General features: G+C 51.6%; 2 protein-coding genes across 12 annotated transcripts; both read left to right on the forward strand.

The window, feature by feature from the left end:
- Positions 1-3,937: 3,937 nt before the first annotated feature.
- SHF (Src homology 2 domain containing F) lies at positions 3,938-24,091 on the forward strand. 4 transcript variants are annotated; one of them, XM_080397173.1, is made up of 7 exons: positions 3,938-5,384; positions 12,809-12,938; positions 14,005-14,223; positions 15,874-16,011; positions 19,076-19,247; positions 19,608-19,749; positions 23,261-23,401. In XM_080397173.1, the coding sequence occupies exons 1-6, from the start codon at positions 4,527-4,529 to the stop codon at positions 19,714-19,716; spliced, it is 1,626 nt and encodes a 541-aa protein (XP_080253299.1). In that variant the 5' UTR covers positions 3,938-4,526; the 3' UTR covers positions 19,717-19,749; positions 23,261-23,401. The 4 variants fall into 4 exon arrangements, with proteins under 4 accessions (XP_080253299.1, XP_080253297.1, XP_080253296.1 ...); XM_080397170.1 differs by having other exon boundaries at positions 4,669-5,384; positions 19,630-19,749; positions 23,261-24,091; XM_080397171.1 differs by lacking the exon at positions 19,608-19,749 and having other exon boundaries at positions 3,940-5,384; positions 23,261-24,091.
- A 146-nt stretch (positions 24,092-24,237) lies between these two features.
- On the forward strand, positions 24,238-44,849 carry LOC308067782 (mitotic-spindle organizing protein 2B-like). Of its 8 annotated transcripts, XM_080397180.1 has the most exons (7): positions 24,238-32,245; positions 32,325-32,470; positions 32,546-33,123; positions 33,776-34,497; positions 34,639-34,673; positions 35,073-36,666; positions 44,578-44,790. In XM_080397180.1, exons 1-3 carry the CDS (start codon positions 31,860-31,862, stop codon positions 32,782-32,784), a joined length of 771 nt encoding a protein of 256 aa, XP_080253306.1. In that variant the 5' UTR covers positions 24,238-31,859; the 3' UTR covers positions 32,785-33,123; positions 33,776-34,497; positions 34,639-34,673; positions 35,073-36,666; positions 44,578-44,790. The 8 variants fall into 8 exon arrangements, with proteins under 8 accessions (XP_080253306.1, XP_080253308.1, XP_080253310.1 ...); XM_080397182.1 differs by lacking the exon at positions 35,073-36,666; XM_080397184.1 differs by lacking the exon at positions 35,073-36,666 and having other exon boundaries at positions 44,582-44,790.
- The last annotated feature ends 24,367 nt before the right edge of the window (positions 44,850-69,216 follow it).

Raw genomic sequence — 69,216 nt, forward strand, 5'->3', positions numbered from 1 at the left:
CCAGCCACACAGCTCTCTGCCCGGGAAGCCTAGTTGTCTCTTTTCCATGACAAAGAGCCCTGGTCCACCACACTCACCATGTGCAGAAACCTTTGATCATCCTGTTACCGTTCTCTGTGCATTTTCCAGTTCCACTGTATACTTGGGATGGGGAGATCAGGATCACGCACAGGCCAGGACTGACCAAGGAATAGTGGCACCTCTGATGTCACCTCTACTTTTCCCTAACCCTTCCTATCAGTTTGGACAAGAGGTTTTGCAGTTCTGACCTCTGCTGAGTGCTGAGGGGATGTTTTCATGAACTGTCAGAGCTCCCGGTGTCAGACCCCATCACTTTAGACATGAAGCTGGGCTTGGTTTCCCCATGTGTGTCACTTGCCTGACACTGGCTTTTGCCTCATTTTATTGCCAAATTGCTCAATCTCTGAAAGTCCTCCTGTAATTCTTAGCATTCATCTTCAGTATTCAGAATAATTTATTATTAGCAGATTTTGTCACTTCTCCACTGACCTCATCTCATCAAAGGATCTGCTTGTGGAAATGCAGGTGACCTCTCTCAGCTGGGATCACCCTCTGGTGCCTGCTGTCTCTTTCCAAGAAAGCCACTAACTTTGGAAAAAAATTTACTGTAAGAGAGCTGTGTTGACTCTTTTCCAACATATCATATTTATCCATCTGTCCCCTAACGATGCCAGGTTCCTACTCCTTATGCCAATTCTTGTTCATTTGCAGAGAACACGTGTCATTTATCAGTCTGGGGCTCCGTGGCTGCCTCCCGGGAAGCATTTTCGGTGTCACAGTTGCCACATCCCAGTCCTCACATCCCCTGCTGTACCTGGACCACAGGGGAGGTTGGGATGGCCCAGCAGATGTGACATCCTCCCAGTCCCCACTGTGCTGCACAGCAAGGCTCATACAGGGTGCTCCCAAGGAGGGAAGGGGCTGGAGTCACCACAGACATTTCTAAGCTCTTGGGGATGGCTTTTATTTTGAGCTGCAGAAGGAGTACCTGGAGATTCAAGGGGCTGCGGGCTTCCCGGCTGCAGGAGTAACAGCCAACCTAGCACCTGACTTAGGTGGCAAGTGTCAAATGCTAAACTCAGCCCCCACATCACCTACAGGTGAATCATCTTCCTCAAGAGCACCTTCTCAAGTGCATGCAGGAACAAAGACCTTCTCTGAGTCACCAAAAGCTGCTGCCTGGGGGATGCTGGGCTGCATCCACACCATCCAGGGTTAAACTGGAGGGGAAGGTTTACTGGGATTATGTGGCCTGAGCCCTTCTAGACCCATGGAAGGTCCTGTTTCCTCTTCTTGGCCCAGCTGCCAAACAGAGCTCCTGTTCGCAGCACCAGGAGCACTCAGGGTAGCTGAAGCAGCTCCTGACACCCAGGCAGACGGATGAGGGCTGAGGATGCACGCAGCTCCATGCAGGGCTGGCAGGAGCCCAGAAGACGCTGCCGGGCTTTCTCTTCCCGGAGCATGCTCCAACCTGCCTCAAAAGTGTTTATCCAGGTGAGCAGCTACTGCTGCCTTTGGTGACAGGAAGGGCTGTGCTGTGAGCTCCAGCCCCGAGATTACAGAGAAGAGCTCCTGGACTCTCCATGGAGACTGGGAAGAGGGTGGGAGCAGAGCTCCCGGTACAGAGGTCCAGCCCCAGGCCCTTGCAGGCCACTGCAGAAGGCTTCCTGTCTCCCCTAGTCCCACAGGCCATAAAAGTGAGCCAAAAATAGCTTCTGTGCAGCCATGGGTTGTTCTGCTTCTGACTGAGGACTGTGTGTGCAGCAGCTCTGCCGCCTTCCTGCCCTCCCTCCTGGGGGCTCCATGGGCTGAGGGCAGCACAAGCAGCAAGTAGCCCCTAGGGCTGTGCATCCTGCTGCGGGGCTTCCCACTGCCACTGTGTGAGAGAGCAGCCAAAATGTGGAGTCTGGCACGCCAGTGGCGCAGCGTGTGCTCCCTGATCCTCTCCTGTCTGCCAGTCCCACCCTGCGCCCCCCGCCAGTCCGTGCAGGAGTGATGCTACATGACAGCCATCTGTTACAGAGATTGGCTGGGACGCAGCAACTTGCAAGCAGAATGGCATCGTGGCTACAGTTGTGGTATTGGGACCAGTCTCTAGGTGCACGCATCAAACCCGGGTCCCAATGTGCATCAGATAAGAGGGATATGAACAGTTGGGGACTGGAGCAACACCAGCTGTGGTGTGAGACACAGATGGGGCTTGGCTTTGGCAGTGTGAATGCAGAAATCTGTCACTGCTTCTTCAAACCTGAAACGAACTGTTGTGAATGGAGGGATGTCGCTAGTGTCTCATCACAACTGCAGAAAAAAATGTAAGCAGCCTGTGCCTGTGCCGAGCAACACAGGGTGTAAGGAGCTCATTTGGTCTCCTCCTGGACTCCCCTTCAAAGATCCCTAAGCACATGGAAGTCTCCTGATGGGGGCTCCAACCCCAGCTATGTTCTCCTCACCCTGCTGTCCCATGCTGCTGTCTAGGTGGTTTGGCCCAGGGAAACCAATATCCAGGGGTAGCTCAAATCTGAGGGCTTAGGTGGGTTCAGGGATCTTCTTCCTGATGTCCCTCCAGGCTCTGCTGAGGCCTCAGGTGAGAAGGGGATGCCCCACAGGACACAGATCAGAGAACAGGGCTACACTGGGTACTACTACCTGCCTTCCAAAAGGCCACAAAGGAATTTGGAAGAGAAACAGGCCCAGCAAATGGGGAGGAGCTGCTGGGGTCCTAGGTGGGCTCAGACCACAGTCCCTCTTTGATCCCCAGCATGGCCCTGGTGCAGCTGCCTCTTCCAGGAGGGAGCAATGGGAAGCATGTGACAGGATGGGATGGGATGGGATGGGAAGGATGAATCTCTGCAGTTCCTCTGGTATGGTAGTATTTTTTTCAGAAAAAATATCACCACAAGCTAGATCCCTCCTCGGTCAGCTCTCAGAAGACGCCAAGTGTGTGTTCTCCAGGCTCGAGGATTTAATAAAAGCCATCTCCAACAGATGCTGCTGAACATCCTCCTTGGTTACTATCAGAGGGTAGAAGTACTCTCAGTCTCACATGCCATCAGCCCTGCATTCTGCTTCCTTCCAAATGCTGGACAGACAAATTTATTGAGAACGTCTGCCTTTTCTGCATTTTAATAACAATCTCATCATCCCCATCTGCCCAGATTGAGATCTGCTGCTAGACCTCACTGTTTTGTATTTACTCTGTTCCTGACAGGCACTTTTCCTCCTCCTGATGCCTTTTGTGTCTTGCATTCCCCACACTCTGAAATTTCCAGTCTTGGTTTCTGGGTGCCTTAGCTGTCTTCTCCCTAGGGAGGAAGCTTCCTTGATGTTCAGATGGACATGGTGGATTTGGCTGGGTTTCTTGGGCAAGGGCATGCAGAGTGCACATACTCAATAAAGCAAATCTGGGACTTGGTGGGCTCACTGGGCATGCATTCAGCACGTGCCATGCCAGGCTAGCACAGGAGGCTCACCTCCTCAGCATCCTCACCCCAGTGTTCCTCCAGTGCAGGGGTTGGAAGGAAGAGGGGTCACCACAAGAAGCTTCTCTCTCCAAGCACCCTCTCTTCCCTGCAGCAAGCAGGCCAATGCCCATGTGCCAACATCTGTTCCCACAGTGGGGCAGGAGTCTGGCTTACAGTGCAAGCTCGGGCAGGACCACTCCACAGCATCTTTCCCTGCTCACTGCATGCCTCTGCTCAGCTTCACTTCAGTGGTCCTGCTTTCAGAGCACCCTGCCTCCATCCCCCTTCCCTTTCAGGCATGGCTGACCGAGGCCAACAGGGGATTCAGCCTGCGAGCAGGGCTGGGTGAATGGTGTGTGCTGAGGACTCAGGGGTGCAGGTCTGGAGAGAAGTTAGGGTTAGGGTTAGGGTTAGGGTTAGGGTGGCTGCTGGGGGTTAGGAGGGCACAGAGAAACAGTCAGTCCTAGGTCGTGGGTGAGCGGGCGTGGGTGGAGATCGGTGTGTGCAGGGGTAACAGTCACAACACGAGTAAGTGTCTGCTGGCTGCTGAGGCAGCTCCAGCCTCTGCAGCCATGCTCCAGTGCACCGCTCCCGGTGACACTTCCCTGCTCTGCAGGCTTGTCACCACTGGCCTCTCACGGGCAAATCCAGCCCTACCTGGGCTGCACCCAGGGGGATGCCCTGTGCCTCTGCTCCCCATGCCCGGGGGCTCACGCTTACCCCGATGCCCTGGCACACCCTGCCTCAGCTCAGCCTTCTTCCCAGGCACCTTCCCCTGCCTCACCCCTGCTCACCCCTGTCATGTCTTGTGGGGCTCCTGGTGCCAGCCTGGCCTTGCGGTGACGGTCCCTGCAGTGTGCTGTTGCACTGTCCCGCACTGGGCTGGCTTCGGGGACACCCTCCAGGCAGCGGCTTTGACATCGAGGGGGCCCTTATTGCCCCTGTCCCTCTAGCAGCCCCCCGGGGCCCTTCTGCTGGCACCGCTGGCGCTGCTTCTCAGGTGCCGGAGCCGGCAGCGCTGCGGGCTGGGCCGGGCCGGATCGCATGAGGCCCGCGGCCCCCAGCTCCGCCGCAGAGGAACGGGGCGGCGGGTGCTCTGGTGGGCCGGTTCGGGCCGCGGGGCGGGAGCCGAGGGCCTGCCCGGAGCGCCGGCAGAGGCGGGCCGGGCGGTGGCCAAGCGGGGCGGGCCCCGGGGAAGGCGGGCCGAGCCGAGCCGGGCTGGGCGGCGGGGGAGGCCGCGGCGTGTCGTGCCGTGCGGGGGGCAGCGGGTCCGGGGCAGCGGGGCGGCCGGAGCGGGGGGGGGGAAGCCCCGCTCGGAGCAGCCGGCGCGGCGGCTCCGGCAGGTGGCACTGGCCGCCTCGCCCGCCTGCCTCCCCCGCTCCCCCCCCCGGCCCGGGCTCCACCGCCGCGCTCAGTCCGCCGGCGCCGATGCTGCTGAGCGGAGCGGCGGCCGGCTCGGAGCGCGGCGGGGCGGGCGGCGGGGCGGGGGCCGGGGCCGGCGGGGCTCCGCAGTGCGTGGGCACTATGGCCCGTTGGCTCCGCGAGCACCTGGGCTTCCGCAGCGCCAAGCCCGCGCCCCCCGCGCCGCCCAAGCCCGACTACCGCGCCGGGCCGCCGCCGCAGCCGCCCCCGCCGCCCGGGGGCGCGGCCGAGCCGCTGGCCGCCGCCCAGCCCGACATCGTGGCGGCCTACCGGCTGCAGAAGGAGCGCGACTTTGAGGACCCTTACAGCGCAGCACCGCCGCCCGCCACCCCTGACGGGCCCCGCTACATCTCGCCCAAGCACCGGCTCATCAAGGTGGAGGCGACTGAGAAGGTGCCCGCCAGCCCCCCGCCGCTGCCGCCCGCCGCCTCCAGCTCGTCCCCGGCCGGCCCAGAGCTGCCCGAGGAGCCGCCGCAGGAGGTGAGTGTCCCGGCGCGGCCCCCCCGCCGCCCTCTCCGCTCCCCGCTCGTGCCTCGGCTCCCGTGCCGGGACGGGTGCTGCAGGCCACCTCGCCAGACGCCCCGGCTGCCCGAGCACGGGGCAGGGCCGGCGCCCCGGGGCAGGTGGAGCCTGGGCGCGGGGGGGTTGGGGCGGCCAGGCTTCGCGCGGGGTCCCGCCTCACGCCCCCCGCCCCGGCAGCACCTACATGCCGGTTACGCGTCAGCAGCGGCGGGGGCGGCCCCGGCTTCGCCCCGGCTCCCGCGGGAGGCAGGTCCGCGCCCCGGCGGGAAGTGTCGCTCGCGGCGGTGCGAGATCGCGGGGCCTGTCGGCCGCCGTCCCCCCTCCCTTCTTGGCGTTTCTTTGCAGGAAAGTGCTTGCTGCTCGACAGAGGCGAAGACCTTCCAGGCTGGAAAGGCCCTGTGCAACGCAGGACTGTCTCCAGCGGCCTCCGACGCTGGGGCCGGTGGCCCTGGGCCTCCTCCCACTCGGTGACCGGCAGCGCAGGCCCCCCTTCCGCCCGCTCGCTCGCCCGCCCGCTCGCCTGCTCGCTCGCCAGGGGCTGCCCGCTGGCGGACGCCCCCCCCCCGGCTGCCGTGCAGCTTTGTCAGGGAGCCTCAGCGTCCCTTTGTCTGCCGCCTCCCAGCTGCCTTCTCGGGGGGGTTCGAGCAGAGCCTGGCGCGGCCGGTGCCGGAAAGGAGGCGAGGAACGTCCCTGGCGAGTGGCAGGAGCTGGGGGGAAGCTCCCCATGGGGGGAGATGGGCTCCAAGCAGCGCAGGGACCCGGGAGAGGAATAAACCCACTGGGGCTGCAGCTGTTGGTGCTGGGCCTCTTGGCAGCGAGGTTGATGCAGGGACTGCGCAAATAAAGGCAGGAGGGGTAACCAGTATATGCCCGCCAGCACTGCTGCCTGCAAGATGGGGCTTGCTGAGCAAACTCGACGGGATTGCAGATCTGGCTGGTGGAGGGAATGGTGGATACGATGACCCCATCTGTGGTCCTGGCATTGCTGGGTGGCACGATGAAACAAGCACCAGGCAAAATCTGCTCGGGAGTATTTTAAGCAGATAAGAAAAACTTGTCACTGGTGGATTTGGGAAAGTTGCTCATACTGACTAATCGCTTTCAGGAGGTTTCCAGAGGGGCCCAGCAGAAACACCCTTTTGAGCTGGGATCCTGTAAACTGGCAACTGCGGGCAGCAGCACAGGAGGAGAAGTGCCCTCCTGGGCACTGGCAGCAGGGACTGGAGGTGCCGATGTAGTGATGTGGTTTGCTGAGGCAGGCTGGATGTTTTTTCCTCTGGAACATGTGGTGTGGGCTCAGAGGGACCGGGAGCGGGTGGTGGTCTTAGGAAGGACCCAGGCTGTGACGCGCAGAGGGCTGAACAACAGCTGTGGGAAACAGGAACCACCAACAGGCACAGCCAGGGCTGTGTGGGCATCTGAGGGCTGGAGAGAAGCTGTGAAGTTCAGAGCTAAAGCTAAAAGCTGATACTTGTTTGGGGAAGCCCAGTTAACAGCACTAGGCCAAAGAAGACCCTTCACTTTATCCAAGATAGAGGGTGATTAGATCATCTGATCTCCTGCATGTGTCTGTGGGAGGGAGGTTTCTAATTCTTCAGAGCACTGGTATGTGGTGGACACTGGCAGAGTTCAGAGGCTGGCTTGAAGGCAGAGATAGTGTGAGAATATTTGATAGTGCATGTGGCTGTCCATTAAAACAGTTTCCCTGGAGAAGCCAGGGAGCCTTCACCATGTGGAGCATCTCTGTTGGGCTTGAGCACTGTTTGCAGCTCCCGTCTGCTGACCTTGACATCAGGCTGAGTGGTGGGAGGGTTCCTTGGTTGCTACAAGGTCATGGTGGTTCTTTCTGGACGCAGTCCAGGAGGATGGAGGCACTTGGTGGGGGGGCTGCTGGTCTTTGCAGTCCTTGCTCTTGGCAACAACATCGAGGTGTCCTGGAGCAGGGAAGGCACACACTGGGGCTGGGTTGGAGTCTCTGCTGAGCTCTTCATGCTGAGATGATGGTTGTGGCAGGGTGCTCGGTGCTCTTGTGCTTAGGAAGAGGTGGTGGGCTCTGTTCCCTACCTGCTGTGGGGACTGGGAGTCCAGAAAGCTCACAGATGTGTGCCTTGAGTTGTGCTGATGCTGAAGATGAAGGCAGAAGTACAATTCTAGGTACAGGCAAGGCTGTTGGAGCAGAGAGTTTTTTTACTAATGATTGGCAGTGAAAAACTTAATAAAATGTGCAGTCTTTATGAGTGGGGAGGACAAAGATGGACAGAGGTGGCAGGAGCAGCCACCAGTTCCTGGATGTGTGGTTTGGCTGAGGCTATGTGGGTTGTGGTACAGGCACTGCACTGAGGTTAGGGGACTGACTATGTTCCTTGGGAGCCCTGTGCTTGCCATAATTATCTTGCCCATCCTGGAGAACTGAAGATGGGGCAGGAACATCTTGGCAATGATGGCATCCTTCCTGCCTGGGCCATACACTGCTTTGCTGTTGTAGTGTGAATCGTCACATCTTTCTGCCTTGTATGGGTTCTGCCACATCTTGTGGATACATGCTTAGAGTGAGCTCTGCAGTGGCTCCTACCCCATTACAAACACTTGCTGGACATGATGGGTACCAGCACAGGTCCTTCCCCATATGCTTGGTGTGGGCAGTCCTTTCCCTACAGTGGTGGACAACAGACTGGCCCTGTACAGCTCGCCTGAGCAAGGCAAATACTCTGGAGATGTCTTCCCTGCCATGTTTGGATTAGGCGTGAGGAACAGTGCCACCAGGATGCAGTGGGGAGAGATGTGGTGAGGGACCTTGCTGTATGGAGATGCCTACACCCAAGGCACAGTGTGCTGGGGTTGGGGATTTGCCTGGGGACATCTTTATCTCACACGTGTTTTGACCAGGTGCTGAGGTTTTTGCTGGGAGCTCAGGGTCAGTGCTGCGGGGTGTGGGAATGGCTGGCCAGGAAGCTCTTGGGTGTGTGTCTTTCCTGCAAGAGCCTCCCTGAACTGAGTCATCCTGCATGATGCCGTGCTGGCTGTCCACCCCATGCTCCCTCCTCTCGTGCCATGGGTGCAGCCGTGGGCTCCCTGCCTGGCCCTGCTGGCCCTGTGGGTTGCAGACCAGACCCCTGCTGGAAGGTCAGTGCTCTCTTCTGTGCTTTTGGCTTCGGTGTCCACTGAAAGCCAAGCTGCAAGATGTGTAAAACTGGGGAAATCTTGTACCTGACAGAGAGAATGAACTGAGTTTGGTTATAACTCAGAGCGGCTCCTGGGGGAACTCAAAACACACTTTTATCTCCAGAGCAAGAGATTTGTTTGTAAAGTGAAGGATCTCCCCAGGTGTCCTCTGGGGACCTCTGTAGAGTGGAACATTTTGTTGTGGCAAAGGGTGGTGGCAGGTAGGATGTTTGTAAGCAAGATGGCTTGAAGAGCCCCAGCTCTGCCCAGGGATCTCAGTGCCTGAACTGTGAACAATCTTGGAGAGCCAACATCTGTCACCTGACCTGGTAGGCAGTGTAAAACCTGTTTTACGGTGAGAACCAAGTGACTGTCTGGTCCTTAACCTTCGTTTTATTTTGGTTTTCTTTTTTTCTTACAGTGGGCATAAATATCAGTGTGAGACCAGCCTCAGTACTGCAGCAGTGATCTGGGTGTGCGTTGTCACGGCAGATAAATGCATGAAAAACATTCACGTGCACAAAGAGGACATATGTCCAAGTGCCAGTGATGCCTTGGCTGCTCTCTGAAGGACTGGTCTGCACCAAGAGCTGTGCTGGTATGGTGGCTTTGCACGTCAGGTTGCGTTACACCCAAATACTTTCAAATCTAGCAAAGCTTGTGCTATGTATGAGCAGGTGATGCCTCAGTACCTGGGCATCTGAGCGGCGTGCTGGGATCAGCCAGGCAGTGAGCAGCTCCCTCTGCAACCACGGCAGGTGAACTAAGCATGGAAATGCCTGCCCTTTGGCTGAACTGTGGGGGGTCTGGGGCACCCCTGGGAGCTGCCCTGCCAGTGGCTGTGACCCCTCCTGCACCAAGGGAGCAGCTGCATGTACCACAGCTGCTGCAGAGAGCCCTGCATGGCTCGTAAAGTCCGGCAAGTGGATTAGGAAATGTCAGAGATGCGGTTTCCCAGGCAACCTTAATTCGGCCCCACATGCAAGGGCATTAGGATGCAATTGGTAATTGCATGATCCCTGCCTTTGCCCTCTGAGAGCCCTGCCCCCTTCCTGGCACCAGCTGGAGCCTCCAGTCCCTCCAGCCTCAGGGCTTGGGGTATCATTCTCACTTGCTTGCTTGTGTGTCCTGAGGTTGTAGTGCTCCTGGAGACAGTTAGGAATTGCCTTCCCACCTTCTCCGTGGGTCTCCACTGTAATATCTGACCGTGTAAAAAATGAATAGGTTTACATTCTCAACACCCTGTGGTGGGGAGACTTTGCTCTTATGAAGAGGCATCCTTGAGACAGTGGAGGAGTAAAGCCAGTGTCGCAACCCCCCCCCCCCCCCCCCATCCCCCAGACCTAGGGAGCTTGGAGGCTCGGGACCCTGATCTGAGCCGTTTTGTCATTTTGCCTCTGTACAGCCCATCTAATAACTGATGAGTGCCTTTGCACCGCCCTGCAAGAGAAATATCCAGTTTTAGGGGTCTCAGCAGAGGCATGTTAGGATTCTCCACCATTCTCTGCTTTCTGGAGCTGGAGGCACCTGAGTGGAGGATGCTCTGTGAGCTTGCTGGAGCTTGTGTGTCCCTTCCTGGGAAGCCAGACCCAAGTGCTGTGGAAATATGGATGGGACTTTCTTCCGGCTGGGAAGTGTGACTGCCATGTGCCAGTGAGTCTCTTGGCTGCTGAGCTGGTACCCTGTGTCATCTGAAGCTGTTTACGGGGTGAGAGGGGGTGGGTCCAGGACTGGCACCAGCTGCAAGCCAGGTCTATGTCTGTCTGGCAAAATGCATCTGGGAAATGGGGTTTGTAGTAGGTTTGAATGCAGGTGAGTTGGGCTTGGGGCAGGTAGAACAAGGAGGCCACCCCTTTCTGAGCCCATGAGGGTCAACAAACCATGTTTCACAGCCCCTCAGCATGCTTGGAGCCAGGAGAGCTCTTTGCAGAGAGCATTGGGCATGGTGCTGCCTGTCTGCCCACCTCACAGGTGCTTGCGTGTCAAGCCCATGCATTTGTGTGTGTTGGGAGGCCTGCAAGAGTGCTCATGCCTCCCTTGGCCCTAGTGCTTGTGTGAATGAGCTGTCGCCGGCATGGGGCTGTGCTCTGCAGATGTCATTGCGGCAGAGTGAAAGCGTTTTTGTAGCTTTCTGAGATGTGGGTGCAGCCCATGGGATCTCCTGGTTGTTTAGAGTGGTGGGCACTGATGTGCCCATGGGATCTCACAGACAGTGGGTGGGAAGTGCCCCTCTTTGTCTTGGAGAGGAAAAGCATGTTTAGAAAGCAGAGGGGCTTCCCACAGTGAATTTGCAGTCGCTGTCATCTTTCAGCCCGTGGGCATTACGTTGGGTCCCAGCAGCCAAGCAGCTGCAAAAGTCACTGGTGACTTAGATTTCCCTGGGGGTGTTCACCCCAGTGGTGGCAAGCAAAAGGCTGCAACCCCCAGACTCAGTGTTGCCCCTTGGTGTCTCTGGTGGCCAGTGGGGCCTGAGTGATGCCCCATCTCCCTTGGATGATGAAGGTGAGAACAGATTCCCTGTCTCCTGTTGCAAAGCCAGGGGCTGGCTGCTCCTGCAGCCCCATCCTGGTTCACTGGCACTGGGCCCTGCCTGCAGAGCCAGCAGGAGGTTTTGCTCTTTCCCTCTCATCTGGTGGAGGACAGTATCTTGAGCAGCCACACATCTCGCTGCTGCCTTGCTGAGGGGTGAGAGCATTTGCTTGCTCCCATGTTTGAACCCTCCTTGTGCTTATGGGTGCTCCTGGGGTGGCTGCAAGCCCTGTGGCTTGTGGGGTTTGTTCCAGGGATGATACTCTGCTGGTCGCTTGTACCCTGGTATGGAGGGGCTGGGCTTGGAGGGCTGCCCCAGCTCCCCACTGCGTCAGCCACCCGAGGAGCCCAGAGCTGGAGTGTTTAAAGAGGAGGTGGTGAGCTGAGGCTTGGGAAGCTGTGTTCCTCCCGCAGCTCAGCGGGATGCAAAGGCTTGGGGCTGCTGTGGAGGTGTTTACAGCTCCAGTTCCTGTTCCCTTTTCATGCTGGGTTTTGCTGCTTCAAGGCTATTGTCGGGCCGTTTTGCACAGGAAGGAGGAAGAAGTGTTTTGTTTTAAGCAGATTATGGGAGCTGGAGAGGAATGCTTGAGCAGCCCTGATCTCCATGGCTGGCCAGGAGCAGGGACAGCATGGTGGTGAGGACAGAGCCTGGCGCTGGGTGGGATGAGGCAGCCACCACACTGTGCTCAGGCCATTTGGTCCTTGCTGTGGGAGCTCTGCATGGCTGGCATTGTGGTGGCAAACCCCATCTCGCTGGATGGTCCAGACTGGGGTTTGCAGACTGGTGGGTGAGCAGACCCCAGCAAAGGTGCTTGGGTGCACTCAGACCCTACTGGAAATACTGCCTGGCCCCATTCAGGGGAAGCTGCTGAGGGTCCGGAGCAGGGTTGTAGCTCCAGCACTGGGAGCGATCGAGTTCTGCAACATGCCCTGTATCCTACTGCAGGAGTGTCTCCTTTTCGCTAGTAAGGGCAAACCTCGGGCTTTTTGTGCTGTCTGTATGACATGGCACTTCAGAGGCTACTGGTCCTGCTTCCCGGTGACTCCTGATCACATGAAGGAGCCCTGTCTTATGTTACTCGGGACATGTGTGGGGATGCTGTGGGGGCCTGGGAGGGAGCGGGGAGGAAACCATAGGCTGTTCTTGTCCCTCTTGTTAAGAAATGTCTTCAAATGACCCTGCAGGAGCCCTGGAAAATAACCAGTGAGTTCCCAGTCATGCCAGTGCTAGCTGACATCCCTGTACTGGGATCTACACCCCTTCTCCACTTCAGGCGAGGAAATCTGGATGCATGCAGGGAGAGCATCTGTGTGCCATGGCAGGGGGATGGCACTGCTGGCTGCCCTGTGCCGTGGTGGGGGCCTTGCTGGGGTGTCTGCACAGGCACTGGTAGTGCTGGACTGATGGTAAGGAACGAGGCTGGGCTGCCTTCTGCTCTGCTTGGCTCCAACCCAGTTTTGGGGACAAAAGCTGGAGTGTTTCCACAACCAAGCGTTGGTGTCTGGAAAGCTGCTGGCTGCCAGCACCTCTCTGCAGGGCTGCCGTGATGCGGATTCAGGGTCCCGGCTGCTGCTCTGGCTGCTGCTAGCAGAGCTCGTGATGAGGTTTCAAGGGGCTTCAGCTGGTCCCTGACCCCCTGCCAAAAGGCAGGGAGTACCCTAACCCTTCTCCTGCCCTTCCCCTCTTCCAGCTGGCTGTCCTGGAGGACTACGCAGATCCCTTCGATGCAGCACAGGTGGCTGGTAGCCAGGCAGGGCTGGAGAAGGTGGCAGAGAACGATGGATACATGGAGCCATATGAAGCCCAGAAAATGATGGCTGGTAAGGTGGAAGGCTCTGTGCAAGGGCCACTCTTTGCACCTCTGTTCCCTACTGTGTGAATTTAGTAGCCACTGTGCTCTGTTCCTTGCAGTCTGTGACAGCCTCGAGTCCTCCAGACAAGGCAAACCTGGGCGATCACTGTGGTGTGCACAGCCACTTTGCAGACACATTTTCACAGCGTTAGCCCTGTGCGATGGGCTTACCATAGCCAGAGCACTCACAAAGGCTATCCAAGCAATAAAGGCACCTCGATATTCCTCCCTGCTGTTCTGTCCCTGGGATCACGGTGCCTGCTTGCCAGGCTGAGCCAGGAGAGAGCTGACATTTAATGTGTCTGGTGTAAAACTTAAGATGGATGTGAGAGCTACTTGATATGGTTAGAACTGAGCCAGAGTGTGCCGTTTTCTGTTGCAGCAGTGGGGTCCCCAGTGGCCTTGTTTATGGCTGGAGGGCAGGCAAGGTGAGAGCGTGCGCTCCTGAAGGCGTCACTCTTACTGCTGTAGTGCCTGCAGGGTCACTGTGCTGGCTTGCACGCTGCAGACTCTGGCTCTGGCTCTGCTTTGCAGTTCCATGGTTGCCCTGGAGCAAGTGGTTTCTGGAAAGCTTGTGCAGCTTTTTGGACTAGACCACTGCATTTCTTAGAAAAATCGGCAAGTGGCAAAGAGATTTCTTGTGTCTGTGTGAGAGAGTTTTGTTTTGCTTGAGGGAAGGGCATTTTATTAAACTAGCCATGCTGCGTGTCCAGGGAAGAAACCCAGCCTTGCTGCAAGCAGGGAATCAGTCTCTGGGATGCTTTATCCCTGTGGACCCTGCTTTGCAGGGCTGCCCAAGAGGGGGGGTGTGGAGAGAGAAGGCCTCCTGGTGTTGTGGACTGCTCAGGGCCCGACTGACCTGCTTCTGGCAGGTGCTTGCTTGATGTCTGGGGGGATCTCCTCCATTGCTGATGGTACCTACGCCATGTCACCCTCAGGTGAAATTGAGCCTTTTCATCTAACAGGGCTTTGGGGACCATGGCTGGGCTGTGTTGGGCAAAAAGCTCATGGTCTTTTCCCTCTTCTCCTGCTAGAGATCCGCCAGAAGGGCTTGCGGGATGCTCCTGCCCGGCCGCTGCACCTCTATGACACTCCCTACGAGCCTGTGCTTGGAGGGCTGGACATGGATGGCGACCGCCTCACTTGCTCCAGGCCCAGGGAGTCCCGACTGCCTGAGGACGATGAGCGGCCACCGGAGGAGTACGACCAGCCCTGGGAGTGGAAGAAGGAGCGGATCTCCAAAGCCTTTGCAGGTGAGTGGTGGGAGCAGCCATAAAGGACAGATAGCAGCCATAAAGCAACCAACACTGCATTTTGTTTTGCAGGGCAGAAACTGGCTGCTTGGGGTTCCTTCATCTTTTTGGGGGTCAGTAGTGTTGGCCTCTGCATTTCTGTGGCTCAGGGAGCACTCGTACACTTGCAGAGGCTGTTTCTCTTCAGCAGGGAGGCAGGCCGGGTGGAGTGGTGGATGGAGCTGCCTTGGCAGCCTGTCTGGTGCCCATCTCTCATTACCTCTTCCCCACTCTGTTGCAGCCTTCAGTGCACGTTAAACCCCCCCCAGCCTTGAATTGCAGGGGAGAGGCTCGACCCTGGGCTCAAGCAGATCCCTCCTTCCTCAGGGCAGGAGGAAAACTGGGCGCTCCTCCAGGAGCTTTTGGCTGGGCAATCATCCGGCCCCCTGACCTATTTATCTGTGCTGTGGGATCGATTGTGTTTGTGTTTGTTAATGAGGAAATCCATGCTGTGCATTAGCGCTGGCTCCTCTGCTGGTGCTGGCTAATTGCCACACTCTTATCTAGGATGCATTTTAATTGCAGCATTGTGCGTCTGGGCTGCAGCTGTCTTGCACAAGTTGCTCAGCCAGTGGTTGCTGACGCTGCGCAGAGATGCTGGTGGAGAGAGGCATGGAGATTTGGGTTTGGGAGTGGTTCAACTTTTGGGTTCGGTCTCTGTGAGCTGGAGATGTGCATGCTGGGCTTGACACCACAGTTCTGCTCAAGCCTAGGGTTGTACTCATGCTGCTGGGACTCGGCTGGGTGTGGGACCGTTGCCTGCTGTGCTGAGGATTCAGCTTGTTGGGCTTCATCATGAAACATGATGCGCTGCCGGGCTGGGTTTGTGCTGAGATGTCTGTGCTCTGGCTTTGGGCGGTTGAGCCACCTCGCTTGATGCGGAAGTGGTGTGTTAACAGGTCTGGCTCCTGCGTGGATGTGCATGGGCACTCTCCAGGGTGCTTCAGGCTTGCTCCGAATCCTGAGGGAGTCAGTTTGCCATACCCTGGCCCATGTTAGGACCTGCTGCCTGTTTCTTTCCAGAGCCAGAGTGGGTCCTGCTGTGGCTTTCAGGGCCTTTCTCCTCTCCTGTGATGCCAGAGTCTCTCTGCTGGCTCATTCCCCACTTTGGGAGGGCCTGTGAGACCCCTGCTGATGGTCTGCAGGTACTGGTGTGAGGCAGCGACCTGCTTGTGCCTGGCAGGGGAACATGGACCCTGTGACGTGGCTGGGAAGTGCACGGGGCAAGATGGATGCACAGGCAGGACAGATGGCAATGGGGCGCTCGTCCAGGGTCCCCTGGATGGACACGCATATGGGACAGGGGTAATTGCAGTCTCCTCTCCACAACCCCAGAGAAGGTCAGCTGGGAAAGTTGATTGGAGGAGAAGGCACGTTGGGAATGTGCCCCACATCAAGCCTGTTGCTGCTCGCTGCTGGGGAGGGGATGAGATGGCCAGGCTGGTGTAGGGCTCCCAGGAATTTAGTCCTTGGGTCTTTCCCCCCACAACTGCTCTCCTTGTACATAGACTTGATGTTGCTGATGTTTTTTTCTAAGCCCTTTCTTTCTCTCTTTCTCCTTTTCTCTCTTTCCCATCACCTCCCCACCCCCACTGCCCCCTCCCCTTCCAGTTGAAATCAAGGTCATTAAAGACCTGCCATGGCCACCGCCGGTGGGACAGCTCGACAGTGGTGAAAGCCCCCTGGACGGTGAGGCCGGTGCCTCTGTCCCTCCGCAGCATGGCCAGCCCAGCTATGAAGACGCCAATGGTGGGTCTTGCGTGACAGCGGCGTGTCCAAGGGGGCTGCGGCTGGTGCTCGCTGTGACACTGCCTCACTGCCCCACCAGCGCCAAGATCCTGTGATGCCTCAGAACTTGCCTAAACATGGCAGGGCTCTGCCTGCTGCCTGTGGGTGCTGCCAGACATCCACCCTCCTCCCCCACCTTCCCCAGGCTTCTCCCAGCCTATTCAGTCGTTCTGTGCCAGACACCAGGTGTTTGTCCTTGCCTCTTCTGCATCTTCTATGGCTCCACAATGCCTCTTTGCATGCAGAAGTTGAGCTGCACCAGGGAATTATCCAGTGGCAGAGTTATTACCTTCTCTTTTGTTCTCTCCTCTCTGCCTCCAAATTCCCAGTGTTTGATGGCTTTTACAGTCTTTAACAACTGCTCTGAGCAAACGCTAATGTTTTCTTGTGACTCTTGATATCCAAGTCCCTTACAGGTATGGTACCAGCTAATTCAGATCCCACTGTTGAAGTTAGGGTTGTTTCTTCCAGGTGTGCCTTGCTTCATCATTTAGCACTGCTCCGTTTCCTCTGCTATTTTATTACCTTGCTGCTCAGTGGCAGGAGGTTCCTCTGGATTCTTCACTCTTGTTTTTGCTATCCTGAACAGCTAAATCTCCCAGGTATGCTTTGTCATCTCAGGTTTGCCTTGTTGTGAAGCCTTTTTTGTGAGTGCTGAGCAGCAGAGCCCTCAATGTAAACTCGCCATGGATTCTGCTGGCCGTCTTGCTTATGAAAGCCAAATATTGCTGCTTCTCTTTTAAACCATTATTAATATGTTAAGGACTTTGCTCTTATGTCGTGGATTAGGGTTTTGCCAAGAGCGTTAGGTTGAGAGGTTTGTCAAAAGCCACCCAGGCTTTTGGGTGGGCTGCTGCTCTTGCGGAGAACTGGGACAGATCCATGAGATGTGACTTTTTCTCTGCAAAGCAGCAGCTTGAGCCCTGGTGTGCCGTGTCTGCCCAGGCATCACTAATGCTGCTCCTGGTAGACACTGTGACGTGCCAGGTGCAGATGTCTGATTTCCTTATCTGCAGTTACCCAGATCCCTGCAGAGCTTCATAAAGAAAAAACAGTATGGCTTTTGCTGCCTCCCAGGTGGGTTTGAGCACGAGGTTGCATGTGACAGCTGATTTTGCTGCTGATCACAGGGGCACTCCAGAGCAATGCAGCCGCTCTGCTTGGGCCGTGTTGGGATACTGTCCCAAACCCATAGGGATGCTACAGGCTGAGATCAGTCCTGAGAAAGAAAGGTCTTGGCAGGGGGAAACTTCCTGATCCTCTTCCTGCAATGAATGCAGGTGTCAAGAAAAATTAATTTCTTTGCTATGCAGGAGCCTCTTCTCTTCCCCTATCATGTATTATCCCCGCAGCCGCTCCGACATGCATCCTCATCCTGATGAACACATCAGTTTGTCATTTTTCCTGGTTTTAGCAACACAGAATCTTTTTTTTTTTTTTCTTCCCTGATTTGCTTTGTTGCTTTAAGTTTATTTTGCCAGAGTTTTGTCTCATTTTCTACTGCCCTAGTGTGGGGGTGACTTGAACTCCTTGAAGGATGTCATCTTACTCCTAGGGTCTTGTTTTTAATATCCTGTTTAATCATGCACATACCTCTGCCTCTCTGACAGGTAAAATGCATTTCTTCTGAGCCTCTAACAGGATGACTTTGTGCCGCCAACAAACACTGCTGTTTTGATTGTCTGGCTTCTTAACGATCACCCCAATTTTTTAAGGTGATGAGTTGAAATTGAAGCCTAGATGTTATGTGCAAGGGCGAGCCTGGCCAGTGAAAAGCCAGACCACCGCAGAGGCAGCGCTTGTCAAACCTTGATGTCGGGCACCTCCTCCACGAGCTCCTTCTAGAGTGGTTTTAAGCCTTGCTAAGCTGCAGAGGATTTTGACTGGGTTTCCTTTTGGCTGCATTCCTCCCTTCTCAGTGCTGGCGTGGCTGAAGACCTGCTCACCTGTGTAGGGACCAGACAAGGTGTCCCTAAATAGCCACCTTAGAGGATGCCCTGTTAGAGAGAAAAGCATCCCCCTCTAGTTATTTTCTGCTTCTGCTCTGCAACAGCATGGCCTCAGCATTGCCATGCTTTTGTCTCCCCCTCCAGTAGCCAGGGGAGGGGGAGGGGGGAAGCTGCCCAGCCTGGGACATTCGGTTCATCCTGGCAGCTGTGGTGACTGGTCTCGGCCACCTCTGTGGTGACTGCCTCCGCAGCATCAGCCACTGGCAGCCTTGAGCCAAGGCAGCTTTGCCCAGTCAATAAGTAATTTGTGCAAGGGGGTTTGCATTGCAGGGGAGTAATAATGAACTTTCTGGAGGAGGGAGAAACAATATTGTTAATGCTGAAATCATCCTGCATGGAAATAACAGTCAGCAGGAGGCTGGGTCCCTGGGGCACATCTGTGTTAATCCCCTGCTGCTCACTGGGCGGCATGCACCAGGCTGCTGCCCTTTGTCAGTGCATGGGTGCCTAGGCAGGTGGCTGTGTCAGGGGGGCACCTGGCAGTCAGAATGTCACTATCCCCCTTCGAGGAGTTATTTTTTTCACCCCAGGAGGTTTACCTGTGCCAGCGGAAATGTGTCCATCATTTCCAAACTGACTGCTCCCTCTAGCTCCATCTACCCACTCCATTTTTTTAGAATTTAACTTACCCTCCGGCCCAAGATTGGCGAGCCTCTCCTTGCTGCTTCTCAGTTAACTCTGTGTCAAAACTGCTGAATGTCTGGTTGCATTGCCAAAACCTCTCTTAGCTTTTGAAACCTCCCTAGTTCCAGGGGCTCGGATGCTGCAGGGACCCCAGTCCTGGTGGAGTGGGGACCCAGCCTTGCCTGTCGTGGGGTAATGCAGTGAGCAGCTGTCCAAGAGCTGCCCTGTTCTGCCCTTGCTTAGAGCAGGGGGACGGGGCAGTGCGAGGGGACCCAACATGATGTGATGTGGCTCTGGCTCTTTCTGCAGGCTCCCTCCGTGGGAGGGAAAGTTGTCAGCCCAGCCTGTGCACCTGTCCCTGCTGCTGGCTGTGACATGTGTCTCTCTTGCAGGTCCATCAGAGGGGCAGGGATATGGCCGTACCTCACCCTGCAGGGAGGAGAAGGCCAGAGCCACTCTCAGGCATGGCTCCAGCAGCCTCAAGAGCACGAAGATGCTGATTGCTGAGCCTGGCCCCTTCGTTGGGGAGAGGATTGACCCTGCCCTGCCCTTGGAGAGCCAGTGGTGAGTCCTGCCTGCCCCAAGTGGCTGTTCAACCCCTCCGCCTGCTCCAGGATCCCTGTGGCAACACCACAAGGAGCCCCGGGGCAGATCTGATTCTTCTTTGCTCCCTGGCCCCACATTTGTGCCTTCTTGTCCCTGCTGTCCATCTCGCAGTTGTGGTGTCCTCATGTGCCCTCTGCGCCCCCCTGAGCTGCCCGGTGGAATCCTTGCCCCTTGTCCCCCAACCCTGGCAGTGCCACCCACATCCCTCTCCCTGAACATGAGTGGCTGCTGTCCCCGGGGAGATGCCAAGGGTGATGGCATTGCTGCTGCCCTGGGGCAGAGTCCTTCGCTGGGGTGTCCACTCTCTGCCTGGCACAGCCAGTCCCTCTCCCACCTCCAGTTGGTACCACGGGGCCATCAGCCGGACAGATGCAGAGACGCTGCTGAGGCTGTGCAAGGAGGCCAGCTACTTGGTGCGCAACAGTGAGACCAGCAAGAATGACTTCTCCCTCTCCTTGAAGTGAGTGAGCCCGGATGGGGCTGGGGTGGGGGGGGTGAACCCACAGCAGAGGTGACCCCTTGCAGGTGGATGCCCCAAGTGAATGTGTGCCCGTGCTGATGGGGTAACTCTGAGATGACTGTGGGGGTGTAACTCTGATGCTGATGGGGTAACTCTGAGATGACTGGATGGAGTATGAAGTCTGTGCTTCTGTGTGGTGTGGCACAGGCTTCTGGTTCGGTGTCTGGCAAAAGTATCTGTCTGGAAGGCTTGTTGATCTGGAGGCACACTACTCTTCCCTTGGCAGTGCTAGTAATCCCTCAGACGGATAAAATGATGTGCCTCACTGCTCCCTTGAATGTGTCTGATGACGGCTTCCAGCTCTGGCTTCTTGTTACCCCATTTTTTTTGTAGCTTAGTTTCACGGGAAAAGACAGTGTGTGCGATCAAGTACCCATCCCTGTCTCCCCACTCCATGTAATCATTGAAGCTGTTCCTCAGCTGTGCTGCAGAGGGCATTGCCCTGTTTTAGTTTTTCAGCAGGGAAATCTCACTCCCACAGCAAGGCTTGGTTTCTTCTTGGGTTTTTGAGGAGGATCTTTGCACCTTCCCAAGTTTTCCAGTTCCCCGAATGTCAAAACTGCATGAAGCATCGCTGCATGCATCCTGCTGGGGAGGAGCTGCTCATCCAGCTCTTTTGTGACTCTTGGGGCAGCCTGAACCCCCAAAATCAAAGCTGTTACAGTCCTGACGATGATGATGATGGATTAGCAAATACCTTCTTGCCCTTCTGCTGGACGATTATATTAGCTCTTTCTGGCAGATGTGAAAAAAGTATTTATTGAGCACTTCAGTCATCTCTGCACAACAATAGGGCACGTATCCCCATGCTTTTCTTAATATACTTTTAAGTTTCCGCAGTTGTCTCTGTACCTGCATTGCTCCCCACTGGTTTTGGCCTCCCCTGTTTATTTCCCAGGACACAATTGTGAATTAGAGTGCTCCATCTCTGACTATTCTTTTTTTCCGCTTTTTTGCTGCCTTCAGCACCAAACCAGGGCAGAGGTTTAGCTGAAAATATCCTTTCTTCCTTCTGCAGTTGTAGCTTTCAGGGCAGACAACAAGCCTTTCTGGAAAAGCTCCCTCCTTTCCTTTTTATTTGGCCAGAATTTTTACTGATGTTTTAATTTTCTCTGTTGTTTTTTCCTTGCTCTGGCTTGCAAGCAATTTTGAAGCAACAGCTTCTGCTGGTTGATGAGTTGTATTCAAGGCTGCAAGAGGTCCTCTCAGCCATCACCTTGTGGGCAGCGTTAGCCAGCATGTGTGTTGGAGAGCCTGGGAAGTGTTGCTGGGGTTGTCGATGGGGCTTCCTCCCTTGCCAGCACAGGTGTCCCTTTCCATCACCTCTCTGTAAGCCAGTCATCCATTTGGGTTTTTTTCCTTACTTCTTACTGCCCCTTCATAGTCTTATGGCAAAACTGGCCAAATCCTCTTCTCAAACAACATGTGTGGCCAGGACGTGGCCTTGCAGCAGTGTGCCGCCTCCCCAGAGGGGACTGCAGCCCATCCAGGAGCTGCTTGGGCATTGCCTGTCCACTGGCGGTGCTTGCAGAGAGCCCACAGCCTTGGGTGCATGTTTTTTACTCCATTGCCTTTCTCTGTAGTGCCTTTTTTAAGGAAAATCCCCTGGGATCCCTTTTATATAGCTGTAAGCTGTCTGTCTGCATCTCTCTATTTTTTTAAATATTTTTTTTTTTCCTTTTTTACTTTCCTTGAGGAAGGAGGCACAGCTGAGGACATGGTCTGTAAGGGAGCTCTGATGCTGACCTAAAGCCCTTTTGGACTGCTTTAAAGGAAAACACGCGCAAAAGAGAGCAGCAGGAGTGGCTGTACCCATAGTGTGTCAGGTAGCCAGAAGGATTTAACCCTCCTGTGATAGTTCTGGCTGGTCCAGGATAGGCAGCCCCCCGTTGCCTGTTGTGGACAGGGTTGTAGTGTCATTGTCCCAAATGCTCAGAGAAGGAGTTCCTCCTGGCTTGCACCTCTGTGAGAGTGGGGTGAGGCCATGCTGCAAAGGTTTGGGTCCTTCCTTATGTCTGTGAGGTGCTTGGCAGGAGCAGCACCTGCCCCTTGTCCTTGTCCTGTTCCTGCTGCTGGCTGCAATGCTGGATGCTGTTGGGTTTTCAGTGTACTCCCTCAGGCATCTCTCCAGTGGTTTGATCTCGGTCACATCCCTGAGCTTGTGACAAAGACCCACAGAGCAATTTGGGCAAAACACAACCAGCATCACCTGTCTGTGGACCTCTGTGGCAGTGCTCTGGCTCTGGACTGGCGCTGATCTTGCATTGTGCTCCTGAGCATCTCTCCCCTGCCAGCAGTGAGCAAGGGCTGGGGTCTGTCTGCAGACAGGGTGCAGCACTGAGGGCAGCATCTGCGGGCAGCTCTGCATGCTAGTGATATGGCCCTGTGTGTGTGTGTGTGCAGGATAAACCCATGCACCTTCACAGGGTGCCATTAACGGTGCAGCCCCTGCAGCTCTTCCCTGCACCCTGCTGCTGGAACACAGATTATGGCCAGCTGTCGCTTTTCTTCAGCCCCTGGCAGGGGGCTGCAGCTCTCCCCCCTGCCCTCCCCTGGGGCAGACGGCTCCTTGCCTCCCAGCTCTAAATAGATTGCAAACCCATTCTGCTAATGCAGCCAGTCTGTCCATTACAGGGACAGGGGGATGGGGCTGGCCTGTGCAGCACTGGAAGCGGCTCAGTATTGCTGATGAGATCCTGTCTGCTTTTAAGTCATCAATATTTTGCCGTAATGTGCATTCCAGATGCTGCAGACAGGCTGTGGCTCTCCTCGGAGACGCAAATTAATAGCAACAGGGCCATTAGCCCATCACTTGGAATCAGTGCTTGTGGCAGGATCTGGCTGTGCAGTCTCACGTGGCTCTATGCCTGTGCTGTGCTGGGAAGTGGCCTTGCTACACCGAGCAGGTTTTGTGGAGCCTGCACTGTTGGTGGGGGGGCAACATGCTGCAGGCTGAAGGAGAAAATCCTGCTTTGCCATGGCGAGCCTGGACATATGTGAGTTGAAGTACTCCTGTGTGAGCTGGGGCAGTTGCAAAAGGGTCTTTGCCACATGCAAGGGGCAAAGCTGCTGCCCCTATGTCACCCTGCAGCAAGAGTTGCTGATGCTGCTCCTGCCCGGGCTATGCCCTTACTTCCCTACCTGCACACATCTGCCCCAGCCTTGGAACCATCCTTGTCCCCAGATGGACCCCTTGCACCCCACTGCACGGCCATGCTTCTGGGCGGGGACACAGTCCAGCATAGTTAGCCACATCTCTGCCTTGCACAGTGGGTTTGTCTGGAGATGGCCAAATGTGGGATGATGCGGGCAGGGCTGTGGCTGGGGATAGGAGCTGGCAGCATCCCCTCCCCAGCTACAAGGGCAGGCTGCCTCTCTTGGAGGGGTCAGGACCTGACGGGAGGCAGGGGTCAGTTGCACCCCCTAACTCTGCCTCAATCTCTCCTTGCAGGAGCAGCCAGGGCTTCATGCACATGAAACTGTCCCGGACCCAAGAGAACAAGTACGTGCTGGGTCAGCATAGCCCACCCTTCGACAGCGTGCCGGAGATCATTCATCACTATGCCAGCCGCAAGCTGCCCATCAAGGGGGCTGAGCACATGTCCTTGCTTTACCCAGTGGCTATCCGTACCCTATAGTACTCACCCCTCCATAAGCCAGGCTCGAGGCTGGGTGCACCTGAAGCTGGCCTGTCTGCCGGGCCAAGCGCCACTGTGGCAAGGATGGGCTCCAGACCGGCAGTGCATGAGCAGCTCGCTGAGCATGGCCTGTGCTGTTGGGGATTGCTGCAGCTGGACCCCTCGATCCCATTCTCTGGGGGGGCTTCCATGTGCTGGTTTGCCCACTGGGACAGCGCTGGGGAGACCCCCTGCACAAGGAGCTGAGTGGGGCTCACCAGCTGCCTGCCTGCCCTCGCCTGCCTCTGGGCAGAGTTCTGGACACGAGGAGTGGAGCTGGGGCCTTGGAGAGGCTGGGGAGGGGACAATGTTTGGGAAAAGGGGAGAAATCACCTGGCAGCAGGCCTGAGGTGCCTCTGTGAGGGTGCCTGGCTCTGCAGGAGACAAAATGGCTGTGCCGACAGGTGAGGAGGCTGGCAGGGGGCAAATGGGGGCCTGCCTGGGGCTAGCGAGGCACAGGGGAGCCAGGCAGACTGGTGGTGGCCCCCACCCACACAGGTGCTTGGTACGTACCACCATCCTTTGCCAAATGTATATAGTGACTGGTCTCAGCCGTGCGTGCAGCATCAGTGCCTAATAAAGCAGTGCATGGTTGCCTCCTGCTCCATGGGGACCACGCGCCTGCGTCCCACCACCTTGAGTGGTAGATTGGTGTGGCAAAACGGTGGGGAGGGGAATTTTATTACACAAAAACTCTAAGCAAATGGATTTTTCCTTTGTTCTTGCATACACTGAGACTTGTGTGTCTGAGTGGTCCAGCCAGCTCCGTCATCTGAGACAAGGGATACAAGACACCAGTGGTCATGTCCTTGGTATGTTTTTGGGACCCTTTGTGGGCTGCAATGAGCTGATTTTGGACTCACCTGTTATTCCTTGTAGAAGGGGGTGCTTTTGGGGATCTTTTGCCTCTTGTTTTCCTTCACCCCTCATAAATCTTGGGCAAAATCCCTGAAGTTCACAGATCTCCTGTTCTCCTCCTCTTGAGTATTTACTGGCTCCAGTCCTGTTCTTTGTCTTCCTGACACCTTGTATTTGGGCCAGCTTGCTCTGTCTTCATTTGGCTGAAGCTACATCTGGTGCTCTGTAGCATTTAATGCATACCTTGACTTTTAACCTTGTTCCTGGTGTTGCCTGCTACTGCAGCCATGCAGGTATATTTCCTCCATCCATGCTTCAGACTAAGCTTGGTCTTTGGTCTCGCTGTTACTCTCCTGCAGTGCATTCCCTTTCTCCTCCACTCCCTGAGTGGTCCTGCTGTGCTCAGCAGAGGGGATGGCAGCAGCAAATTCACTGATGGACCAGCGAAACCTCTTGCATCAGCAGAGCAAAGTGCTTGTGGTGTCGCTGAGATGTGTTAGCAGTGGCTTGATGAAGGCTTTGTGAAAAAGCATCATCCTCTCCACTGCCAGCTCCCAGTAAGGAGCTGGTCCTGCTGGTTCACTGCAGGTAAGAAGTGATTGATGGGACCATGGGGACCCTGGAGGGTGAGTGACGCAGCTGCAGCTTGCTCTACTGTCTATCTGTGACTCTGAGGTTTCTCAGATACAACCTGTAGCCAGGGGATCGCTGTCTTGGCTACCCATCATGGTTTTGAGCTACTGTAGGCACCATGAGGCATGACCAGTGTGGTTCCTGAGTGCATGCCATGGTTGGGAGCCTGCAGAAACTGGTGGTCTGTTCCAGGATGCTTCAGCCTCTGCCACTCCTTAAAAGGCAGCGGTATGAGCTCCTTGGGCGCTGGTGTCTCCTTACAGTCAAGCTTGGCTGCTGGCATCTCCCCCCTGCACCCCTGGCTGCCTCTCCATCCCAGGGAGGCATCTTGTTTGATGGGGAAGGAGGCAACTCCAGCTGTAGGGTTTTTCTCTCAACAGTGCCACACCAGAGCCTGAAGAAAGGGCTGGAGATGCAGAAATCTGCAGAGATGCTTTTGGATGCCCTTGCTGCATTTAAAAGGTTTCAAGGACTCTTAGCAGCCCTGTTGTGCCCTGACGCTCCAGGGCAGAGCTTTTTCTGGGGGATACTCTGCCTCCTCTGTGGCCACAGGTGGGAAAGCAGAGGCTTCTTGGGTCCACACAGCTGGGGGTGAAGGCACAGGAGAGCCTCCCAATGTATTGTGGGTTGTTTTTCTCAAGAAACTCTGGCAGTGGGCAAATGGCCTGGCAGCCAGTGCTGCTTTATCTGCGGGCTTGCAGCCTTACAGTGAAATCCTGCCCAAGCAGCCTGGCTCCATCTCGGGGCATCCCTGCTGAGTACTAAGAGGTGTGAGACCAGTGTGCATTGCACCAGGTCCCCAGAGACAGTCACAGACCAGAAACAGCAGGACTGCTCTGAAGCTGAGCTTTGTCCAAGTGCTTTAGCTAAGCAGCTCTCAATCCTCCCTCAGGCAATTGCATCCCTTTTCATCCAGCCCTGACCATCCTAGTGACCCTCTGCTAGACTCTCTTCTTGTACTTGGGGTCCAAAACTGGACATAGTGTCCAGATGTGGCCTCACCAGTGCCAAATAAAGGGAAATAACCACTTCCTTTGATCTGGCTACACTCATATGATAACTTCGGTTGGAAGGGAGCTTGGGAGGTCTCTAGTCCACTCTCCTGCTCCAAGCAGTGTTAGCATTGTCTGAAATCAAGAAGGGCTTTTTTGTGGAGAGCAGCACTGCCCTAAGCCCAGCTACATTTTTTTCCTCCTTTTCATAGCATTAGCAGGAGAAACTGGACACCGGGGATAGAGGGCTCAAATTCACGGCAACCTGAGGGCAATGCCTCCAGCTCCCTATGGGGGGCCCTCATGTGGTGGAGGAGGTCCAACAAGAAAGATGTAGAAGCGGGGTGCAGGATGCAGAGCTGTAGCAAAGACCCAGCCCGCAGGTTGACATCGGGTCAGTGGATGGCCCTGATCTTCTCAAATGGGGCAGATCCAAGCAGGTCCTGGGTCGGTTTTGGACCCATGGTGTCTCATTTCAGGATTCTCACAGGAAGTATATGACTCTGGGTCTGGCTGGTGCATTGCATCCTTTGTGATGCAAGCTGATCAGGAGCTTCCCAGATAATTTGAACTGAATCTCTCTTAAAGGGTATTTCAGTGCTACCTTTGCCATCCAGTAACTGAAGTGTGTTGTTTGGGAATGGGGCAGGTGGGAGCAGTGGGGCAGTGGGGCTAGATGTGACTGGGATCCCTATTCATGAGGATGCTAATCCCCGGGACTGAAAAGGGCTTGAGAAACCTGATGTGGCTTTGAGGTTAACCCTGTCGGGAGCATGAAGGTTGACCAGAGACCTTTGTCTGTAGCATTTCCTAATCCACTTGTCCCAGCAATCTCTCATGTCCTCCCGGATGCTTCTGTCCTTTTCCTTCCTGCAAGTGAAACAGCTCTGTCATTCATCACCTGATCTCTAGTCCCTTGCTAAGCCTTCCATTATCACTGAGCTGTTTTAACGTGCTGCAGGCTGTGATAATGAGGGAAGGAAATTTGGTTTATAATTGGATTAGCAGTGCTGGTAACATGCTCTTGCCTGGTGGTGAGCCAGCTTGGGGCTGTGCTTACTCCTGGACAGGGCTTTACTGGCCAAAAGGTGTAGTCTTGCAGGAGGAAGGCATTCAAGACGGGTGAAATACTGATGTAGGGCAGATTTTGAGATTGACCTCCTTGGAAGCTGGGCTGTGTTTGCTGAAACTGTGTCATAGTCCCTAACATCTCCCACCTGCTGGAAATGAAGCACTTTGATCAGCATTAAGCTTGACATCTACCTCACCACCCACCCCAGCATAAGCCAGCAAGGCTCTCTGACACCTCAGAAGCTGGAGAGCATTGCCAGTAACTAATCCTTGTGGGACTGGGTAAAGCCCTCAGATGTGTGTAGGGTGTGATCCATCATCCATTCCTGCCCCTCTGGCCTGGAGAAATTCCCTAGTGATTAGTTAAAAACCTCAGTCCTAGAAGTGATGCCTAATTTGCTTGAATATCACAGAATGTAACAGAGTGCCCTGTGTTCTGTCTCAAACCACAGTGATCTGCAGAAGGATCAAATAACCCAGCAGCTCAGTTGCCAAAGTTTACAGCAAAGGAGAGAAATTTATTCCTGATCCCTGCAGGCTACCAGCAAAACGTGAAGTGTAGCACATACATAGCACACACATGCATGTGGTATACAAGTGGCTCAGCTGAATGCCTCCTTTCAGATCTTTTCATAAAGACCAGCATATTTGACACGAGAGGCGTGTTTCAGCTTCTAACTCAGAGACCACCCTTGCTCAGTCCCTTTGGTACGCTTCCCCAGCATGGTCTCAAACCAGCTATTTGCTCCTGGTACCCTGTTTGAAAATTGACCCAAAACATCCATGCCTCCACCTTATTTTCAGTCTATGCTTGTGAGCACTTCTTTCCTTTGCCTTGCACAATTTTGGAGGCGTATCTCCAAAAGAGCATACTTGGGCAGATCTTCTGGGTGAGATCTTCCCAGTGCCTCGCTAGTGATGTGGCTGTGTCCCTCCCAAAAAGGCATCCCAGGTATGACAACTCCACATCCCCAGCCCTGCACTGCTTGCTATTAACATTAGTGGGGTCATCCCAAGACTGGGGTGGAGAAACAGTGCGAGAAGCATCTCTTTGCTCAGAGACACCCATTTTAATACAACCCATAATTTACTTTATTAGCTGGTTCTTCCTCTGCTTTATCCATACCCATTACTTCCAGCTTTAGGAAGTGGTGCATGCTGGGTGCAAATCAAAATCTTTCCTTAAATCTAAGTAGCCTAAATATGCTGTATCACCTTGTCTAAGTTAACTACCACAGAAAAATCATTACATTACACTGGGACAATGTGATAAATTCTGTTTCCATTTGCCTTCCTATCTTGAAGCTGTGTTTCCTTCAAAAAAGACTCTGAAAGGTATGAAAGTCTAGATATATTTTAATCCTGCTTTTCCCTTTTCTGAATGTGGGAGGCTTATCTGCTGCATTTGTTTGCTATTTGAGCCATATCCAGGTTATCCTAAATCTGGTCCTTCCTTCACAGTGAGATGACCTTGCTCTTTTTCTCCCGGATCTCATGCAGAACCTCTGGGCTGACCCTCATCTCATGCATTCAAAGCATGTTGTCATCTAGCAGTCATGCATCAGGCATTCTCTATCCTTCACATCTTGATCAGCTTAATGACCTGCACAGCTACAAGTCTTTCTTTTAATTTCCAGGATAAATGTACAGATGATGAATTTCCCCCCATTAAATGGCAGCACACAAGTCCTGACCTGTGCCTGCATGCGACTGACGGGCTCTTTGCCCATGTGTGTCCTCTGTCACTGTTCCTGTACAGGGTAGTCTTGCTGTGCATGTACAGTGCACTGTGATTTACTGTCCATATGCAGTGTTACACCTTCTCTGTTGCATGCACAGCACATCCTGATTTACTGCACGCATTAACGGTTACCACTCTGCAAATTCATACCATGTCTTGTTTTAGTGTGCTTTCTCTGTGCACAGTGTGTCCTGATTTACGGGGAAGGCTCAAGATCATCTCTTTGCCTCTATGCAGAGCACTTTAAGTAATTTCTCATGCATGCCACTGCCCCTCTCCAAGGGGAACAGTGCCTGATTTCCCCCTTGTGCATGCAGCAGTCTTGTGTTTACTGCATGTGCAATGGGGTGGGCACTCCATGTGGCACAGTGTGGTCTCCGTGTGCTCATAATATCCTGCTTTATTGCATGTGCATCAGCTGCTTTCCCATGCAGGTGCCTTGCGGGGCCTGGATAGGCACATTGCAGTGGTGCTTTCTGCATGTGTGCAAGGCACCAGCATCATGTTTTGACATCTGAGCAACCCCCAACTCTGGCAGGTAATTTATGGTAAAGATAGCAGGTTCTGTGTTGCTCCTAAATCCCTTTTCCTTCTGCACACAAAGACTGTGTGAGCCTCCTCTGCCCCCATCTGCTCAGCCCCTCTTGTAACTGTATCTTACAAGGGCTGAGATGCAGCCTGGCACTACCATCCTGGGCTGTCCTAGCTCATGTCCTGCTATGGAAACCATGGGCTGTGTGGTGACTAGGTGTTAAAGTCCTGCCAGACAGAGGTAATGGAGGGTGTCTCTGGCAGGCAGGAAGACCCAGTGTCCCACCAAATGTCATTTAAGCCAGAGTCCTAGGTGCTACCCAGCTTGCAGCTCCAGTAACTGAGGTCTTCTCAGGGGATGTTTATGGCATCCCAGTGACTTTCTCTATTGACCTGTTGGCTTGGGAGAGCAAAAGGGGAAAACTGGGATACCAGAGACCCCAGAAATCCTTCAGAGGGCAAAAGAGACCATACAGTCCAGAGAAGAGTGTTGTCACTTGAAGAAGGTGCACAATGTGCCCATCCAGGCCTACACCAAGAAAGGTGAGGAAGGCATGATCCACAGCCATGGCCTACAGCAGCCTGTGATGGAAGCACAGGAGAGGAAGGGTCTCCCATCCCTTGCCCTGGGAAAGTCTCCAGCCCTATTTGTGATGCTGGTGACCAGAGCATGCAGGGAGAGCTGCCAGCTGGGGCTGGAAAGGAGGAGGTACAAACTGAGACTTCTCCAGTTTGTCATAGGGAATGTGGTTTCTGGTTTTCCTTTTTTCCATAGAGGAGCTGAGCTAAAAAACATCTTGCCCTCTTCCGCTGTGACTTGTAGCTGAGCTCCCAGACACCATGGGCTGGGGGAAGTGCTCTAGGTGGGACCAAGAAGGACTGGAGAGTGCATCACCTATGTGGTGAGGGCACTTGCCCTTGCATTTATTTAACTTCCATTCAGTCCCAAAGGAAGCAGCAGCACATCATACACCACAGCAGGCAAGAGAGCAAGCACAGGGATGTTGCCCAGTGCCCTCTGCATGGCAGACTCTGCACTGCCCCACTCAGCTGAGGGTCCTTCTGAAAGTCCAACCATCATTCAGGGTGACCTCAAGCTTTGTGGCTCTGGCATTGTTGGCCCCACAGACAATGGCAGCAGCTGCTCCCACTATCATCACGGTGATAATCGTCCCTGCTGGGCTGGTCCTGCTCAGGGCCATTAGCAGCAAGATCCTTCTTTTATCATTGTACATCTCATTCCCATTTTGGCAGCTGCAGTAAACGTCTGTCTGTTAGCAAGGCTGAACCATCAGGACACAAGGTCCAGTCACCTGGTGGCGGGTGATGATTTCAACACATTTGCAGGTTGGTTGGGGTGTGGAGCAGAAGCAGCTCTCTCCTGCGGCTTGATGCAGGGATGGGATGGGGTCTTTCATGGTGATGCCAGGGGAGGGGGGCAGGGCATCCCTCCATCATGCCCTGGTGCTCTGCTATCCATTCAGCAGCGCAGCTGGTCTGTCCATAGCCTCTGTATGTGCTGGGATGGGGGGAGCAGGGAGAGATGTTTCCCCCCTCTCTCGATGGTGGAGGTGATGCTTATTTCCATTTAGATGGAGGAACTTCAATCTCAGCTTGACGTCTCCTCACCATGATGCCACTCAAGACCCAAATTTCCAGTTTTCTTCCCCCTACAATGCCAGATGGTCTCTGCTGGCTTGGGAACTGAAACACATTAGAGATGCTGCAGCCTGGCAGAGGTGGACATTGGGATGTATAAACACAGGTGATTATCTTCCTGTAGCTTCACGAGGCAGCTGGCACATATGGCTTCTCTGCACCCAAATCTGCTCCACTGCCCGTGGCCCAAAGCGCTCCCGTTGTCTCTCACTAGCTCCGTTCCCTACCCCTGTCCAGGGACAGGAGATTAAACCCAAAATCCAGAGTTGCTCCCCGTGATACAGGATCTGGATCACTTTGGGGGCAGAGGATGGTCACACAAAGAAAAGTCACCCAAATTACCATGACAATGAGGAGAACCAGCTATTTCCGTCTTCCAGTGGGAAAAATACAAGTGGAAATCCAGCAAGGGAGTGAGGTTGTCGTCCTTGTTTGCTGGCTACATCAAGGACATGTCCACCTGCCCACAGAGAAGTGGACACAGGGAAAGCTCAGGATCCTCACCGTGATCTCCTCCACCATGTACTTAGCGTGTCTATTCCTGTAGGAATAAAAACCCACCACATTTTTTCTCAGCTAAAAGTGTGACAGCTTGTGGAAAAGCAGCTGAAAAGGGTTGGTGCAGGGAGCCACAGCCTGGTGGATGATGACCAAGGCCTCCGATTTGAAGGTTGGGGCAGCTGTCTGCTTTGAGGAAAGGAGGCCGGTGTAACTAAACCGAGAGGTAGGGGGGGCCACCGGCAGGTCCCCTCCAGCCAGCTGGGGCCGGGCCTGGAGCCGGAGGGAGGCCCGGGGAGCCGGAGGGAGGCCCGTAGCCTCGGAAGCGGCAAAGGCAGGCACGCACAGTGCATCTGAAGGGCAGCCTGGGGAGGACACCCAGAAACCCCCATGAGCGCCGCTTTACGGGCCCAGGCCGCAGGCAGCCGGCCCGGGGGACTGCCGGGGAGCCCGAAGCGGGTTCGGACGGAGGAGGCCCGGGGGCCTCCGGGCAGCCCCGGCTGCAGCTGGAGCGCCGCTGCCCCCTGTCGGGCGCGCGTGGGCAGGAGGAAAGGGGCCTGGGCCCGGGCCGTGCAGCGCGGGCTGCCGGGGCGGCGGTGCGGTAAGGGGCCGGGAGGGGGCGCCGCCATGTCGGAGACGGCAGCAGGAGGGATGATGGCGGCGGCGGCGATGGCGGAGGCGCGGCTGCGGCGGAAGCAGCTGCTGAGCGCGGAGGAGGGGGAGCTGTTCGAGTTGGCGCAGGCGGCGGGTAGCGGACTGGACCCAGAGGTGTTCCGGTGAGTGGCGGGGGCGACCGCCGATGGCGACCGCCGGTGGCCCCGGTGCCGGTACCTCCGCTGACGGGTGTCCCCGCAGGGTGCTGCTGGACCTGCTGCGCATGAACGTGGCGCCGCTCGCCGTCTTCCAGGTACTAAAGTCCATGTGCGCTGGGCAGCGGCTGCTGCCGGGACTCGAGGGCGGCGCCCCTGCGGCGCCGGTGCCGCTTCCCGCCGACACCCGAGGTAGGCGGCGGGCAGCGGCGGGCAGAGGGCGGCGGGCTGGCGGCGGGCCCTAATCCCCGTGTTCTCCCTGCGCAGAGTCCCCCGAGGACGGCCGGGCGCCCGTGCGGCCCGCCTCGGCTCTGCGGCCGCCGCGGGTCATGGGCCGCCCGCCGCCCCCACGGGGCCTGCCCGCGGCCTGCCCGCCGCTCCCCCATGGCCCCCCCGCGCCTCCCGCCGGCCGCGCCGCTCGCCCCGCCGCGGGGAGGGGGCCGCGGGCCGGGCGGCTGGGCCCGAGGAGCGGCCCGGCCGGCCCCCGGGGGGCCCGCTCGGTGTGAGCCACGGGGCCGGGCCCGGCGGGGCTTTGCACGGGGCCCTGCGCAGGGGGAGCCCCGCCACACCCGGGCCTGGGCCGCCGCACCCCCTCCCTGCTGCCCGCACCCGTTTTTTCCGGATTTTTATTATTTTCAGGCAGCGTAGGGGGCCGGGCGCGCAGGAGCCGGGCGGAATGCCGGGGGGGAGGTTGCTGCAGTCCCTTGGGCTGGGTCTGGCAGCCTCCTGCCTCTGCCCTACCAGCCCTTGACAAAAAGAGCCCTTCGTACACAGCATCATGCAGTGGTGCTTTGCTTGTATCTAACTGAAAAAAGTTCCTGGTACATAAGGAATCCCTGGAAAAGGTGAGGAGCTGCGATGCTTCCTCTGCTGTGTCCCGGTGCAGTTTTTGTCGCTTGTCCGGGGGTTTGCACGCCCGGTGGATGGTATGTAGGTGGTTGAAATGGGAAGCTGCGTGGGTTTGTTGGCTAAAATAGCAGTTGCTTTTGAATGTAATTATTTTCCATTATTGCTCTAATCTTGTGGACAGTAACGAATGTAGACCTGGAGTTGTGGCATATATATATATATATATAAAAAACTTTATTCCAAACCACTTCTAATAAAACTTTTGCTTACTCCTTAAACTTACTGAATGGACTTTTGGCTGATAGGTAGCTCACAACTTCTGTGGATTACTTCCAAAACATTTTAAAAGAGGTAGCTAGAATAAGTCCACTGTCACTAAGCTTGAAGTTACCGTGAAACGCTCTTATTTCTTTTGTGCTCAGAAATATAGTAGAAAGGGGCAGTGGCCAAAACAGCAAGGTTTTGTGATTGTTGTCTGTGGTGCCAAGAACAAAATTGCATGCTGAAAGCTCAGCTTGCTGCATGCCCTCAGCACTCCTGTACCAGTAACATGGGTGTGCTTGTTCACACAGCGGGAGCCTAGAAATGGATGAGGTCAAGTTGGTTTGTATTGTCATGTCCTGTTCTCCTTCCCTTTCTCTGTTTCAGGGTGAAAACTCTTGTTGTAGCTGATGGGTCTCTGTTGACCATGATGAGTTTAGAGGCAAAACTTTGAAAAGTGATTGTCAGCAAGAACTGTGCTGAGAACACAGAGAATGGGTCAAGAAAGGCAAGCTTTGCAGTTTAGGTAACCAGAGCAGGGTTGGAGGGGAAAGTGAAGTTTTCCTGTCATGATAGTGTAGTACCGCTTAGTCTAGCCTCACTGCTGAGGCTGCCTTGGTGGTACAGGGTGTTCATTGTCATGGCTGTGGTTGCACATCTGGTGGTAAGTGCTATACAAAGTAAAGTTGAAAGGCAAGATTCATGTGACCAGCTATAAGCAGTCAATTTTAGGGTAAGGGTGATGATGCCACAACCCAAGGCACCTTCACAGTAGCAGAGGCTGCTGCTTCTGGTGTAGATTCCCACATGGCAGGTGGGTGAGATTCACTTCATTGAGCAACTGAGCATGGCTGCACAGGAACTCTGAGGAAGTTTGCTAAAGTCCAAATGGGAATTGGAGTTCATGAATAAAGTGGCCAGGACTCCATGGGCTTCACCATGAACAGGTTCCCCTTTCTCAAGAGATGCTGCTGATTAAGAATTTCCTGCAGAGAAGTTGGTTGTGGTACAGAGAACAGCCTCACATGTGATTGAGAAGTGACTCTAAATATGCACAGGGGAAAAAGAAGACACCGGCTGACTAGTTTTTCCTGAGCAAAATGAGAGAGGTATGGCACTTGAATATTTCAAGTAAGAAGCAGCATGCTATTCGGTACCACGTTGAAACATCTCCAAAAAAAGCAGTGATTTTGAACAAAAGATGCTGTCAAATTTTTCTCTCTTCTTCTCCTCCTTCATTGGTGCTTCAGGTGTGATGAGCCGCTCAAACTATGAAGGAACTTTGGTAAGGTTTTTGTTCTTGTCTGTCTGTTAATCTGGAGTAGCTTTTGTTCTGTCATGTATGCTGTTTGTGTGGTATTTCCTGTAAAAATGAGATTTATATCTTTTCCCCTAGCACTGGGCCACTGCCATGAGTTAGTTTTAGCTAGCAGTAGGCCAGCCCAGGTTTGAAATGGTCAGATGGCAACTTGTTTGTTAATCAGCATTAAATTTCCCAAGAGGAAAAGCCAGAAACCCTAAGGCAGAGTTGATATTCCCTTAACCATTGCCTCCTACCACCCTGAGGTGCTGCAAGCACCTTAGAGAGGCTGTGTGTTTACAGGAATTAGTATCTGTCTCCAGAGCTTAATTTCATTGTTAATTTCACCCTGCATCAATTGGGGTGCTTACTCTACATCTTTAGCAGAGCATATCCTGGTCTGAGATGGTGCCCAAGTCAGATTGCAGTCCTAGTATGTCTGGCCAGATTTTTCTCTCCGTGGTTTCGCTTTAAAATCCACATGTTCATATCCTCAAGTGCACTGGAACAAGCCCTCAGAACCAGTGTAGTGAAGTTCAAAGAAAGATGGCATTACCTCTGCGCTGCTCATGGTAAATATTCAGTGTTTGGCCTTCAGTGTCTCCCATTGCTGCTTTATTTCACAATGGTAGAATATGTCTTCATCTTGCCCATCAAGCCACAGTTCACTGCTGATGTGTAAAACATTGAATGCTGAGCTTGGATTTGCTGTCTTTGCAAGCTGGTGTTCAGTAATGGTGCCGAAGGGGCACTTTGGCTTCCTTTCTGTCATCACCCTCGGTCCTGACCAAATTCTGATGAGCAGCACTTGCACATCTTGCCAGAAGGTTGTCTTCCCCAACTGTGTCAGTTTTTTTTTATTTTTCCGGAAGCTTGTGTTTAATTTGAGCCATAACTCACTTTGAATGAAAACTTCTCTTTTTAGTTTCTGTCAGCACAAGTGACTTTGCTGGCAGCCAGCACCCACTGACATCAGCTAATTGCTTTGTGAATAAAGTCACCACTGAAAAACTAACTTTCTCAGAAAATTCTTTGAGCAGAACTTAAGCTCAGCAGTGGCTTGTCATGACCGTAGTCCTGTGTCTTCATTTCTGTGAAGAAGTGCTGGTAAGATCTCATTGAGAAGACCACATATTTTGTGCAGCTCTCTTTCTTGAGGGTATGTTTCTGTAGCCTCTCGGTTGGAAGGCACATGTCTGTGCTTGCCGTGATTTAGTCAAAGCAGGGGCTATCTTAGCTCAGTGCCCAGCCTGACCCAAGATGGGCATCGAGTGCAAGTGAACAAGCTTCTGCAGCTTTAATTGCAGCTTTATGCAAATTTTGGCTAGCTTATGTCAGACTCAGTGGTGCTGTATAGACACTTGGAGCAATGTGCCTGGAATGTCTGACAAAGATGAATGGGACTCCTGGTTGAAGGTCATGAAAACAAACAGGTGTCCTGAGAGATTTCTCAGTTCATGGAAATTGGTAATGATCTAAAGCAGGACCGGGCCATCGGTGCCAGCCTTGTTTGTGTTTTACCAGGCCACCTTAGGCTTAATAAGGGTTTGAATTTTATAGCTGAAGACAGGAGCCTGTTTTACTGTAGCTCTTGGGGGAAAGCGTGTTGCTGAAGTAAATATCCCATTAAAATCAGCATACCTTCAGCAGAGTGATTTTCTCTCCTTAAATTGAAGAAGTGGCCAGCTAGCTGAAATTGAAGAGAAGTTGCTCCTCATTTCACTGAGCTGTCTCATTCTGGGCATAGTCCAAGTCTATTTTTCAGGAGTGGAGTTAAGTGTTAATAGGGTGGCTGGGCACGTCCTCTGGGCTGGATCTGTTCTGCAGGAGCATTTGGCTTGCCTTGCCTCCTTTACCTTTAGGAGCTGCTTTGAGGAAGGGGCACTGAAGCTGTATCTGCTGTTGGCCCTGGTGTCTCTTCTTGGAAGATGCTGCTTCTGTTTAAGAAGATGATGGTGCGGCTTCCGTGCAGGACCAGGTGTTTGGAGATGGGAGATGCCTCCTCTGCGTAGCTGGGACTCTCCTTGGGCTAATACAAAGAACAGTGATTGTCCTTTATAAGCTTGCCAAGCTACTTTGCACGGTGTCCTTCAGCTCTGTGTATCTGCTCTTTCTCCCATGCTTCCTCCTTTGTCAGAAGACAAACAAGTGGCTGAATTAATCCACATCTCACTGAAGATTAGCCAGGGCTGCTCTGCTCAAGTTTTATCAGTAACAATGAGATACTAGCTTAGGCTTCTCAGCCCATCATGGTGCAGGGAGGTTTTTAAAGCAGCTAAAAAAAGACGGTTACAGCATTTCTGAACAAAACTACTGGTGGGTGGTGGTGGTGGAGTGGAATGCCCCTGGTAGTTACTTCAGTTTCTGTACAGCTAAAGCAACCGGGAGTCTAATATGAATGACTTCATCTTGCATTTCCCCATATAATATAGCTATGCTATTCTGCATGGAGCTGTGTTTGCTGGTAACTGAATTCATGATAGCTGGCTCCATATTACTGTGTTTGAGTATCGGAACATCCATCTGGCATATTCAGCTGGGTACAGCTTCATGCAAGCTACATTTGAAATGGTTCTTCAACAGCTGTTGTTTTGGAACGGAAAGAGCTGATTTTAAAGATAAAGGATATCCAGGTGATTTCTTGCTGTACATGCAGGGAGGAGGCGTGCAACCCCGCTAGGGCAGTTTTGGCCTAGACTAGCTACGTGCAGTTTACCTTTGTGTAGCTAAACATGCTGTTTTATTACGGGTTATTTCCATGCTTTCTGTTCCCATCAGCCAGCCCTCAAACCTGGTGGTTTCCCTACAGTTTTCTACCTCTCTATTGACATGCATATGTCAATGCCCTGCTCTTTTTTTTCTTTTTCTCTAGACTGATGAATATTCTTTGATGCTTTTCTCACTCTTTGGACTCCGGCTCTTTTTTTCCACATTCCCCACTTCCCCAACCCAAGTGTCTTCCGTAAAGTTACTTCCCAAAGCTTTGCCCTAGCTAATTCCTCATACTAAATGCGTTCCCAGCATAAGTTCCACTTTCAAAATCCTGTCTCCATTGTGGACCTCTAGCTTGATCTATGGATTTTAAGGCTGAAAGGAAACATTGCAGCCTCCTGTTGTGCATAGCAGGGGTCAGAATGCTTTCCTACCCTATGAAACTGTCACGCTCAGGTGCCTGTTGGAAAAGCCACTGAGCCCACCACCAGCCACGGGCTCAGTGAAGGGTTTACAGGGTGTGTTCTTCTCTGTGTGGAAAAAAACCCGCTTTTGAGAGTTCCAGGTCCTTTTCTGCCCCACATTTTTAACTTTGTTCCTGTGTAGATGTTTAGATATGATCAAGGTCCCAGTTCTAAGTGTTGCTCTTCAGTTAATTCCCTAAATATCCCTCTGTCCAGCTTGCTGCCAGCTTTGTCCTCCCTATGTGTTCCCCTTGCCATCCCTGTTTATCCCTTTTTTGTACTTCTTGTTTCTTGCACTTTCTCTGTGTATTATGTCTTCGGCGGTGGTCAGCCTTTTGGGGTGACAGCTATTGCTGCAAGGGCCCATGGTGACTGACATCCCTCATGGGTACTGCTGGCTGGTGCTGCTAGCTGCTTTGCATTCCTCTTTCTACTCATCCCTGCATTTACTCAGCCTTGCATTATCTCAGGGTTCAACTTTATCTGGGATTTTTAACACAGACTTCTGATTTAAGGAGATAAAGTAGCTGACAAGGATAATGCATCGCCTAAGGACTTCTCTTAAATGTATTTAATCTGGGTTTTATACATCATGCAGTGAATTCTTCTGTTGGTTATACTGGCTATTATGCTTTAATTGTAGATAAAATATATCCATGGGATGTAACTGATAGCAATGTGTTCTTAATCGTGCCATGCACCTGTAGATGTTGTACTTGGACACTTCGTGGTCTGTATGTCTTCCATGAAACAAACCAAAATCTGTAGAATGATCTGTAGGTGACTTACGGGACTAATCAAAGGACTAATACAGTCCTGATCATTATTTTCTTACTTAGTTGCTTCACTTGTACTCTATTTTTCAGTGTGTCATCAATATCACTCCAATAAGTGGATTTCCTAAATTCCTTAAAGAGCCACTAGATCACCTTCAAGATCTTCATCCTACATGCCCTTTTGAATTAGATGCCTTTATTATTGTTTTGTGAAATGATGGACTTTGTAATTAAATGGGGCAAGAAGTTTTATGTTCAGAGTATCCCTGATGTGGAGTTGTTGCTTTCCCTCTCCTTTCCCCCTAGTCTGCCATTCCAGAACATATTTTTTTTTTATTGTAACTTTTCTGTATTGTAGGCATTTCTTTAGTCTATAAGCACCTGAACAGCTTCAGTTTATAGACCTTGTTCATCTTGTGGTACAGAAATTACGGTGAAGTATTTTGTGGATTGCAGGTGCTAATGTCAGGTATTTTACAACTGATTAAAATAATGATCAGTTGTACTATACTTTCTTGAATGGTTGACAGTCCCTTGGTTGAAAGTTCCAGCTTCTTTCCTCTCCTGGGAGGTCATCATAAATTTTGATACTCTTAAAATACAGGTGATGGGTAGTGAAATAGTCTTTTCTACTTCAGCAGAAACAGCAGATAAATAGCTTTTATTTCTTTTTCCTTGTCCCAGGAATAACTTGCAAAAAGTCTAGCTTGGAATGCTTAAGACCCGACATGGGCCTAGTCCCAAGAGGTGGCTTCATTTTTCCCAGGAAAATATATTTTGCTCTGGGTAACGTACTTTGAAAACTGAAGTCTAGACAAACTTCTCATTCAAAAGGTAGACTCCATAAAATGAAGAAAAAGCTGTATCAGATGTTGTGATGCAGCCTGCACTACTGTCTTTTTGAGAAGGAATCTGTTAAAGATTTCCTCCCATCTGAGTAACTTTTGAATTGGGAAAAAAATGCATTATGAGAGGCACAAGCTTCTTCCGTACTCATATTTTTAAGTGTCCTATGTTCTTTGCAGTGCTTCTCATATGGTGGGAGCCTGTTGCAAACTTGCCAAATGGTTAGCTTTGAGTTTGTGGCTTTGCCCATTGGAGAAGCTGGCAGCTTTTGAACAGGCCACAGTTCAAGAGAAAATACTGTGTGCCGATGTATTCCCTGAAGGTATTGGGATCCCTTCAGTAGCATGAGTGGTTCTGTGTAATGTTTTTATATGTGCTGTAGGTGTGATGGACATAAATGGGCAAGATAATGTGGATGGTTAGCTAAAACCAGGACTCGGGTGGCACTGGGAGTGCTGTCAAGGTGAGCAGGTAGCAGAGAGGACTGGCAATCTCTGGCCAGTGTCAGTATCTCTCCTGTCAGCTTCCCCCACGGAAGGTTTGCAGGTTGACCCTAGGTTTCCACTCTGCTGGGTATTTGAGGTAAATACTGCACTGGCAAAACTTTTTTTTTTTTTTAGTATGTTTTTTCAGGCTGTTTTTAAAGCTTTTTTTTCTTTTGCATGCTGTGTGAGGGCAAGAACTGACAGAAAGAAAAGGGATTTAGAGGAATGCTGTAAGTACCAGAGTTGTCATGTGTGGCTTTGTGGCAAAGTGATGAGATGTGATTTCATGAGTGACAACTAATTCATTATTCTGCCCCAAGCAACCAAAGAAATGCTCAAAAAAATCTTATAAATTCAGACTGTATAGTGCTGTCTGAGAAAAATGGGGGACCTCTTCTCCATCTTGTCTTTCTGTAATCTGTGTGTCAGAGAAGGGGAGGAAATCAGACTATCCCAAATGTGAAAACTAGTAAATTAAGGAGCAACTATAAACGTGTGAGGATTTGTAGGGAAAAGGCTGGTGCATTTCATGTTGGTCAGTAGATGGGAGAGCAGCTCTTGTGGTTGTGCTGAGCAGCCTTGAGGGTAGCCACCTCTCAAATGAGCAGGAGAGGTGGATGAAAACCTTGTCTTTGCTAAATCAGACACTTAATGGGTGTTTAAGTTGGCAGCCTCACAAGGTAACATAGGTACTGGAGTAAGGGAGAATCCATCCATCGTGTGGATGAGAATTAAGTATTACTTCAGGGAGTTGCGTTGGAAAAGGACTGTCAGATTGATGAGACTAATGCAGACCTCTGCTCTGGGAGGGGGGAACTGCTCTCTACCTTAATCTACCTTCAGACATCTCATTTAGAGGCTTCTTACCTGATGTGTTAAAACATAGTGTTTGAGCACTTAAGGAGGCTTGTCAGTATCTTGAATAGGGACTTTGTTAATGTAGGCTTGCTTTTGTAGTGATACCTAGTAATGCAGCTGAATACCTAACATATTACAAAGAAACAGCCTTGCTGGAGAAGAGAGGAACGTACAAGTTCTGTGCAGGTAATTTGTGGGCCTGTGTAGGTGTCCACTTATTTTATGTTCTCTTCTTTCTCCAAATCCTTCTTTTCAGGTAAGTGTTTGCAAGAGAAAACGTGCTTAAATAATGACCACCTACTCAGTGCGTACTTAAGGCCTTAGTTAACTACTTTGGAAAGTGCATGTGAAAACTACTTATTTTTCCCCTCTTCCTCTGTTTCAAAACAATCCAGCTGAATTGTTTTGATACATATTTTGCCAGTCTTACCTGTCTGCTTTACTCTGTCTTCTCAGGGAGGCTGTTGGGTCAGGAGAGAGCCCAGTGTGTGTATTAGCTGTTAAGGATATGGCAGCAGCTTTGAAGATCCAAGAACCTGCTGGTTTGTTGCAGAAGAGGACTGCTTGTGATATTTATGTAGGGATGTGAGCAAGACTCTGCAAGGCAGACCTGGCAGTCTGGCGAAGGATTCAGAATAATGAGTCACAGTCATACTGGGAGTGCTTTGGGGAGTGAAGTCTAGCTGTGTCTGAGATTTTTCTGTGGTCAGGAGGTGGTGAGATTTGAAGTGAGTCCCATCACTGTGCATGCTTCTGGTGATTGGGCAAATGGTGTCTCTAGTCCTGTAGGTAACATAGTGACTGCAAAAGGGAGGGACTTACGCTCTTAGAAGTTTAGTTTTTATTCACACCTAAAATTGAGTCTGTGCTTGTCTAGAAAGGGCAGCTGGTTTTCTGTGCCTCATGTAAGGCCTGCTGTGAGACAGAAACAGGAGCAGGATTTTGGAGAATTTAAAAGTCCTCTCTTGGTTGCTCTAGCCCCTAGTGACTGCCATTATGCAGTACAGGAGATATTTTGAGATTGTTGTAGCCTTGATATCCCTGACTGTGTTACAAGTAAATGTACCAATAGCAGTTTGTTGTTTTTTTTTTTTATGAGTGGAAAGAAGATCTGTAGTCCCTATTACTGCTCAGAGATGGGAAGGGATCTTCTGAGGAAAGCAGTAGGGTGAGTACAGAGGAGCCTGAACGGGAACAGCTTTAGATTTCCACTTCTGAAAGCACGTTTGGGGTTGGGACTTTTTTCCTGAATTTGATGGGTCTTCACTTGCCTCCTGCTTGGCACGAGCAGGTGCTTCTCCCTCCCTCTGCTCTTTGAAGCTTTGTCTTCCTGCCCTGTGCCACCGTGCAGACTCCTGCCTCAGTATCTGGTGGCAGTCCTCTCCTAGAGGTATCTGTAGCTTTTTGGCCTTGGGTTTTTTCAGAGATGATCAGCATTAATGTTGTCCAGACTGATCACAGTGGGTGCTGCTGGTTTTAGTGGGGGGAGCTAGCAGGCAGAGGGCATGCTTCTGCCACTGCTTGAATGCATATACCATTCTTCTCAAACTATGTCTGGCTCTCGAGGAGATAAACATGTAGCTGCTTCTTTTGGAGTCAGCTTTTGGTGGGGGGAGGTATTTGATAAGGCTCTCTTTTTGGCTTGTCTCTTGTATTTGTAGCTATTTGGGTTGCAGTTGTTTTATGACAGCCAAACACATCCAAGATAGGAACATCTTGTGTAACCAAAGAAAATATCAGTGGAATAGTTTTGTTCATCGTAGTGCTTGAATTACAGAGAGTTTGTGGTTGTTCAACTTCTTTTGTGCTTTACATTGAATCTGTTATCTCTGATAGTGCTTTAGGTGACGGAAGCCTAGGAACCATGCCTGTCCTCTGCACTTCATGAGCTGTTCTTGACTGGTTCGTGGATCAGGACAGGATGCTTCCAAAAATATAGTTGTTTCTTATGCTATTTAACTGGTTTGGTTTACTGTGATTTTGAGGCTAAGAGGATGTCAGAGCACAGCTTCTCTTCAATAAAGTGATTATTTCTCAGCAAGTTGTTGCAACTAGGTCAGAAGATCAAGGGTGTGACTCCCAGTAGTGCTTAACATTAGAGTTGTTTTGTGTGTGCACATGGTTAGAGTTGTTGTACACAGATTGAGAACCCGTACTCTTACCGGATAGATGCATGTGAGAAAGGGGGGGGCATTCACCTATAGGGATGTCCTGGATTGCTAAAAGCATCATGGTAAACTATAATGCTTTTTGTTCCTGCCAATTTTTCTTTCAAATACTGTGACATCATATATTGCCTTTGTGCAATTAGTTTGTTTTCATGGACAATACTTGCATTAGTGAAACTGCTTCAAGTGCTTGAGCTGCAAAGACTGCAGGGCTGGTTGGCTGGCTTGGGATAATAACTGCTGGTAGATCACTAGTGTGGTTTACAATAATAGACTTTTTCAAGAGCACCTGACTTGGTTGGGATAAGTGAATGTATTTCTTCTGCCACCCTAGTCTGTCAAACTTCACAGATATGAAGGGGCCACATACTCTTTATTAGGAAATTCTGAGGTTATCTTTCTGGTGCTGGCTAGTGTTAACTTGTGGTATTCTCAATTGAGTGCTGTTCTCAGACAGCTGCTCCAAGGAGACAGGGTGGTTTGATAAGTAAAACAGACGTATCTCCAGTCTCTGGAGTCAATAGCACAAGTGATCCAAGATTATGATTTCCAGACCATGCCCACGGAGACTCCAGTGTGTGGAGTATGGTATTCTGGAAGTTGCTTTGATAGTGATTGCTAAAATGTCGCTCTTCATTTTAATTGCATGCACATAACTGCAGCTCACTATATTACTGTGGTTTGTTTCCTCCTTGCTGTTAATTTTTTATGATGTTTCTTGGAGCTTGCTATCTTAGTAAAAGGTGTGATATTTTTTCCTCATGCTGCCTTTATCGTTTTTCCTAATGTGAGTCCTACTTCTCATCTGAAGTAGTTCTCTGCAGTGCTAGGAAAGCCGGTCTCCTTCACTTATCCCCTCCTGTCACTTGTCTGCAGTACACCTTAGCCTGTCACTCTCTCCTTTGGCTGAATCCAGCAGGATAGGCTACGTGCCCCTTGTCTCTTTCAGCTTCCACCTTTCTACCCATTGCTTCTCTCTGCTGTTGCATTGCATTTTAGAGATGGCCAGTTGTGCCGATGGAAGACTTAACTCATCTTCTGAACACAGTGAGAAAATCTGTGAGTAGGTCCTGTATAGGAGCCTGAGCTCCTGGAAATACTAGAAAATGACAGGAAATTCAAACTTGATGAGCAGGTCACAGAAGTGACATGAAGAGAAGGATTTCTGATCTGGTAATGTGATTGCAGGCTTCAGAAACCGGTGGACAGTGGCACGTCAATTCGCTTATCGCAGCCCTGAGACATTAGATGCTCTTAATGTTCTTCTTGAAGTGCTGTTTGCAGAGCTGGTGTTCCTGTGCCAAATGAAAGCAAGCATGTAAAGAACGAAGTGGCTGGTTGCTTTGTAGATAGAACCTGATGAAAATTAAGAATGCTCCTACTGCAGCCTGGTTTGGTGATGCCTGTTGAGCTGAATTCACAAATTTGCTTTCTGTGCTGGGTGCTGAATACATTTGCAACATCTAATACAGTTTTGCCTTTTGCATGATTTCTGAAGGAGTGCTTGCAGTTTAAATGCTGTGTAGTGACATGTAGGGTGTTGGGACTTGAAAATTAATGTATGCATTTTGTTTATTCAGGTAGAAATAAAACCAGTTCTGCTGTCAGTGGCACCCAGGTTGTAGCAGAAAGGACCAGCCGGGAAGGATCTGCCCAGAGGACGCCTCGGCAACCAAGTGCAAGCCGGCTGCAGAAAGCAGGAGCTTCTGGAAAGAACAGTGGAGGAGGCAACAGTACCTAAATAAAGCCTTGGAACCAATGTCAAGCATCAAAATACAATGTATATAAGCCATGCTTGTTAAAACTGCTTTTGTTGTATTAACCTGGCAAACATGTTTTGTAATACATGAAACAGCTGTTGTTCCTTATTTCTTAAACTTCCTTTGGCAATGCAGACTACTAGGGATTGATTACCTGTAGGCACGTGGGACAAAGACAGAGATGTGAAGCCTAGAAAAACATGGAATAGTGCTCAAGTTCTAGAGAAGTCATGACACATCTTGCAAGCCAGTGCTTCTTGCTGCCTCTTTCCCTAAAAGCCATTTTGATACAGTCATGCTAGCTGTAGCAGCAGAAGGTCTGCTGGGTTGAATGACAAGCTGAATAATGCTGATGTAGGCCATATATTGGTATTCTTGAGCCCTGCTGTGATGGTAGCTTGCACTGGAAATCTGATTGTCTGGTGGGGTATGTTCTTGTGCTTTGACTGGGGTTGCCCTGTTCCCTTCCTGTGCACACTTACATGGGTTTTAGCATCTTAATCTGAAAACCCGTTTGACCTGTTACATGGCGGAATCACAACATGTAGTCCTTCCAGTGATGCTAATGTGATTATTCATTTATAAAGTGTTACAAAACACTTTGCCTAATGTGCCAGGTTAAATGAGATTATTCTCTCCCTCATCTGGCATTGTTTCATCACTTGGTGTTAGCTACTTGCATGTATCTTAAGGAAGTGGATTTGTTAGAACTTAAGTATTGCCATTTATAATTCCAGAGCATATCCAGGGAGCGGCTGTGCCTGCTGTGGCCTTGGTAGCTCAGGGGCTGTTAGTGAAACCATTTCCCTGATTAAGAGAAAGTGCCTCCATTCTTTGTGGGGGATGGATGGTCATTCCTAAACTCCAGGAGATCTACTGAACCTAGTTCAACAGGTGCTCAGATCTCTTCCTGACCAAGAGAAAAAATGCTGGAGAGTACAATATGCTTTTGCACAAGTTTTTATGCAGAATATTAATAATGGTCAGATAATCCTACCTTACAGATTCCTCTTGAACAATATATCAGGCTAATTAAAAAGATTAGCCTACTTTTCCGCAACCCTGGCTCGGCCTGAGCTTTTGGTACTTAAGGAAGATGGTGTGTTCACAGCACATGGCAGTCTGAAGAGACTACTCCAGTGTGGGCTCTCCATGGACACCAGTTCGTTCATGGAGTACCTGCTTGCCCTGGCAGGTGTCCCAGTGGATCTCTGCTGCAGCGTGGTCCTCTCCACAGCCTGCAGGGGACAACCTGCTCCATCATGGTATCCTCCACGGACTGCAGGGGAATCTGCTTCAGTGCCAGGAGTATCTCCTGCCACTTTCTGCTCTGCCCTTGGTGTTAGCAGGATTGTTTCTTGTGTATTTCTTTTCCTCACTCTGGATGGTGTTTTGTCCTTTCTTAAATATATTCTTACAGAGTTGCCACCAGCTTTGTTGATTGCTCAGCTGAGGCCACCCCTGTAGCGTACATGCCCGCCCCCAGCCTTGCTGTGTAAACCCAATGTACTCATCTGTAGACATCAGAAGTTTTACGGGGGGGGGGGGGAGTTAGAAATGGGAACAAAGTAGCTCATGGCTTGCACTAATGCACCTTGTAGCTGTGCTGTAGGAAAGGTATTAAAATGAGATAGCTTATTAACTTGTTTGTTTTGTTTGCAAGGCCTGGGTATCTCCTGTTCTGATCTTCTAAGAAAGTGCACCTATTCTCCCCGCCCTGAAAAAACTCTCCCCAAAGCACAAACTGGAGCATACCAGCTGGGAAGCTCTAACTTGAGTTTGCTAGTGAAAAAGAGCAACTGAAGGGCCGCTTTTTCTCTTGGAAGTGGTCTTTGTCCCTAGAACAGGGTGAGCAGACTTGAGTTGCAACTGAAACCTCTGTTCAGTATATTGACCCTCCTTGAGAATAAAAGTACCTAACAAACATGGGTTTTGCCTGCACGTTCACTGCATCCTCTTTAACCAGTTCTATACTTGCATTTCTTTATCCCTCTGCAGCTTGGGATACCTCCTATGTTGTACCTAACCACCTGGCTCCAGGCCCCCACTGCATCCTCCTGAGCTCTAACGTATGCTCCTCAACCTCCAGATCAGTGCTACTTCTCTCCTGATGTCTGGTTTCCCTGGGCAGGCTGTCCTGGTCTTCTTTCCCAAGTACCTAGCTGTATAAAGTGCTCAGTGCATGCTTTTGTATCCTGGTCCTTCAAAACAACTGCAGCAGGTGAGGCACTCCTGGAGCTGGTGTTGCTTTTGAACTTTTGCAGCACCTTGGTCTAAGGGGTTCTCTGCTGTGCCCTTCTGCCCGACTTTGGCTGCTTTCTGTGGCGTGACAGCTGGCTGGGTGGATGATGTATGAATTGTGGAGGTAGTTTTCCTTGCCTTCAGGAAGCGTTCCGGTGTGGTCTCCCAGAGTGACCCTGCCACCTCACAGAGGAGGTAGGCCAGGATGGGTGGACTACAGGATGAATGGAAAATTGGTTGAGCTGCGACAGAAAGTGCAGCTAAAGGATGCAGAAGGTGCTCCTGTGGTGTTGCAGCGAGGCGCAGCAGCTGGGGCATGGCTGAGCTGCAGCACCTTGGGGCAGTCCACCATGGCACCTCAACCTCAGGGTTCCAGGGTACGAAGGGCCGAGGCAGTGCCAGCCCTGGCAAGGCGCGGGGCTGTGAATCCTCTGAAGCTGGTGCAAGGGGCACTCTGGAAGGGACAGGACAGGATGTGGAGTGGGATGGGAGGTGTCAGGATCAGCTAGGGCTGGCATGGAGAGGAGCAAGAGAGGCCAGGGCTGGTAGGGGCAGGGGCTAACGCTGGTCTTTCCTGCCTGGTTCACTCCCAAAACTGCTGCAGTGAGGGGAGAGGGAGCGATCAGATTGAGGCTTTGTGCAGAAAGAAGTGGTGTGTTGGGAAAAGCACACACTTCCTGTTGGAAGGGCTTCTGTGGGGTGGCTCTTGCAGGACGTCCTCCATGGGTGCATCTCGGGGCTAGTGGATGCACGCAGGCTTCCCCCCAGGGCTGGGGTGCAGGCAGCCGCCCCATCCTGGCTCTATGAGACAGCATTAGGTTATGTGATTAAAGGCTCATCTCTGTGAATGAAGAGGAGCAGAGGGACAAGAGGTGGAGGAACCCTGGGAACCTCCACAGTGCCAGGGATCCCCTGACCTGGCTGCTCCCAGGGCTGTCCGGGGGCTAGGAGGTCGCACCCATCATGATGATCCATGGGTGGCTCTCCTGATCACCTCTTGGACTGGGAGGGTGACTGCTTAGGGGTGAGGGACACATTACAGGGCACAAGGAAGAACATTTTGAATTGTACAAGACTTATTATGGGATGTTCAGGGGGAGGAACCAAACATGGGGAAAAGGAGGGATCAAGGTTCTTTGGGGGAGCCACAAATGTGGGAAAACAGAGGGATATGAAAGGAGCTGTATATCATCTCACTACCCATCTACCATTTTGGGGTGTATGTGTCTCCCGGAGATACACGGTCAGCCCTTGTGCTGGCTGAAGCTGGAGCCGTGGCAGCCTTGGCTGCGTTGGCTGCTGGATTGGGCAGCACCTGGCAGAACATCCCAGAGGTGTTACACAAAGGATATTGGTGCAGGCTCGCAGGCATGAAGAACTGTTAACAGTGTCTGCAGCTGGTGGCATACGTTGGGTCTAATGATAAACGTTTATTATAGGAAAAAAAATAAAAAAGGGACAAAGTGGGAGGAAGGGAAACCTCTCCCCAGAGGCTAGTTGGCATGAAAAGCACTGAGTTCCCAGATGAGCAGCAGACTTGGTCTCTCCTCCAGTGCAGCAAGCTATGATGTATTTTGTGTGTTTTGCTTGATCCCATTTGTGATGCTATTCAGGTGCTTAATCAGGTGTATGTGTTGCACACTGACTAGTCACTGACTTTCTGTTCAAAGCTGGTTTTTGACAATTCTTCACTGCCTAAATGGGCACCATTGGTTGTAGTGTGCAGTGAAGTTTGTCCTTTGAATATGAGCAAAAACCTGCAAAAGAAGGAGCAGGGAAAGCATGGGGGGAGACTAGAGGGTGAAGCTCTCCCAGGGGACCAACCCCCAGGCTGAGGGATTCAGGCAGGACCCCTGTTGGAACATCTCCAAATGCAGGCACGGAGGGCAAGTACAAATGCCTCTAAACAGGCAGGGGTAGAAGTGTGGCAGTGAGTGGTAGAGTGGAAGTCTTCTGGGCCCATAACTCAGAGGTCTATGGCTCTAAAACCATCCTCTGCTAATCGGCAATAGGTTTTTCCATCCTCTGGCTTGGGTTTTTTTGTTGTTTGTTTTGGCTTGCTTCCACGCATGCCCTAGCTTGCATGGCCCGGGCGAGAGCCCTGCGGGTTCCTGCACGATCACTGTCCAGCGCTGGGCGAGGTGAAAGGGAGGGCCGGGCCGGGGAAACCAAGCCAACTAGCTCACATTCAAAAAGATAAAAAAATCCAAAACGGAAAGGAAAACACATGTGGCCCGTACGGGGATCGAACCCGCGACCTTGGCGTTATTAGCACCACGCTCTAACCGACTGAGCTAACCGGCCAATCTGACAAGTGTTTTTCGGCGCCGGCCCAACTCTCCTGCCATCCCTGTGCGGCAGCTAGTAGCCGCCCCCGTCGCTGGGAAAAATGACAATAAATAAAAATTGCCTAGCAGAGGATAGTTTCGATCCATCGACCTCTGGGTTATGGGCCCAGCACGCTCCCGCTGCGCCACTCTGCTGCTGTAAGTGGATAGTTTCATCCCATCTTCCGCACGTTAGCCGTGGGGGCTGCTCCCACGGGAGGCTCTGTCCACCCCCCATTTCTGGGGGATGCTGCAATGGGGGCGTCCTGCAGGACTGGGTGAGCAGTGATGGTACATTCGTCCTAGCAGCACGCACATCTCATGCCAGGTGATGTTAACAGCTCTGCTGTCCCCCTAGACTGGGTGGCTATGAGTGAAGGCACCGCAGTGTGTGGCTGTCCCGTCTGCTGTGAGAGCTCTGACCTTCTCCCGGGGACTGGAGATGAAGTCCCCCACCTGAAAGCTGGAAAAGCCCACCTAGAATCTTCTATTATTCAGCCTGCCTGGCAGGAGCTGCCATTGACCTGTTGGATACAACTGCCTATACATAACATTTTGGAAAAACAGGCATGTATCCTGTAGTGAATATAAAAGAATGAAGGTGGGTGGGGGTTTTTGCACAAGTTTCTTACAAATTTGGGGGCCTGGTTTGCAAAACTGCTGGCAGTTGGGAGTCTTAAATATATTTGGAAAAAAGCAAAGAACATAAAGCCTTGGACCTGGGCTATGCAGCACATTACATACCTCACATCTACATCAAATAGCATCAGTGTCTTCACACCAGCTCTATAGGAGCAAGAGTCAGGCACAAAAGGAGGACACTGTCAGCCACTCATTTTGGAGAAGCTGAGGCTGTCACCCACGTGCTTACCCAGCACAGAGCCTGTCTGGCCTTGTGGTGCGTTTCTGGCAATGACTGCCTGCCTTCCTCTCTCCACTCCCATGTCCCAGTTCCAATGGGTGCAAGGGGGTGGAGTGGGCCTCCTGGGAATTAGTGTTATGCCACATTGGTGGTATACCGTTTTTTTGGCTAAGCCCTTTCCTTTTCTTGTGTCCTGGGATGACAGTCCCCAGGAGTTGCTGACCCTGTCAAGGTGTTCCTGTCTTGTAGCGCATCTCTGCTTCAGGCATCTTGTTAGATTTTATCAACAGACTCAACTGCTAGCATCCAGTCAGTGTGCTGATGCCAAAATCAGGCCTGTCACAAGTCACAGCTCTGTCCCCTGGTCCTGCCTGCTTAAGCCACCTGGGTGTGCAGGACCTGCTAGGGCACTGGGATAAGAAACAGCAACACACCATCTCACAAATGCTTTGCCTTGATCTCCCAAAGAGGTCATCCAAGCACCCAACAAGGGCTCATGAGAGGTACTAGCTAACCTAGCTCATGGGGCCCTTGCTGCCTGGTGAGAGTTTGTAGCTCACCCTACGGCGGTACTGAGGTGTGTACTGAGGCTGTGCTCAGAGAAAGGGACCTCTCATGTTTGAGCCATGTCCAAGTCTGAGAACTGGGCTACGGCAGAAGGTGCAGATGGCATGTAAGGGCATGCTATTTGACCTTGAAGACAGTCAAGTAGTGGAACAGGTCATGCAGGGAGGTTGTGCAACCTCTGTCCTTGGAAGTTTTCAAGACCCAGCTGTATGAAGCCCAGAATAATGTGGGCTGACCTCAAAAGCTGACCCTGCTTTGGGGATGAGGTGGGACTAGAGAGCTTCTAGGGTGCCCCCACTCATCTCAGGGTTGGTCTCAAGAGCTGTGTCCATATGCTCTGCTCACCTGTGGCATCTAAGGCAAAACTAGCCTTAGAAGTTATCAATTTATATGCAGAAAGTTAGGAGTGATTAGTCCAGTATCAGCACCCTGTAAAGTCCACAATTTCTGGAGGACTGTATTTGACACTAAAATCTCAAAAAAATAATTACTGTTGACTTATGAAGCTTGTTTCAAATCGCCACCTCAGTAATATTGATATTAACATTGACATTGACATTGACACTGACATTGACATTAACAAATATTAACACTATTGCTCTTTGCAGTTCACTGTTCTGCCCAAACATAGTATAAGCTTATTTATCAAAATGTAATTTACACATACAAAAAAAAAAAAAAAAAGAAAGAGGATTTAGCATCTTTCTGTAAAGATAAACACCAATCCAACCTATCTTCTCAGTTATGTCTGATATGAACATGTGCAATGTATCTCTCAAAAATAAAGTCACGGACATTGGGGTGCAAGAACTTACAAGGCTGAGACTGAGGAAGTTTACAAGCAAGGCTGAAGGAGACCAAAATTTGAGCCTTGCCACATGAAAATAAGACAATCAGCCACCCATTGGTCCCATCTTAATGGGACCAGATTTTTGTGTTTCCTTTCTATCCTTGAAATCATATATGGGGGAGTAATCTAAAGTGTCTTTAGGTAGCCATGGTTCCACAGGCTTCAGTGAATTTCTGACATTTTAGAGCAGGCTGTGACTGCTTGTTGTATACAGGAGCACAATTCTACACAGAGGCCTTTGAGACCTCATCAGCAAGTCTTCAGACCATTCCTTGAAGGGTCCTGTCTCTGGATGACTGCAGGACTGACTTTTTTGTTTTTTCTCCCTTGCCATGTTAAACACTGCTGTCATGTTTCTAGGTAATTCTAAGAGCTCTGTGGCCCAGCACTTTCAGCACTGACCTGGAAAACAAAATTTCTAAAAATGCAGATCATATTATCTGAGCTGCAGATAGATAACAAGGGCTTCAGGTCTGCTTGTCATGCCATTTTGAGGGAGGCAATATGGGCAAGAATGACGATATCCAATCAATAATTATTATTATGGCAAGTCCTGCACAGATTTTGTGCATAGTGCAGGAGCAGGATGGGTGCTGTGACTCAAACCCAGCAGAAGCTCCAATAACTGCTATTGCTTCTTTTCTTGTATCTAATAAGGGAGATAAGGAGATAAGGAGGGGGAATAAAGACTGGAGGAAGCCAGATCCCACAGAAAGAAACTTTAGTGCCTGAATTCACAGCATGTAGAATAAAGATCTACTATGGTGAATGCAGTCCTGGGTGCAGTTCAGCTGATGAAAGCTGTAGGTGTCATTGAGCTGTCCATGCCACCACAACCTAAAGGGCTACCTGGCCTATGGCTATGTACATGTCGTGACTGTGTGTTCGTAAGATTCCATAATGCACAAGGATATAGAGGCTTTATCCTCAAAGTTTCTCTACTTTTATTACAGATTACCACAAATAGCAGAAAAATCACCACTAGCAAGTATCCCTGTGATTAATAAAGCAAATATAGCTCTATATCAAGCTATTAAAAATTATTACCAGCAATCAATAGTATAGCAGCAATCAATAATAATGGCAATAAATAATAGCAACAATCAATAACAGTGACACAATAATAGCAGCAACAAATGTATATATAAAACTACAAGTTACTAAAAACTTACCACTAGTAAAGAAAACCTATCAATATTATATACGGTGGGTTGATCCTGGCTGTATGTGAGCTGCCCACCAAAGCCACTCTATCATTCCCTTCCTCAACTGTGCAGGGGAGAGATAAAATATAATAAAAGGTTCATGAGTCAAGATGAGGACAGGGAGATCACTCAGCAATTACCATCATGGGCAAAACAGACTCAGCTTTGGGAAGTTATTTTAATTTTTTAGCAATCAAATCAGAGTAGGATAATGAGAAATAAAACCAACTCTTAAACCACCTTCCCTCCACCCCTCCTTTCTTCTCAGGCTTGACTTTACTCCCTAATTCTCTATCTTCTCTCCCTGAGCAGTGCAGGGGTATGAGGAATGGGGGTTGTGGTCAGCTCATCAGATGTTATCTCTTCTGTTCCATCTTCCTTGGCGGAGGACTCCTCGGACTCTTCTCCTGCTCCAGAGTGGGGTCCCACCCATGGCAGACAGTCCTCCACAAACTTCTCCAGTGTGGGTCCTTACCACAAACTGCAGTTCTTCAGAAACTGCTCCAGCCTGGGTCCCTCCCATGGGCCACAGTCCTTCAGGAACTGCTCCAGCATGGGTCCCCCATGGGGTCAAGTGCTGCCAGCAACTCTGCTCCAGCCTAGGCTCCTCTCTACATGGGCCCACAGGTCCTATCAAGAACTTGCTGCAGTGCAGGCTTCCCATGGGGTCACAGCCTCCTTTGGGCATCCCCCTGATCTGGCATGGGGTCCTCCACAGGCTGCAGGTGGATATCTGCTCCACCATGAACCTCCATGGGCTGAGGGGGACAGCCTGCCTCACCATGGTTTTCACCACAGACTGCAGGGAAATCTCTGCTCCAGCACCTGGAGCACCTCCTCCTCCTTTTCTTCACTGACCTGGGTGTCAGCAGAGTTGTTTCTCTCACATATTCTCACTCCTCTATCCAGATGCAATTGCTCTTGTGCAGTAACTTTTTTTTCTTCTTACATAACTCAGAGGTGTACCACTGTTGCTGAAGGGAACCTTGGCCAGCAGCAGGTCTTGGAGCTGGCTGGCATTGGCTCTGCTGAACACGGGGGAAGCTTCTGGCAGCTTCTCACAGAAGTCACCCCATAACCCTCCCTGCTACCAAAACCTTGCCATGCAATCCTAATACAATATAACAGCATATATAAATACGATAGGTCACTTATATGCACTAAACCAGTCACAGAAGGTTGGACAAACCAATCTTAGAAGGGGATCCAACCATCTTAGAAGTGGGAGGACAAACCACACTGACCCTACAAGTGGGTTCAGAGAGGGAGCAGATAAAATAACGGAGCATCACTTCAAAAGTGATCCATACCATGGAGTCTGGGGTGAGCCAGGTGTCCCTGGTGAGCATCCACAATTGTGTAGAAAACTTGTGCAGAGGGCTCAGCCTGTTTAGCAAAAGGAAAAGTATATGCAGAGCACAGGTTGGAGGAAGGGAAAGAAGCATGAGCACAAGTGGCACAAGTGCTGGTGCTGGCAGGACCAGAGAGGTCCCAGCTGAGGTGCTGGGGAGAGCAGAGTGTCACAGTGGGAGCATGCTGGGTCCATAACCCAGAGGTCAATGGATCAAAATCATCCTCTGCTAAATGATTTTTTCCCCTTGCTCCAGCAGCAGCAGCAGCAGCTGCTGCCTCTTCCTTGCATCTGTCAGCAAGTTTTAGCCTGCACTTCTGTTCTCCAGCTCCCTGAGCACCCATGGCCATGACTCTCCTGTTCCCTGAGCGCCTTCTCTCCACCATCGCCATCTTCTCCTCTCTTTGTGTTCTTAGCAGCCAGCGCTACCAGAGTGCCTCTTAGCACGGCAAACCGGTCTGTGTGGAGCGGAAGGCTTCATCACTAGCGCCCCCAAAAGCACCACCGGCACTCACACAGGTACTCACAGGACAAGGTTTGTCCCGTGTCACGCTCCAATCCAGGGCACTCCCTGATGCTGATCTTCCTAGTCAGTGGCTACTGCAGCTTGAGGTTTTGTAGTCAACATCTCACACATACAGAAACATATATATTCTGCAGTACCTTATGGTAGTATGCATGCAGGACACTGGAAAGAGGAGGCCAGGCAGCCTGTGAACTGAAGGAGCAGGAAATGCACTTACGTAGTTGCGTTGGTGGTATAGTGGTGAGCATAGCTGCCTTCCAAGCAGTTGACCCGGGTTCGATTCCCGGCCAACGCATGTAACCTTTTATTTATCAAGGCTCCACAGCGCCTTGCCCCTGGTGCTCCGAAATCGCCTGCCCAGCTTCCCCCAGCAAGTTGAGCCCCCACCAGTAAGGAAGTACAGCACAGAGCCGCGGCATCTCGCTGTGAAAGCCATGCTTGCAAGGCATATAGCTCTACCCTGCTCCTCCCAGCGCCCAGAGCAGCCCTGGGTCTACAGCCTCTGACAACACCTATGTCTCCCCCAGTCGAAGCATCTGTGCGTGCTCTCAGGTTTGTAAAGGGGGGGATATCCTCAATCTTGTCTCTGGGTCCCACAAGAACAGCCCCGGACCTTGTAAACTGTATTGTGCAACCCCAGACTGTTGTGATCAGAGCAGCACTGAGGTAGCCCTGTAACCCCTGGGAGAGAGGTGACAACCTCTACTCTGGTCCTCTATTCCCTGCCATGATACATCTGCTTTCCTGGGCATGCTTTCTCTTCATCCCTGGTTCTCCCCATTTTCTCTACCAAGGATCCCAGATGCTGCTGCTGGTGAGAAGTACTCATACAGCGTTAGCTGATTGAGGCCCTGGAGGGCACCTTGCTGAGACCAATGTATTCTTCCTGCTGAAGTGGCTCCAGGCTAGGATCTTCATTGTAGTGTTGGTACAGGAGCCGGAGGAAAGGGATTTTTGGTCTGGCCCAGAGCTGGACCTGTTGCTGCTGCTTGTGGCACTTGGCAAGAAAAGCATGCTACTGTGGCAGGTCAAAGATGAAGATCAAGTATGCCTAGGTGGGGACCGAGGCTGCGTATGCAATTTGGCGATACAGTGGGAGGATGCCCGCTCTTTAGATAATGTCTCAAAATCATACTGGAGTGACTTTGCTCTCCATCTTTCTTCATCTTTTCCATCTCCCCAGTGCTGGCTGGTCAAATGTGGAGTTTCATGCCCTTCAGAGGGAATGGTGGTATGTACAATGTCTGTGTTCAGAGCACAGCATTATTTCCTCTATAGCACTCTTTCCTGAAAACAGACAATGGTACACACTGTAACTTGGATTGAAATACTCTGCTTAACAACCAAGACTGCAGGTCTCACAGACACTATATCCACAGCGCATGTGCAAGGCCACTAACCTACCTTATCCAGGCTCTGGCATTGCAGAGGCATCCTGAGTTTTACTGGAACTTGATGTAATGATGTTTCTGGTAACTCAGAAGTAAACCACCCTCAATTCTCTTGCAGCTTATGGCCTGTGGTCCAAGGGAAACACAGGGAGTCCCTTACAACTAGACTCTTTAACTCAAGGGGATGAAGTTTCTCAAGTCAGTGATTACAGAGTTCCTTAAAGCAAAAAAACCAATGTTCTTTGATGTGCTGACAGTCAAAAATCAGTCTGGGCAGTGGGGTTGTAAAGAGGGTTCAGGTTGGCAGAGTATTTGCAAACTCCTACTCCATCATCAGCAATGCTACAATCAGGTGGAATTGCAAAGAGGGGGTTTGTGATCGCTCAGTTCTCTGCTGAAATGCCCACCCTAATCCATCTTGCAGTCACACTGACTATGCCTAGAGCTGAAAACCAGCACTTACCCGCTTTTGACTCCATCTCCATCCCCTGGAGTTTATTCCCACAACACCAAGGAAAGAGGGAATTTTAATGGCAGTTTTTCATACAAAGTTTACAAAAAACAGTTGAGAGGACCAGTCAAAGGGTCTGTGTTCACATTCACACCTGACCAATTGGGACACTGGTCTTTGACCACCCTCACAGTAAAACAGGGTTACTGTGTGTGGCACTTCTTGTATTTCTGCCTCTGTCAATTGCTTCTTGCCCTGCCCCTAGGCACCACTGACAAAAGGATGGCTCTGATGTCTGTCTGTCCCCTGTCCCATCCCAGGTGTTTAGAGATGTACATAAGGTGCCCCCTTTGGCCTTCCCTTCCCCAGACTCACCAAACCCAGCTCTCCCAGCCTGTTCTTGTACGGCAGATGAACCAAGTCCTTGATCACCCCAGAGTCACTTTGGCAGGACTGACAGAGCCCCTAGCTGTGCAGAAATGGGAATCAGATACACAATGACAGCCATGGATTCCCTTTAAGGGCACTTGGTATGCAGATATCCAGGTCTCCTGCAGAGGAAGGAAACTTTGCAGAAGGCTTTCCACTTGCTGCTGGGAGCAGATTGGACCAAGAGAGAAAGCAGAAGTGACAGCATTTCATCAGAGGAGGACATGTACCTATCGCTGAATTCATGGACCTCAAGCTGCAGTGACTGTTGAGAGGTTTAGGTGGCATAGTATTTGAGGAGAGAAATGCATCCATCTGTGAGACTAAACAGTGACACTGGATATTCCTTCGTTCTTGGTTGCATGCTTGCATGTAGAAGCATTTGGATTACCCTGAGCAGCTTGGGTACTTTTCTCCTCCAAAAAAACCTGTGAGTAGCAAGGTGCATCAGCGAAAAGCAACAAGGTATAAAACCTGACTTCCAGATGCCAGGATTCTGACAGAGATTCAGGCCCAGAAAGGCAACCTGACCCTGCATGTTTCTGAAAGATGTCCTCCACAACTCAGAAGAGTGCACATGTCCATTTTCCCTGCCACCTCTGGAAGTGTTGCCATCTCAGCCCAGTTCATAAGCTTGTTTCTGTCAGGGCAGTACTAGCAGAGGAAAAGAGATCAGCTGTGAAATGCTTTGAGTGATGGAAGTCAAGGCTGACATTGAGAGCTATCACAGGGCCGTGATCACCAGGTTGCAGACTCGTGCTCCATTCTTCTGATGTATTTTAGTCTTTCTCTTGCCTGCTTCCTTATTTCTAGTGTTTTGCAATAAGTTCAGGGAGCTCTGTTTGCAACTGGTGGCAAGCTCAGGACAGAAGGACTGCTCTCCCTTGCAGAGTGAGTAGCTGACTGAGGGAGGAGGAGAACAAACCACCACGAGTCTCCAGCGATGCTGCACGAAGTCTTTAATGAGAAGGAGGAAATGCAGTGGCACAGAACAAACTCCAGGACATATGTCTGCAGGGTTCAGGGAGGTACAGAGGGAGAATGGCCCATTTCCCAAGGTCAAACTCCACACAAAGCATTTGCCTTTTCCCATTCTGCTCTACCTGGTGGCAATCCCAGGCCACCAAGAGCAGTCCCTAACTCCAGCACCCTCCTCCCTCTCATCAGGAGATTCAGCAAAGTAGAAGAGAATGAGCCCTTTCTCGAGGGGCTCAGAGAAAAGCGGTTTATGAGCCAGAGGAGACACCGCGGGGGGTGGGGGGGGTTGGGGGGGGATGCTGCCATACAGCGAGGAGCAGCAGGCACAGGTCCATCCTGCCAGGTGGGATAAGGACACCCGGCCTGCCTTTAAGGCAAGGGAATGCTCGAGCTGCTGCAGGGTTTCTGTCTTCCTTCCCGCTCCAAAGGGGGTGATCCGCCATCTTCAGCAGTTCAGACTGCAGCGGGGGATAGGCAGACACAGCCCTGATCCCCCCAGACCAAAGGAGCCCCCAGAAGAGATGGGAACCCCCCCAGCGCTGAGGGAGCTCCCAACAGCAGCTGACAGAGAGGATCCCACGGCTGTGCTCTGAGGGAAGGAGGTGAGGATGGGGCCCGGCAGGGTCACCACCACCGGGGAGGCCTCAATGGCCACGGTCGAGTCTGCACAGCGGGCGACACAGGGCTCACTGCAGCTGCTTGCAAGAGGAGTTGGGCCAGAAGCGCCGCAGGGGCGTGGAGGACAGGGTCTGAAGCAAGACATCTCTCGGTGAGGGAGGCAAAGCTGAAACAGAGAGCAGACAGTGAGCACGAACCTCGGTATCGGTCTGCCCTTCCTTTCCTCAGCTCTCTCCGTGGACACGCTTTGGTTTAAAAACGGACAGCGTGCCTACGTGTGCCACCACCCTCATTGTGCCCTGCAAGTGGCACGGCACAGGAAGGCTGACTCACTTTTGGAATAGGAGCCAGCAGAGTGGGTTTCAAGCACCTGTGGAAAGACTGATCGTACCCCACCTCCAGAAAAAACATTGTGCTGAAGAAGGTGCTGGATGCACTGGGGCATTTGGTTAGAGACCATCTGCTGGTGGCAGAAGTTCTGTTGGGCAGACCTCCCTGCCGCTGAGCCCCATTGATCCCCTTCTGCTGGAAAGACCCCCCCTCCTCTTCCCCAGCCAGCCCCATCAAAAGGGAAAGAGGTGACAGCCCTTAAAGAGTTCTACTGCAGGGCCAAGCTGAGGCAGCCCAAGGATCAACCTGAGTAGCCACCGTGACAGCCATTCAGCCCACAGCGAGAGATGGAGTGGACTCAGGCTTACCTCGTTCCTCGAGGAAAGGCAGGCAAGAGAGGAGGATGCAGGGCCTGGAGCAGCGCAGGCTTTTATGCTGTGTCCCAGGGCCCTGGGGGGCCACTGACATTCCTTCCTCATGAAGCATCTGAAAACCTAGCAGCTCCTGCCTGCCAACGAGTCATGTTGATTAAGCCCTTGCCTCTTTCATCTGATGTGTTTTGCTCCTGCTGCTTCATAACACTTTAGAATCATAGAAGGAGTCATGGAATGGTTTTGGGTGCAAGGGACCTTTAGGAACATCCACCTCTGACCTTCTGCCTTAGGCAAGGCTTCTTTTACACAAATGAGGCTGTTCAAAGGCCCATCCATCCTGGCCTTGAACATTTCCAGGGAGGGGGCATCCACAACTTCTCTGGACGATCTTTTCCAGTGTCTCACCACCCTCATAAAGAATGAATTTCTTCTTAATGTCTAATATAAATCTACCCTCTTTAGGTTTAAGACCTTTAGCCCGCATCCTATCACTAGACCCCCTGATAAATAGTCCCTCCCCATCTTTCCTGAAGGTCTCTTGGGAGCCTTCTTTTCCCTAGGCTAAACAACCCCAGCCCCCTCACTCTGTCTTCACAGGGGAGGTGCTCCAGACCCCTCATCATCTTTGTGGTCTTCCTCTGGACTTGCTCAAGCAGGTTCACATCTTTTCTGTGCTGGCGGCCTGAGAGCTGAACCCAGTACTCCAGGTGGGGTCCCACAATAGCAGTGAAGAGGGGCAGAATCCCCTCCCTCGACCTGCTAGCCACACTGTTTTTGATACAACCAGCATTGTGGGCTGTGAGCACGCATTGCCAGCTCATAGTCAGTTTTTCATACGCCAATACCCCCAAGTCCTTCTCTGCAGGGCTGCTCTCAATCCACTCATTGCCCAGCCTGTATCCACGTTTGGGATTGCCCCAACCCAGGTGCAGGACCTTGCATTTGACCTTGTTGAGCTTCATGAGTCTGACATGGGCCCAGCTCTCTAGCCTGTCAAAGTTCCTCTGGATGACATCCCTTCTCTCTAGAGTATCAACCACACTGCTCAGCTTGATGTCATCTACAAACTTGCTGAGGGTGCGCTCAATCCCACTGTCTGTGCCCCTGACAAAGATGTTAAACAATACTGGTCCTAATATGCCCCTGAGGGACACCACTCATCACTGGCTTCCACCCGGGCATAGACCTGTTGACTGCAACTTTTTGAGTGCAACCATCCAGCCAATTCCTTATCCACAGAGTGGTCCACCCATAAAATCCATGTCTTTCCATTTTAGAGACAAGGATGTTGTTCTGGACAGTATCAAATGCCTCACACAATTAGATGATGTCAGTTGCTCTTCCCTTATCCTCCAGTGTTGTAACACCACCATAGAAGGCCAATGTTTGTCTGGCATGATTTGCCTTTATGGAAGCCACATTGGCTGTCATCAATCACATCTTAGTTTTCCATGTGCCTTAGCATAGTTTCCAGCAGGATCTGCTCTGTGATCTTGCTGGGCACAGAGGGAAGACTGAGCAGTCTGCAGTTCCTGGGTCGTCCTTTTTTCCCTTTTAAAAATGGGGGTTATGTTTCCCCTTTTCCAGTCACCAGGAATTTCACCAGTTGCCATGACTTTTCAAGCTTAATGGATACTGGCTTAGCAAATTCATCTGTGCACATCACATGTGCACAATCAGGTTCCTTAGATGGTGTCAAATCCGATCTTCTCCTATGGTGGGTGGTACATCATTCTCCCAGTCCGGACCTTTGGATTCTGTGAATTGGGTTGTGTCACTAGAGCACTTGCCAGTGAAGACTAAGGCAAAAAAGTTTCTGAGTACCTCTGTCGGTTGTAGACAGGTCTCCCATTTCACTCACTGTGGGTACAGTTACTTTCATCTTCCTTTCTTGTCCTGTGTACCTGAAGAAACCCTTCTTGTTATTTTCCACATCCCTAGCCAAGTTCAGCTCCAGCTGTGCTTTGGCTTTCCTGATCCCCTCCTTGCACTCCCTGGCCATTTCCCTTATAATCTCCCCAGGATGTGTATCCCTGGCTCTGCTGCCCATACATTTTGGTTTTGTGGTTTAGTTTGGCTAAGTGGTCTTTATTTAGCCAAGCTGGACTTCTGCCCCCCCTGCCTGACTGCTTTCACATTGGTCTTGAGAGCTTCTTGTACCCTAAGAAAAATGCCTTTCAGCATCTCCCACGTCTTGTTTGCTCCTTTATCTCTGAAGGCAGTTTCCTAAGGGATCACACACACTGGATCCCTAAACAGCTGACAGCTTTCTTGTGTGAGGTTTAGGGCTGTGCCTCTACTTTTGCCCGTCCTGTACCCCTCAAGACTGAGAATTCTACCAGGGCATAATTGCTGTGGTCCAGGCTACCTTCACTCCTGAGCTCACCAGTAAGGTCTTCTGTACTAGTAAACAACAGTTCCAGCAGTGCCTCTCCTCTGGTCGAGCTCTCCCTCACCTGTGCTAGGAAGTTGTCCTTAATATATTCCAGAGGTTTCCTGGACTGCTTGCATTTTGCTGTGCTGCTTTTCCAGAACAAGTCTAGGTGGCTGAAGTCCCCATCAGGATCAGGGCCTGGCAAGCATGATGCTTCCTAACATTGAAACAATTCCTCTGTGTCCCAGATTCATAAGGCAAATTAACTCGGAGGTCACAGTCTAGAGACACACCTCTCCAGGGGTGTGGCAAAGCTCAATGGCAAAGAAAGATCATTGTTGTCTGGAGGACAGTTCTTTGTGGGCGGGAGTGAGGGCCATGAGGACCTTGCTTACTCTTATCAGGTTCTGCCACAGCCTGTTTTTACCTCCCATGTGCCCAGTGAATGAAGGCAGATTCATAACAACAAAGAGCATACCAGAGGGTCAGACTGGTCTCTCTCAAGTGACTTCTCCATGGGATCTTGTGAGGGACTGAAAGAGTTAATGTGTGTTGATGTTCAAACATCCTGGTGAGACAGTCATGCTCAGCATAGCAAGGATAAGGAGCTGCTCACACAGGATTTGGATCACACAGGACTCGGAAGGTGTGCTGGAGTGTGCACAGTTCTGTGCTCTGTCAGGTCCGGCATGGCAACACACCGTACAGGGCCAGAGGCTATTCAGAGTTTATTTGAGGAAGGGGCTCATGGCCACCCAAAAGACCCTTTGCAACCACCCCCTACAATGCTGCCTGTGCAGACAATCAGGAGGTAAATCCTCGAGGGGTGTAACTGGCGCAATTGAGAGGCGGGGACTAGACTATAAAAGGCACAAGCCAGGGAGCCATGTGCGTGTGTGCCCATCACCAGAGGATCAACCCACCCACCATTGTCAGCGTGGGGTCCAATGGTGCTGCTATCTTTCTTTTCCTATCTGTCATTCTTTCCTTCCTTTTCCTTCCTTCTTCCTCCTATGGTTGTTTCTCAATAAGAGCCCTCCTTGCCAAGGCTTTTTACATTTTCCAAGTTCAAGTTAGCTTTGTTATACTTAAAATGTTTACTTGGTTGTTTGGTGTTGTTTCACCTTAGTTTAGCCGGGGGCAGGGGGGCGGGAATTTTTGAACCTTAGTTGCTCTCCTCCTGTCTCAGAGGCAGACTGCAACAGATCTCCACAGCCATATTCCCTGACAACTTGACCAGGCCCTCACACATGGGAGTTCAGCTTGGGAAGTGGAGAACCTCTTGGAAACAAGCAAATCAAGGCGTAAGAGGGTGATCAAAGAGATGCTCGTGTCCTTCCCTGAAGGAGACCCACACCCAAATTGACCTGTCTTGCTCAGCAAGATCTTCCCAGAGGCAAAAATCCTGGATGGCCTCCTTTTGAGGAGAGGGGAGGGGAGGGACTCAAAAGCTCACAGCCCTTTTTTCTGGGTCAGGAATGGGGTGGCCCATTCCATACATTTCAAACTACAAAGGGAGATTGGGTCGGTCTCCCAGAGCACCTGGGAGTCATCATGATGTGGAGAGTTGGGAAAAACCCTGAACTCCAGGCAAACATGAGTCATCCTGCTATGGACTATGGTGTCCCGGCCTCAGGCGTGCCAGGGATACCAGAGTTCATAGCCTCATCCATCCTCAAGTTCTGCTTTCTGTGCATTCTGTGATTCTGTGATTCTATGAACATTCATACACCAGCCGCCTTTGAAGGCATTGCCTTCTAGTGGCTGCTCAAGGGCCCATGAGACTCTGCACCCCAGAATACCGAGGTTTAGAAGGCACCTCTTGAGGGCCTATGGGATGACTTACGGCTACAAGCAGACCATGCAGTTGTTAAGAAGAAAAAGAAAAGAGTTCAGGGACAAGTTGTCTGGACTGTATGAAAAGTTTATTTGTGAAAAGGTTGTGATGATTGTTAAATCACCATTAAACCATCTTTAAGAAGGAAAAGAAGAAAGGAAAAAAAGGGGGGAGTTGTAGAAGAATTATAGAGGAATGAAGGCAGGTTAATTAACATTGATAATATACAGCTGTGGGCTGGCTTCAGGGGCAGGGGGTAGGCTGACGTGGATAAAGTGCAGCTGTGGCTGGTTCCTACTAGATAGTTAAAGAGCTCTAAGGGGTATAGAAGAGGAGTACCAGACAAAGAGAGACCTGGAAGAAGCAGAGGGAGGAGAGAGTGTCTCAGATGTAGGAGAGGCCCTAGGAGAACCAGAGAGATAAAGGGGGCCTAGATGAGGAGAGGCTGGCTGGATGAGGAGCCCAGAGAAGGAGGAATCTGGGCACAGCAGAGGCAAGAAGTAGGGTGGACTGGCCTGTAGAGGATGGAGAAACAGCACGGATAGTAGATGAACTTTTGAAACCTTGTGGGGGATTGGTGGCTGTGCTGGGGCAAGGTGTGGGAACTACTTATTGAAGTTAACCTGGTATGTGATGGTAAAAGCCTTGTTGTAGCAGGCTAGTTTTGATAGTGCTGCACCATGCAGTGGCGTGCATTAGGGAATGAAGAAAAGCACTGAGTGCAAGTGATAATCCTGTGGATGGCCTGTCACCTGAAGAGCCAGAGGTAACCTCACAGTCAAGGTCAGAGTGATCTTCTAGCCTATCAGGTACTCGGGTAGCAGGGAGCTCACATGCAGATACCCATGGCATCTTCCTGCTGCCAGCTTGTGAAGCACTCAAACAAGGAGGACTTCTGGAAGAGGACACCCTCGATTTGTTTTTGAAGGGTCATGGCAATTGAAAGGCCATGGTGGGGCAAGGGAAGGAATAACTAACTCATCCTGTAACTCCAGCATGGGTTCTCTCCACGTCACAAAACTCACAGACAGCTCAGTGTTGTGGAAGTGGCTGGATCTAGCTGTGTCCAGCCCCTTATCTCTTCGCACAGAGGCCACTCTGTCTCCCTTCCACTTCCAAAACCTACCCACATATAATGGGCACAATACAGGGCCCACTGGGAACTCCTGCTCAGCTCTGCTCCTGGCTGAGGGCAGGGCAGCAAACAGACTAGGATGGGGAAAACCCTCCAGATGGTCAAGTTGATGGCACTGGTGCTTTCCAATGTAGCACCAGCCTTATCCTCTGCACCTGCAGGTTCCTGGAGGTCCCAACCTGTGGCTTTGAAGTTAGCATTTAAGCTGCCTGAAGGGAAGGGAGGAAACACTTTGTTCCCAGGATGCCCAGCTCCTTGTGGGGAGAGGTCTGCTTGCTGCTCCACACCCACAGCTGAGGGTCAGTTTGGGAGTGCTGGCTGCTACAAAGACAAAGGAGAAAGAAGGTGGCAGTGGCAGAGAGCAGGGACTGAGGGAACATGAGAGACAGGGCTATGGGTGCCCAGAGAGACCTTAGAGCAGTGCAAGTAAAATTAAAACTTTCTGTGCGAAGGTGTCAGCTGTCAGGAGCAGGTTAAAAGAAGCTATGTAGCAGAGGATGGTTTCGATCCATCGACCTCTGGGTTATGGGCCCAGCACGCTCCCGCTGCGCCACTCTGCTCTCCTTGACACTGTAGCTGGCACCTCCCACACCTCTGCCTGACACTCCCTGGCACAGACCAGCACACATGCCTCCTTCCCTTCCTCTGCCCTGTACCCTCATCCAGGAAGTAAAATGTCTCCCAGGAAAGTTCACCTCCTGCGCCCCTGCGGTGGACAGTTCAATGGCCTTGCCTTGCCCTGCTTCTCACATCTGCCCACAACCCTGGATGGGGACTTTCTCTTTGACCACCCAAGCTGGCTCTGCAGGGGTTGAAGCAAACCCTGGATTGAGGGGTCAACCTTATTACTTTGCATGGTGGACAGGAGTTGCTCTCCAATGAGCTTATGAGGGTGCACCCTGCTAGGAAATCCAGCTCTCCAAGGATTGTGAGACTGTACCTAGTGTCAAAGTCAGTCCTTTGGTTGCCAGGGAGGGAGACAAGGATGCTTTGCATAGAAGGACTGAGGGAAGTAATTCTTCTGTTTCAGCTGTGCACATCACAGTGCCCCAGCCTAATGCATGGAGGACCCAAACAGAGAGGAAAGCAGGGGGTTTGTATATTACAATACAGCTGTGTCAACCAATCAAATTACTTACGTTAAGGAGTGGGCTAATCAGCTACTATTGCTCATGAAATCAGTATGTGCTTGTCCTGTGCAAGTGTTGTGGCTGTACAGTCAGTGGGGTTTTAATCTTCATTGTTCTAAACCAATGACCTGTGCAGGTGGAGGGAATTTGTATGAGATTCAGGTTCATTGCTGTTATGACTGTGGCCTATGCCTGGTGATCTGTGGAAAAAGAAATCTCGTATTATTTTATTGTCTGTATGCTGGGTTCTCAGCCAGTGAGGGTCAGTTTAGGTTGGCTCTTCAAGTCAAGTTGGCCCTGAGTAAAAGCTCTTGGTCCTAGGCAGTGTCTGTTCCTCTAGGCAAGTTGCATAGCAGTTAGCATGTTGTTGCCTTTCATACCAGCTGTGTGGACCCTCCCTTGGCCCATGCTGTGCTGTGCTGACTCACAGCTCTTAGCTCAGACCCTCCTTCCTGGCATAGCCCTGACCCTGCTGCTCTCCAACAGCTGAGGGCTGCCCCTGCCACCGGGAAGCCTGCCAGAGAATACCCCCTCCTTTGTGCCTGGTCTGACCGACCAAATCTGCTGAGGGTGGAGGTGGTTCCCAGTCGCCCCAGGGCAGGGTTGTCCCATCCACACTGGGCAGTTGCCCACCCTTAAATGCTGCTGCCAGGTGCCCCAGGAAAGGTCTGGGCAGGCTGAGCTGGTGGAGCCTTTTGATGAGGGAGGATGTGGCAGGGGTGATGCCTGTTGGTTTGGGCATGCCAGTGGGAGCAGGACTTTATTGCTGACCCAGGAATTTCCAGGAGTGAGGACAATAGCTGTAGGTCCCGTGGTTGCAGTAAAGTCAATTCTGGGCAGCCCAAAAACAGACTCTGACCTGTAGTTGGCAGAATTCGAACCTGCGCAGGGAAACCCCAATGGATTTCTAGCCCATCACCTTCACCACTCGGCCACAACTACCTGCTCCAGCCCTTATTGACCTGCTGATTGGATGGATGACGCCCAGCTCCCTGGCAGTTCCAGGGCAATGCTGTGCTCCAGGCCCTCCTGCTGCGACCTTCACCAACCATGTGACATGTACCAGGGTTCCAGAGGCCTTTTGAGGCATAAGCCCAGTGGCTACAAATGCAGCTCCCCGTACCTTGTCCTCAGCCAGGCAGCTGGGATATGCTGCCACAGGGATGGTTTTGCTCCCCAACTGGTCTCAGCTGCTTCCAGGGAAGAAGTGAAGGCAGCTGTGTGGACACAAGCAGGGGGAGGTGGGATATTAGACCCCACTTAGTTGCTCATATTTATCTGAGGGGGACTCTAAGCCTGCTGTGAGCACGAGGGTGGGGGCACTGCTGCAGGGAAGATGGTGACCTCCCGGCAGCACCTCCAGCCTCTTGGGGATGCAGGGTAGTGTCAACCCTCAAGCAAAGACCACAACTGCCGTGCAGGTTGCTGCTGTGTAGAGGGAATGGTTTGAGAGAGTGGGACAGATCCACAGAAAGGGCAAGGTGGAACCTGGTTGAGAAAAAGTGTGGAGGGGCAAAGGGATAATAAATGGGGGGTGTGGGTGATGTAGAGGGAGAGAGGAGAGAGTTTGTTTTGGTTAGATTGTTTTCTGCCAGCTCTGGCTAGCTTCGCCCAATGCCAGAGCACAGACCTAAATATTAGAAGATCCACAAAAAGCAGTAACTTACATCACTGGATGAAAGTAGATCCAATTCAGTTTTGGTGCTGGAGCAGGAAAATGGTGTTAAGGAGTTGGGATGGAGGTGGTACAAGTGGCAGTACCTTTCTGCAGGCAGGGCAAGGGTGGGAGGAGGTTGCAGAAGAGAGGGTGAGGATGAACAGGGGCTTGAGGAAGTGTGTGTGGGGGGGGGGGGTCAGGGGGGTGTGTGTGTGTCTGGAAGAAGGAGGCCAGCCAGCCTATGAGGTGGAGGAGCAAGAGGCACCAGTGCCCACAGGTGCATTGGTGGAAGACTGGTGAGCATAGCTGCCTTCCAAGCAGTTGACCCAGCTTCAATTCCTGGCCAGTGCAGCTGGCCTCTTCAGCCTGGCTCCACAGCTTCTTACACTTGCTGCTGGCAGGCTCTCCTGATGGAAAAATGCCCAGTTTTCCCCTGGGGTGTCAAGCCACTCCCCTCGCCGCTTAAAGACAAATTAAGAACAGTGCTTTCCACCTGTTGGGAAGGCATCAGGCTTGACTCATGACTGCAGTGGTGGTACAGTAGCCAGAAGAGTGGCTTTTTCAGTCTGGCACGGAACCGCACCTTCTGCTGCTGCTGCTTGCACCTGACAGGAAAAGCATGCTGGTGTGGTAGGGTACAGACAAACACCGAAAATGCCTAGGTACTGGTAAAGGAATGGCATGTCCTTCATGAGGACAGCTCTGCAATTTGGCTGGGTGGTGAGAGGAGGCCTATTCTTTCTGTAATAGCTCAAAGGCCTGTATGCCTGATCTGAAGCCACCCTGGAGACACTGACCTGCCCTGTCCAGGCTCCGGAACTGCAGAGACACCCTGAAGTTTACAGGAATTGGATGTAACAATGCTCCTGGTAACTACGAACTGAGGTAGATTATTTCTCTTGCAGCTTATAGACTGTTGGCCAAGGGGAACACAAGGAGCCTCTCAGAACTGGACTCTCCCCCCAGAGAAGATGAAGTTTCTAAAGTCTCTGATTCCAGGGTTGCTTAAAGCAAAAAGCAGTGTTCTTTGCTGTACTGACAGTCAAAAACCAGTCTGGATGGTGAGGATGCATGTAGAGTTTGTCTTTCTCTCTCAGGAGTGCTTTTCTCCTTTACAGTCCATACCCAATCCCCTGGAATTTATTCCCACAACATCAATGAAAGAGAGAAGTGCTACCATGGCTGTTTGTCATACGATTTTGTGAACAATGACTAGAGAAGACTGGAAAGGTAATTCACTAGGTCTGTGATAACTTTCACAAAGAACAATTGCACAACTGGCCCCACAGGGCTGTGATCACCAGGTTACAGGTTCACGGTCAATGACCCTGAAGATTTTTGGTGTTTTGCAATAAGTTCAGGGAGCTCTGTTTGCAACTGGTGGCAAGCTCAGGACAGAAGGACTGCTCTCCCTTGCAGAGCGAGTAGCTGACTGAGGGAGGAGGAGAACAAACCACCACGAGTCTCCAGCGATGCTGCACGAAGTCTTTAATGAGAAGGAGGAAATGCAGTGGCACAGAACAAACTCCAGGACATATGTCTGCAGGGTTCAGGGAGGTACAGAGGGAGAATGGCCCATTTCCCAAGGTCAAACTCCACACAAAGCATTTGCCTTTTCCCATTCTGCTCTACCTGGTGGCAATCCCAGGCCACCAAGAGCAGTCCCTAACTCCAGCACCCTCCTCCCTCTCATCAGGAGATTCAGCAAAGTAGAAGAGAATGAGCCCTTTCTCGAGGGGCTCAGAGAAAAGCGGTTTATGAGCCAGAGGAGACACCGCGGGGGGTGGGGGGGGTTGGGGGGGGATGCTGCCATACAGCGAGGAGCA

This window comes from Falco punctatus, assembly GCF_963210335.1.
Source record: "Falco punctatus genome assembly, chromosome: 7".
Lineage (NCBI taxonomy): Eukaryota > Metazoa > Chordata > Aves > Falconiformes > Falconidae > Falco > Falco punctatus.

Excerpts from the sequence above, each read along its gene's own strand:
- SHF (XM_080397171.1), top strand. The coding sequence starts at position 4,527 with ATGAGGCCCGCGGCCCCCAGCTCCGCCGCAGAGGAACGGGGCGGCGGG. Across the intron at positions 5,385-12,808 it reads CCGAGGAGCCGCCGCAGGAG|CTGGCTGTCCTGGAGGACTA; the intron begins GTGAGTGTCCCG and ends CCCCTCTTCCAG. Across the intron at positions 14,224-15,873 it reads GATCTCCAAAGCCTTTGCAG|TTGAAATCAAGGTCATTAAA; the intron begins GTGAGTGGTGGG and ends CTCCCCTTCCAG.
- LOC308067782 (XM_080397179.1), top strand. The coding sequence starts at position 31,860 with ATGAGCGCCGCTTTACGGGCCCAGGCCGCAGGCAGCCGGCCCGGGGGA. Across the intron at positions 32,246-32,324 it reads CTGGACCCAGAGGTGTTCCG|GGTGCTGCTGGACCTGCTGC; the intron begins GTGAGTGGCGGG and ends GTGTCCCCGCAG. Across the intron at positions 32,471-32,545 it reads GCTTCCCGCCGACACCCGAG|AGTCCCCCGAGGACGGCCGG; the intron begins GTAGGCGGCGGG and ends CTCCCTGCGCAG.